Source organism: Triticum aestivum, chromosome 1B (genome assembly GCF_018294505.1).
Source record: "Triticum aestivum cultivar Chinese Spring chromosome 1B, IWGSC CS RefSeq v2.1, whole genome shotgun sequence".
Taxonomy (NCBI): Eukaryota; Viridiplantae; Streptophyta; class Magnoliopsida; order Poales; family Poaceae; genus Triticum; species Triticum aestivum.
In genome coordinates, this window is record NC_057795.1 from 659,567,172 (window position 1) to 659,638,790 (window position 71,619).

Sequence of the window (71,619 nt, forward strand, 5' to 3'; positions counted from 1 at the left end):
AAATGAAAAAGGAGCAAAAATGGAACCCTACCGTTCCATAACAGGGACGTGCATGTATCTCCATTTTGATGGCAAGTTGATGTCATATAATGAGTCATCTCCTTTAATTGCACCAATAGCCTCATGCACACTGTTGACAACATTGCATAATATTAGCTTGCTAAATTTTCCAAAAGGTTTTCTTTTGCAAATATCAAATGTAAAGTAAAAAATTGGAATTTTCGAATAAATCTTTCAACCAGATAACCCCTACGGATGTGGGGTAGCTAGTGCTGATACAATTAGATAATACCCCTGCATCTTGTTGTGGGAACAAGCTCCAACATATTTTTGTGAGATTTGATTGTATAAACATCAATATTTGGATTAGTAATAAGCAAACTAAAAATAAAAATAAAAATTATAGAAGTAGCATAATAGTGGAAACATTGTTCCCACGCATGTTAAAGTGGGCCTTTTTGGTGGCAAGTAAGGTGAGCAGCATCACTAGTAGAAAACAGGGATTTGGTCCTGGCTAGATTAGAGCATTAGCGCGGTGGTGTCACGAACTGGGACTAATGTGAGCATTAGTCCCGGTTCGAGCGACTAGGATGCCAGACGAGGCTCGGCTACATTTAGTCCCGGGTCAAACGCAACCTTTAGTCCCGGTTGGAGATACCAACTGGGACTAAAAGGGCCGCGGCAGGATGTGGTCGGTGCCAACACCTTTAGTCCCGGTTGGTGTCGGCTTTAGTCCTGGTTGGTCTCTCCAACCGGGACTAAAGGTTAGACCTTCAGTCCCAGTTTGTGTTTCGAACCAGGACTAAAGAGTTGTGAATGTTCCTTTTCTGTTTTTCCATTTGTTTTCTGTTTTTAGTATCTGTTTTAAATTGCTTATATCTTTTAGGATATTTGATGTTTCTGAGTGATTACTTTTGCATTAGATTAAATATTTTGTGTAGTTTCTGTTTATACCATTAGTTTTCAAATTGAATGGTTTAAATTTGAATTAGTTCGAATTAGCGTCAAACCCTAGATTGTGAATAACTTGATTCTAAAAATAGTTTTAAATTTAATTATTTTTGCTCCTAGTCACATGTTAGATTGTAGTCACAGTAAGATTTATTTGGTTATTTTTAGAATAGATATTAATTAAAATAGTATTGTTTTGCTTATATAGTTATTTTAGTCATTTAATTGTTGTTTTTCATTACTTTTAGTTAGTTCTTTCTGTAGATTTTAACATGTTCTAGTATGCTTATGTTAGACAACAGTAGATAAAATTTTAGATTAATTAATTTTAGTTTTGCTACTATTTTGTAATAATAGTTGTTTAGCCTTTAATTATAGTTTATAGAATTAGTTTTGCTATATTAAAAAGTAATTATTTACGCCACTTTTATATAATTAACTTTAGTTTATGTTTTTAGACAATAATTTAGTTTTCCTAATTATTTAATATTGCTTTATTGCTCATTAGTTCTCATCCTAATCAAATCACCAAGAAGCAATTGATTCTAGCATATGAGAAATAATTTTAAAAATTATTTTTATTTAAAAAAATGATGTCATATTTGGATTCCTCACATTTTTCTGATAACAATGGATATATTATTTGTCAAATTCTGATTTACAGATTTAAATATATTCATTATGCCATATTAAATGAATAAATAGGAAAATGAATAAAATAATATTATTAATTATTTTATTTTCATTGTAATTCAATATTATTATTACTTATTTAATTTAAAAATTGTTTGGAATTCAAAAAGTTAAATCATGTGACATCAAGACCTAAGGGTTAATAGGATTAATAGCTTACTATTGTCAGAAAAACAACAAGTGCAGACTTGGAAACTAGGGGAAATAAAACTCGGAAGTTAAGTGTGCTTGGGCCGGAGTAATGAGAGGATGGATGGCCGCCCGGGAAGTTAGACGATTTGGATTGAGTGGAGGGCCACGTGGAGCCCCTTTAGTCCCGGTTCGTAACACAACCGGGACTAAAAGCGGGGGTCTTTAGTCCCGGTTCGTAACACAACCAGGACTAAAAGCGAGGGCCTTTAGTCCCGGTTTTGTTCAAGTGAGTTGACATAGCTACATGTTGGGAGAAGTGCGTGTTAATGTCAGTCTTTTGCATGCATGATGGCAAGGTGAGTTGGCATAATTACATGCTGAGAGAATTAGAGTTAGTGGAGATCAACTATTTATTTACATATAGCATAGGATGAGGTGCATATATGCAGACACATATATAATTCTGCATTGTTGCACAATCAATTTGGTATAATTTTGCATCGGATATAATAGTAAGGCTATAACAATAGTAACAACTTAGCTAATAAACATTTCATATAGCCAACTACTATTTACCCTACAAATAATATGGTGTACTCATCATCGTATGATCGATGTAGAGAGGATGACACTGATCTTGTTGGTTATTTCACTAGTAGAAAAACTACTTTACGTGAGACACATTAGTCCCGGTTTGTAAATGAACTGGCACTAATGGTATCATTAGTCCCGGTTCGAACGGCTATACATCAGTCCTGGTTCATTTGTGACCTATAGTACCGGTTGGTGGCTCCAACCGGTACTAAAGGGGTCCTAAAGGCCATGACCCCTTTAGTACCAGTTGGAGCCACCAACCGGTACTAAAGGTGGTGCGCTGCCACCCGTAGTGCATAATGTTTAGTCCCACCTCGCAAGTTGAGAGGAGCTCGCACCGATTTATAAGCCCCGCCGCGACTACCGTGTCGAGCTCCTCTCTAAGCAGGCCTTTGTGGGCCTATTGCAAGTCTTCTACCCTGTGGGGCCACTGGGCCATACGGGCCTGCATCCTGGCCCAACTAGAGGTTGGGTTTCTAGTCGTATGCAGGTCGTGCCGGCCCAGTAGGCGGGCTACTTTTGCTTTATTTCAAAAAAAATCAAAAAAATCCTTTAAAGGTCCCCCAGACCACCGTGCCTCGTGCCACGTGGTGGGTCTTTGGTCCTGGTTCGTGTTGAACCGGGACTAAAGGGGAGGGGACCTTTAGTCCCCACCCTTTAGTGCCGGTTTCCAGAACCGGTACTAAAGGTCCTTACGAACCGGTACTAAAAGTCGTTTTTCTACTAGTGTTTAAAAATAGAAGCATGTAATTGTACAATTTTTTCCTCTTTGGCATGTCCCATTCCATTATCCAAAAAGGCCAGGACTCCTTTTTAAGCAGGGGAGAATGGATACAACTCTATGTATATACCAAACTAAATTTTGTGATATGCTACCGATTTGTTTATATATTTTCTTCGATGACTATATTGGTCATATTCTACATTAATTTGGAAGCTTGTAGCCACACAATTGAGCACAAGGTAATGTTGTATGTTTCAAAGCACATGCATTGTACCAAAATACAATAATGAACGGTAGAACAAATAGCTAAGGAGGAACATACAAAGGAGAAAATGTATACTAAGTGAAATGAGTTGTATGCTTGATACATGCTCTCATAGGTCATAGCCGCCACATGTTGCGAGATCGGAAAGGTTGAAGAGCACTTTGATGACAGTAAATTGACATAGCAATATGTGTCCTTCAAAAAAATTATATTTGAGAAGTGATTACGAACATGTCAAGCAAAATGGTAAATTTCGTGTTACACCCTTTATTTTGTTTGTGCCTACCTGCCAAAATTACCAGATTATGTGGAAAAGATTGTCCAATTAATTTTATGCCCTCGCCTTAAACTTTTTGATAGTTTACCATATTTACATTTTCTTCTTGATATTTACAGCGGAGGCCCACTTGTCAACCTTATGTCACTGTTTACTTGAACGCGATATAGTTGATGTCACGCCACAACATATTGATACAAATTGTATCTCACCCTAAAAATTGAGTGGTATTGTTAAGAAAAGGTAGAACTACAATAAAAATTATGTTGTAAACATCGAAAATCCTTGTAAAAATTTATTATTTTATTTTATAATATCAGTTTAAATAGAATCTGTGGTAACTCAATAGTAAACTCAGTTATAATCCTTCCTTCTCTATAATATCTCAAAGATATCATTCGACCTTTCAATTTGAGAATTATTGCAAACTTGATCAGAATTTGAAACGTTACTTTAAATAAATTAAGATGTACTTTTCATATCTAGAGAAGTCGTCAAACGACATATACCAAGTTACATTTGTACGATCACTACATCTCTTGTTTTAATTCGCATCTTTTTTTGACAAACAATTGATTTTGTTGACTGAAAATGAAGCATTAAAGGGATACACATAATGAGCATACATCCAACCTCCGTATGGCTAGAATGCACATATCCAACACTATGCACACATAATGAATCACGCCAGCAAAGTGCAAACTCGTACAAGACTGAAACTATGCCTATGTGAAGGACAAAAACTCGGGGGCAATCAAAACAACGATCGACGAATTAAAACAACGACCACCTGCACCAACCATACATTGACATCACAAGAACAAAAGAAAGTTTCTCCAGCAGCAATGCCTCCAGAATGGTAACAGAATGGTAACGACACTCAAGCACCGCTGTCACCGAATCCAACCACCGAATGTTTGGTCATGAGTTTCCATCCTAAAGATCAAGTACAAGCAAAATCTGAGCAATTCCTTCAACAAGGTAACAATGCAAAAACACCTACATTGCTAGGTATTACCAACTAGGGTTGGACCTAGGGTTTTCACCCTAGAGTTTGAGATCGAGTACTCGATAAGCACCACCAAATCAAAGTCATCATGTGATGTCCGCACCAATTTCCACAATCCCCGCAGCTAAATGCATACCATGACGTGAGATGACACACTTGAAAGACCATGCCACACAAGCAGATAGTTGAGCCACAACAAGGGTTGGCCGCCTCCAAAGGCTCCGAATGGTGATTGTCATTGTCACGCATGCGATGAAGATTGACAAGGGAGGAAGGTCACTGGCATCGTGAAAAAAACCAATTTAGGATGCTCTAGTAGTCCTACATTGTCCTCATGCTCTCTCGTTCTCGCCTGTGACGGAAGAATTGTTTAGCCGACACAGGTTTCTAGAAGCAAAAAGGGAAAGGGAGGAGGTCAAGGTAGGAGGCGGCTATTTTAATTCATAGTCTTGCATTATGAGAAAGTATTGCAAGAGGCAAAAGTGTGGTAATAGAATCAGAATCACACTACCAAGAACAAGTGATGGGCGAAGATATGGATAGCACATACAGACCCCTCTTGTTTCAAACTCGGTAGAAAATCGACTACTATTTTATATGAAAACTTTTGTTTGGAACCACTTCTTCTAATGACTGGTAACAATCAATCAAAACATTTCATTTCAACATTGTTCTCGTAAAAAACATATTTTGTCATTTTTCCAAAGATAGACATTGAGGCCACAGTTGAATCTTGTTCGATCTAAAATGGCAGGTGCTCTGACTATGCATTAAGTAGGGGGAAAGTATACATGGTATGTGGTTGTGATCAGACTAGTAACATGCATATACTAGTCTATGTTACTACTCCCTCCTTTCCGGTTTATATGGATTATCTCAAAATTTTAGGTTTCCCGTTTCATAAGTGTCAATTTGATTATTCTCCATCACATATTCAGATTTCAAGGTGCATTAAATCATTACATGCAAAGATTAAGAAAAAATTGATCAATGCATGTACTTTATGCATGCATGCATTGCAATGAATGCACTGGTAAACACAATTTTTTGACAAAAACGAGCATATAAATTGAGTGCTTTTGCCAATTACAAAAATTATTCCACTACTCATCATCTATCTTGGTTGGTGAGATTTTTGAATTGAGCCTTATAAATCGAAAAGAAGGTAGTACCTCTATAGTGGGATGTAACATATGTGTGGTGTCATGCAACACTTTATTTATTAGGTTCTAGACTCATGTTGTCTTGATATATGTGATGTTACACATACTATGAGTAACTAACTATGTTATCACATGCCTCTTTTTCTTCATTAATTACTTACCACATCATTTATTTTGCCTAGATATTTATGATGTTACCATCTATGTTACTCCAATTATGTGTAGTCACATGGCCGGGGGGGGGGGGGGGGGGCACAAGGGGGCGAGCCCCCCTCAACTGTTTTTAGCTAGATGTGTACTGTACAACGGGAGCTCCTAGTCGGCGCCTTCAGCGCCGATTAGGTAACCTGGCGCCTACACGTTCCTTCGTTGGGCCGGTTTCGAAGCTGGCCCATTCCACTACAGAAACAGCGAAAATTCATTAATAGCGCAAAAAACAGCTCTCATGAGGATTTGATCCAACGACCTCCACCTCTGGAGAGTGTTGCCCAACCACTGGACCAAACATGCTTTAATGAATACTTAGGGCGCAAACAGTTTAAGAAGTAAGTATAGCGACGCTATTTACTGCATATAGAAATTAGAAAAAACATGTTTTTTGAAAAAATATTTGAAGAAAATTTGAAAGTTCACAGATTTCCAAACAAACTGAGAATTCAAAGAATTTTCATGAATTAGAAAAAATCAACGATTTCAAAACAGTTCACAAACTTGGAAAAATGTTCATCGACTTTTGAAAAAAGTTCAACTTTTTTAAAAACATATATTCAAGTTTTAAAAAAGTTCATAAGTTTTGAAAAGGTTCATAGATTTCGAAAAGAGTTCATAAATTTTCAAGAAAAGTTCACAAACTTGAAAAAAAGTTCATCAATTTTCAAACAAAAAGTTCATCGATTTTGAAAAAGTTCATCAAAATTGAAAAAAGTTCATGGATTTTCAGAAAAAAGTTTATCAAATTTGAAAAAGTTCATCCAATTTTAAAAATAAGTGCATGGATTTTTGAAAAAAGTTCATCAAAGTTTAAAAAAGTTCACAAAATTTGAAAACAGTTCATGGATTTTTGAAGAAAGTTTGTTGATTTGGAAGGAAATGTTCATTAATTTACAATCACGCATTTAAGAAAAATAAAAAGAAAAAAAAGAAACAGAAAAAGAAAACTCGAACTGGAGAAAGAATAAGAAGCACGCAAGAAGATGTCATGGGTAAGCAAAGGCTGGCCGTAGTGGTTAAGCGCCGTTCGCTGTGAAGGTGCAGATCTCAGGTTCGATTCGTGCAGTGTCCCTTTTTTGCACTTTTTAAAAAGCAGAAGCAAAACGCTAACTGTTTTAATGGGCCGGCCCAGCTAGCACCGCTGCAGGCGCCGGTTTGCGGAAACAGCTAAAACCGGCGCCTGCAGCGCCAAATAGGAAATGCCCTGTACAACGCTAGGCCGCTGCTAATTGTATCATCCGCCCATATAAGAAAATATTTACTGAACCAAGTACACTGAACATAGACGGCCAAAGCCCAATAGCCCACACACATAAGCGTATATGTGATCGATCCGATCTATTTATTGATCTACATGTGTTCTGCCGAACTGCTAGCACGTTTGCCGCTGCCGCTTATGCAATCCTCCGTCTGAGTCTGTCCTACGTGCCCGGCTAGGGCGTTTCCAAATTAGACGAGACTTGCCTGCTCCCTGCGTGTGTGCCCATCTGTGCTCCCGCGTACGTGGCTTGATTTGATTGAAACAAAATAAGGCCCAGCCTCACCCTTTTAAAATCAGAGGGGGGATGGTTAGGATGAAGCGGAAGCACGGATGGGAGCATAGGGAGGAAGCAGGCAAGCCGGATCCTTGCAAATCGCCCGGGCTACAGTCCGTTGCCCGAGTATTACTAGAGATAGGCTAATACTATTAGAGGCTGCTAGTCAGACGACTAGGATTGAAGATATTGGCGGCAGGTACCACTACGCACCACTACGACATGCTACCATCATGGCTGGTTAACATAAGAGGGGACGGCATGCCGGCAAGGGACGCGCGGACCATCATCATCCTTTCCCTTTGGGAGCTCTGGAAACATCGAAATGGGATCGTGTTTGACGGTGACTCCCCGTCGCTTAATAGACTCTTTGGTAGGATCCTTTCGGAGGGTAGGGCTTGGAAGACGGCCGGCCTCATACGGTCGGACTTCGAACCCTTCTTTAGGTGGATACATAGGTGGGTTGGAGGTGAGATGTAGTGTGTACCCTTGATACGGTGGAGTGGGTGTGTTGTAACACCCTCGGCGGAGGGCTCCTGTACCCCTTTTCTCTCTCTTTAATGCAAGATACGCATGCTATGCGTATTCGAGAAAAAAATGAATTATGATCTTAGTCTGGGTAATTAGCTTTGCGTACAAAATAGAGCTTTTGACTGTTTATGCATTTTTGGATCCACGAGATGAGTTATTTGATGTGAGTAATATATGCTCGGTGGTGGATTTTTGTATCTTGTAGTCTTTTCTAGCCAAGAACGGGCTCAATTTGAGTCTAAACTTGCAACTATCTAGACCTAAAAATATTGTCTTCACTTGTAGATTTGACCGCTGGATTATTTTAAACAAGTAAAACTACCATAGATTACTGTAGCTGGTTATAACTCTATCAATGTCAACCACGACAACCGAACAAGCTTTTTCGACCATTCGAGACATGCATGTTTTTGAAACACAATGAAGACAATTTTCTTCGACATGACATGATTTTCTATATTGGAAGAGAAAATAGTCCACTTGTTTAACACGGTGGTTGTAGGGCTAAATTTAAGTCCACATAAATGTAACACTAATTCTAGTTCTAGATATATATTTAGAAGATTTGTCATCAACACTATCATGGGACTTTAACATATCATGATGTTTCACGACTGTTGTGAACATTGACTTTTCGCCCCCCTCATGTTCAAATCATGGCTCTGCCCGTGCCCATGGCAGCCTAGAGAAGAAAAGAACAACATGTACTCAACAGCAGTATCTCCGCTATACAAAAGGATAGAACCAACTACACCTTTGATGTGACTTCCGACTTGTGTGCCAACTACAAAAAATGCTCAGCAACGCCAATCCAATGCCTGCCAGTGGTCTCCGAGGGCATTCCGTCGGCCCTTCACCGCTCCATTACATCCTTTTCGGTGCAATACCTTGGGCTCCCGCTATCCATCTGCAAAGTTTCCTCCTCGCAACAACTCCTGCTCGTTGATAAAATTCTCAAGAAATTGGCAACTTGAAGGCATCCATGTTCTATCGCGGGGAATGCCTAGGCTTGTTTGGCATGTGCTTTCTGCCATGGTCGTGCACATTTTTTTAGCCATGGTCAGCTCTCCTCCCATCCTCAAGGAGGTTCGCAGAGTTCGCGATTTCCTCTATCATGGCCGGAGGGACCAGAGCTGACGCCTGCTTGGTACATTGGCCCAAGGTTTGCCTCCCCCTAAAGCTGGGTGGCCTTGGCATTCGCGGCCTTCATCATACGGGCATCTCGGTACACATCTGATGGCTGTGGCTGCAGGCTACCGATCCATCGCGTCCCTGCTCTCACCTAACACTTCCTCATGATTCCGAGGTCAAGAACTTTTTTCATGCTTCCACCATCTAGATGCCAGGCCCGTTGATGGGCAAGGCCAAATTGGCCGACCGCACAGGGCCCCAAAATTTTGGGGGCCCCCGGTCCAGGAATATGTATACATATATATATGTAAGGCCCAGTAAAAACGCACCCAGGCAGCCCAAATACATGTACGCATGCAGCCCCTGCAGCCCGTCTGCTACTAGTTTCCCTAACCCCGATCGATTAGCAGTTTAGCACCCGAATCTCAATCGATCAGCACCCGAAGATAGCGCTCGAGAGTCGAGAGAAGGCAACAGGGGCGACGGCGGCTGGGCTGGGCGACGGCGAAGAGGTTTCTGGTCTCTAGCAGGGCGACGGCGGCAGAGGAAACACGTCCGTTCAGCCGTGCGTACACGGCTGCTGACCGCCGATCGATCACGCCGTTCACGCCCCACGGTGCATCAGCATCATCCATCCCTTGCCGGCGTAATACCTTGTGGACATAGCCCTATTTTTATTTTGCCAGCGTAGGCATTAGGCAGTAAACTATTTTTTTGTTAAACAATATTTTCTAATATTACATCTAAATGAAGTCTATCTATTTTCTTAGGTATACAGTGCTAAAATTCCTAGAGTTTGAATTGATTCAGATTACTTTTTGTTTCATTCAACAGAAAAATTCATGCATCCCGGGAGGAAGAAAAATTCAGATTACTTGATATTCTAAATTCAGATTACACCTAATGCTGTTATTGCATACAGAATTTTGTTAACCATTCCTGTGACGGTTGCATCCGCGGAAAGGAGCTTTTCTAAACTCAAGTTGTTGAAATCCTACTTGCGTTCCACTATGACACAAGAAAGACTCAATGGATTGGCAACAATAGCACTTGAAAATGATATCTTGGAGAAGATTAATTATGAAGATTTGATCGAAGATTTCAGTTCAAGAAATACTAGAAGAATGTTGCTTTTTGGTAGAAAATGAGGTCAGATTACAAGTTTACTGCTTTAGCACCATGTTTATTATTTTACCACTAATATTTGATATATTTCCTAAATATTGTACCAAATCAGACATATTTGAAGTTAAATAATTAAGGAGAGTATGCTTTACTTACATTAGTTCTTCAACTATATGGTTTAAAAGGGCCCTTTTTTGATTTTTGTCTCGGGCCCCCAAATTCCTAGAGACGGCCCTGCTAGATGCTTGGGGATGCATGGTAACACCTGCCGGTTCTAGTCTGATCACTGGCTCAACGACAAGTCCATCGCTGCGATTGCACCCGCCCTCACGTCCCTTGTGCCGCACTGGCAACAACGCTCCCGCACCATCCGTGAGGCTCTATCGAATCGGATCCTTGACATCCATGGGGCCCTTGGGTCGGCTGCCTTTCTCAAATATGTCATGATTTGGCGATACCTTTAACACGGATGCGTTTGGTTGCTCGTATAAGACCCATCCAGGTCTGGGTGGGATGTTTTTGGGCTGTTTGGTTACGTGGGTCGCATCCAAATCTTGGCCGGCATGAAACTTAAAGTAGTTCTCAGCCAGGCCCGCTAGGAAGGTTAAATCGGCAATTTCCAGCGAGTCAGGCTCGAGCAATGCAGGGGAGAGGAACGACGCACCGCGCAGCTGCGGGTAGGGAAATGGCGGGAGTGATGGCGCATCTCTGAAAAAGTGGCGGGATGAATTTGAATCACCGCCCGCCGATTCGGTCACCCTATATATCTATGGTGACCGCCGCGGGAAAACTCCCGCCACCATTTCCCCCCTCTCGAGCTTTCCCTCCGGCACGGATCCACTTCGACGACGAGGTAAGTGGCGCAACTACTCCGACGACTGGTTGACTGCGGCGGCGGATCAACTCCTCCTCTCTGACGTGTCAGGCACCTCCTCTGCGGCTCTTCCGATGACGTCTATAAGTTCAATCACCACCTCCTCTCTACTAGTTCTAGCTAGATCTGTCGATGTGGTAGGGTTAGATCTTTCGATATGTTTGACTGTGATGTTATAGTAGCTACTTGTGATGGATTTGGAGCATGCTAGGGGTTGTTTCCATGTGGGAAAGCCTTGGTAGCTAGTGGTCATGGATGTATTGGTAGTATGCTTAGGTGTGTGGCATGCTAGTGTGCAAGTGTTGAACAAGATAAACCATGTGCCCATGATTAGTGCTATGTTATGTTGTGTTCAGCTGTGGTATGCTTTGATGAATCTGGTAGTGTTGTCTTCAACTAGATCTTCCATGTGTGCATGTGTTACTGCTAGTTTGATTTGTCCATGTTGTACTGCTAGTTCCAATTGTCCATGTGTAGTGTCTTGTGGTGTTGATGGCGCTTACGTTTGTACCACATGACCACTCAAGAGTTTAGTCAGGCCCTCTTGCTGTCCGAGAGCCAGTACCCCCCGTCGTACGTCGAGGACTCCTAGCCTCCTATGGACCAGATGCCTCCTGATTCAGATATTTTCGAGGTGTTGCCTATGGTTCCTCCATTTGTGCTGGCTCAGCCCAATGTTGTTGCTCATGCTGCTGCTCAAAAGGAAGCCGCAAAGGAGAAGAAGGATGGCAGGGGGAACGACATGAAATACCAGTCGTTCCTCTCCACTTTCGTGCTTAATAAGATGTGTGATATCATAGCTAGTGGGGTGAGGACTAACAAGTCTTCAAGGAGGTGCACTTGAACCTTGTTGCCAAAAAGGTGTTCGACTTCTTTGGACAGGAGGTCACCTCGACCCACGTGTACAACCACCTGAGGAAGTGGAGAGCGAGGTGGATCACCGCGTCCAAGCTTAGAGACCTCAGCGGTGCTTCATGGGATGAGGACACCTGCTCGATCCTTGTGGAGGTAGGGCACTACGAAGGCCACATCGCCGTTAGCTCATACACCATGCTATTCTCACAAACCAGCAGTTTAAACCTATGAAATATTGCCATACTAACTAAACTTTGTGCCCTATTTCTTCTTAGGCTCACCCCCAAGGACGTAGAGTTCCTCAACACACCTATCTAGAACTACCACCAGATGCAGCAGATCTTCTCCTTCGGGCTGGCAACCGGCAAGTATGCCATGGTCTGTGTTTAGCCGCTGGCTTGACGATGCCGGAGTATCCAGACACCCAGGAGTCAGAAACCAACAACGTTGATGCTCCTGAGAAGGATGGTGAGCATGTTCATGTGCTTGATAGGAAGAGGAAGCGGGTAGGCTTCATGAAGGAGCTCAGCATCTTCAGCAGCACGACTGAGGCAGTAAAGGAGGTGCCCACCGCCATCAGGGAGAGCAAGAGTGTGGATGTCCATCTTGAGCTCTACAGCACCGTCATGGAGTAGATTGGCTTCATCCTAGAGGATCTCATGGTAGCTCTCATCCACCTGTTGGACAACAAAGCCCAGGGTGTTGGGTTTGTTGCCATGGGAGCCGCCCACAAGGTGCTCTGCTGAGGACCTGGTCGGGCTAGCACTACTACTAGTGGTGCTTCTGCTGGTGCTGACAGCGTGCTGATCCTCGAAGGCGATGACGACAATGACGATGAAGATGTATATTTTGTGTAGTTAGGGCTTGAAAACAATCTTATGGTCTGTATATTTTGGTGAGGTCATATATACTAACCCCTCACGGTGATCCTCGCGGTGATCACAAACTTGCAGTGGTAGGATTACACCCCCTTTTGGATGCAGTGGTAGGATGACACCAAAGTAGTGGTGGGTTGAACTTGCTACGCGATATGATCATGCATGCTTACTAATGCTCGTCTGCTCCATTGCTTCTGTTCTTCATTGCTCGCTCTACTTGCTCCTATGTGCTTCATTGCTTGATGTTTGTTTGTTCAATGCGTGTTGCTTCAACTTATTGCTCATTTGCACTGCTAGGGCAAGTGGTATGCGATGTTCGAAGGCAGGGTTTCAGGGGTTTACAATTCATGGGAAGCTTGCAACAAACAAGTTTCAAGGTACAGCGATGGCAGTCACAAAGGGTTTAAGACTAGGTAGGCGGCAGAAGATGCTTACTCCAAGAATGTGCGAGAGCATGCATGCAGGAAGGTTGAGGTTGGCAAGGTGGATCGTCCATTAGGGCTGAAGAACTTCATCATCTCCATCCAGTTCATCTCCATAGCAATGATGTGGTGTTGGTGTGCTCGGTGTGATCGTGTGTAAGGTGTAGTAGTATTGGGTAAGCTCACCAAGTAGGGTACAAGGTGAGCACAACTCTATGCTCGTATGCAACCAAACAACATGCTCTGACCACATACAATGCGAGCAACCAAACACGATGTGTAGAGGCGTCGTTATGATGCAGGGAGAGGATATGCAGGCAACCAATCAACATGTAGATGTTGGTTTTTTGCCTGCATATGCTCAACCAGTCCCAATAGGGAGAAGTATGCAAATGGGAAAAAAACTATGTGAGCAACCAAACGCATCCCAGGTGACTCTCACGGACTTGCCAGACTCTCTGTTGTGGCGATGGATGAGTCATGGTACCTATTTTGCGCCATCATGCTACAAGGCTTTTTTTCCTTGGTAGCACTATACTTCCCCCTTCTGGCGGCTGATCTGGAAGAGCTGGGCCCTCTAAGCGTGAAGTTCTTTATTTGGCTGTGCTGCCCAACATCATTGTTGGATGGCAGATCGGTTTGCTCACCATGTCCTCCTCATGACCCCCTCTACATCCTATGCTCTCGGGAACTGGAGACTCTACAACACCTGGTAGTTGGCTGCATCTTTGTTCGTATAAGTTGGCACGGGATCTTATCTTGGTGCCGCCTAACCACCCCCCCCCCCCAACGTGATACCGATGGGTTCTTCGACTGGTTGTCCTTGGCAATGTCTTCCTCTCCTACTTCCTTGTGCAACGGCCTCGCCTCGCTTGCCATCCTCACCATGTGATCTCTCTAGAAGCACTGGAATGCAAGTTTTTTCTGATGGCCTTCAACCATCATCGACACATTTGATGGCCGCCATCCAAGATGATGTGCGTGCCTAGGTTTTTTCCAGCACAGAAGTACAGAATGCGTTCATCCCTGTAACATGAACTTGTGTGCTTGGGGCTGAGCATCCCCCTCTCTTCTTCTGCTCATATTGTACCCAACTATGCCTCTTTGTGTACGTAGTTTGGGTATGAACCCTGTAACTTTTGTTTTCTCTAGAAATGCAAAGATACACTCTCAAGCATATTCCAAAAAAGAGGCATAGATCATTACCTGGCATGGTGTTTACTCTCCTCGAGCATTTACATCCGAATCTAACAAACTCGGCCTCCTAAAATCCACGAACACGTCCACGGACAATGACCGGTCACACCTCAAATATCCACGTCAACAACCGGATATATCATTGCAAATCCTCAAATCCATACAATTTCATCCAACGTAAGAGCATCTCCAACAACAACCCTACAATAGGGTACACCAAAAACGGTTTTTGCATCACTTGAGCCTCAAAACGAGCTCTAGCGGCCACCCTAAATGCAAAAGAGATGTGGTCCCACTTTAGGGCTGCCCAAAAAAACCAGCTCAAAGTGATGTATATTTGCATCGCACGCGGCCGTGCCCAAACGCAAACACGCATCACACGGCTGGACAACTATCAACTGAAACTTCCATGCACGCAGCCACACCCACCTCTGCCTCCCGCGCCACCGCTTCCTCCATACGGTCACGGCCCCGCTGCCGCCAGCACCGCCACCTACCCCGTTGCTTTGGATGGAATTGGGTACCCCGCCGGCTAGACAATTCAAGATCCATCATTGCACCACATTCCCCGGTGATTCAAAAGGATCTCAGGGAGGAGTGGTGGAAATGGCATTGGGAACAACATCCCTAGTTTCTTCTTATCGTGTGGTGAATAATTTGTGTATGAAAAAATGTAATGGATAATTTGATGTTGTGGATTGATGAATTTGATGTTATGTTTGTAGTATTTGTTTCGAAATCATTTGAGATGAGTTTGATATGAATATGTTTAATACATATGCAATTGTGGTGCCCAATATAGGACAACTGTTGGAGCAAATTGGTGCCCAGTTATAGGGTTGTTGTTGGAGCAAGAAAAATTCAAGTGATGCCAACACAACTTTTTTGATGCCCAATAACTACTTTTTGGTGTCCTATTATAGGGCTGCATTTGGAGATGCTCTAAAATAAACAAACACACTTCATCTCTATCAGACACGTGACATCAACTAGGTCATCGTACATACTACCTCACTGCCCTTGCTTTTGCCATCTTTGTCGCGGAAGTAGCGGTCAAAGACGCAATGTGGATCAAACTAGATCTGCTCACTGCCGGAGTTGTTTGATCCGTCACCGGCCTCCTCGTCCTCCACTCAGGGGGGCATTGTAGCGTTGGCACGAACCTCCTGGGTTTGCTCCTTTCAGAGGGCACAGTCCATCTGGGCTTGCCAATTCTTGAGGATGCCGGCTCAGAGGGCATCCCCGGTTGTGGACACGGCGTGTGACTCCGCCTCTGCTGCTTGCTGTGCCATCTTCCTCGCCCTATGTGTCCTTGACGCAACCACGGTTGGGCCATTTACTAGCGTTTACCTTGGACTCAGAACCCAATGTCACAGGGATGAGGCTCTGCCGCAGGGATTACGCAGCCAGCTCAGGGCCTTCCGCCACGGTCATCTGACTGGAGCTACCGGCGCAGGAGGATCCAAGCGCCACATGTATGGACACAAGAGATTCCTGTTGGATGGACTCGGTCCGCGGTCAAGCAGATTCCTCCCTGGAGCGGCGGAGAGCCATGCGGACGGTCATCTCCTCGTCCCCGCATGGAACGATGTCCCAGTCGACGGATCCAAAGATCTCAGAGTTAGATCCGCTGCACGTTGTGTTGAGGAGGCCGCAGATCGTCGAAGAGGGGTTGTGGGACGATGGAGCGACGCGAACTCAAAGTGAAGTAGAATGGCAAGTGGCTAGTGTTTCAGCCGGATGTTGATAGGGTGGGCATATTTATGGGGTCGGAATGATCCAGCGTGGGTTGTATTTGTATCTGATGTAACGGATGCGTCCGAGCGTCCCCATATTGTTCCCAGATATGGGACGGATATGAGAAGATATGGGCTTGATATGAGGGGTGCCGATCAGCCCAGACATATAGAGAGGGATGCGTAATTTCTTGACATGTTGCTGACCAGACCGTCCGCCCGGATGTTTAGGGGCAATATAAAGGGTCCCGCTATGGATGCTCTTAGCAGAAACAAATTTCCGCTGAAAAACTCTTCGGGTTCCTTTCATTCCAAATGTTACAAGCGACATGAGCGGCAATTGTGGTTCCCTTCATCCTATTTGTAATGCACTAATGTTCCTCATCTCAGTTGATTTGGCCCACCACCCATTGATAGAAGACAATGACAGTTTTTTTTTTTTTTGAGTCTGTAAAAAAGTTGGTACCGATACGAATATACGATCAACACCGTTTCGGAAGTCAACTAAACCCAGGAACACTTAGATGCTTCCCACGCCGTGGAATCAAATTCAAATAAGTAATGATTCAATTGTGCCGAGGCGTACCAAAATGACATGGAGGCTTGACTAATTTGGATCGTGGGAGAAGAACGATCAGAAGCTAGGCATGGGTGCAATCGGAAGGACTTGTACGTAAGCATATATAGCAGCCGCTGCAAATCTGCAATGAACGGGGAGCTAAGTACCTAACCTGTTATCGGTGTTCATCTCGAGCTCTCCTGAAGCAGCCATGGTCTCTATGTCGTCGCCTGGCTTAGCCAAGTACGGAATTGCGTCTGGAAAATGGGGTATCAGGAGATAGCGAAGAGGTTTGCCTCCTACCTGATACTAGTAGGTGTAATATTTGTTCTAGGTCCCTGCAATATTACAACGACACACTTCGCATCCGCTATCTGCGTCTGCGTGAAAATTAAGCTGCATAAAATAATGCATGTTCAATAAAAAATAACTATATGATAAGTCCGGTAAGATTATCATTTTTCTTCTGCCAACTATGTTTGACATTGTGTAACCATGGCATCATACTGCCCGATTGAGAAAGCACCATTTTATCTATTTAATTCGAAGGATCGAAGCAATAGAAACTGCAGAATAATTTTCTTCGCTCTTAGATTGAAAGTAAAAAAAAAAAATTGAGTTTTTGCAATCCATCTAGACATCATTCTAGAATTACTCCCTAAAGTAATATAATATTGTTTAAATACTACAGAGGGAGTACTTAACATCACGACTTTGCTTCACTTGTGTGGATTTACTTGGATTTGGTCATGTGTTTTCCATATTCTTCTTCTTTTGGGGGGGGGGGGGGGGGGGGTGCTATGTATTTTGTTTTCTAGAAAACTTACAATATTCATCATCAATCATGATAATACAGAAAACATCAGAAATGATAAAAACTGCATTCAAATTTGTAGACCACCCGGCGACGACTACAAGCATTGAAGCGAGCCGAAGGCTGCCGTCATCGCCCCTTCTTGTAGTAGATAGTCAGGAAATCTCCATTTTAAGGCCCTATAGAATCAGCGCACCAGAACGGGCAACCGCCGTCGTGAAGAGAAGCTTAGATCGGAAGGATCTAACCGGTAGACACACGAACACACATGAACAAAGACTGGATCCACGTGGATCCACCGAAGGCAAACACCGACCAAATCCCGCAAAATCCAATGGAGTAAAATCTCCACACGGCCACCAATGACGCTAGAAGTACCACCTGGATGGAGGCTAGGCGGAGAGAACCTTTTTCCATCTTCAGAGAGCCCCCACCGTCTCATCTCTCTGAGAAGAACACAAACCCTAAGAAAACTCATAAAACCATTAGAAACGAAGCTCTCCCACATGCAAGGGCCGAGATCCACCACGCCTCCATGGCCCCCAAGGCCACAGGAGACGAGCCAGACCGGCGCTGGTGCCGGCAGGAGGCGGAAGGAACCCTAGCAGCGACTAGGTACGAGAGCCTCCTCAGGTTCTTCTGATCGAACACCCACCACGTCTATAGGATTTATGTGTTTTCTAATCCTCGGTCTTGCATATATGCCGGTCATACTTCTATAGTATTTATGTTATTTATATGCTTTCAAAATCCTTCGAATCAAAGAGACAAAAGTATCTTGTTCCTACTATAAATCACGAAACCTTCCAGGACCAAATTAATTATCATCTACGCTGCAACATTCATGTAGCAAACGAACAACACAATGCGAACCAACATATGGTTTGATGGTTAGAGGGACAGTGGTATCCCCTGTCCACGAGGGTTCAAGCCCTGGTGCTCACATTATTCCTAGATTTATTACAGGATTTCGGCAACGCGCTTTCAGTGGGAGAAGACGTCCCCGTCGACAACAAGGTGCATATGGTGACTTGATAAATCTAAAGATGATATGCCGGCTCAGTCTCTCGAAGGTGCTTATTGGAGTAGGGTGTGCGTGTTTATATTCATAGGGATGAGTGTATGCGCATATATGAGTGTTTGTGTCTGTACTGTGTTAAAAACAATATATCTCCGTACCATTAACATGTACTACATGTAGAGCCTACAATTTCAGAAACCTCTGTGTGGCTGGTCAGAATTTCCGACCAAAAGTAATAGTTTGGGTACAATTTTAAATAAAATAGTAACCAACAATTAGAGAAAGATACTTGAGATTACCGCTCAACTCGGGTATTTTTTTAGTTCAATTATTAGGATAGGATATGTACACTGATACTATCTAGCGGCGATTGGTTACGACTCCCTCCATCTCAAAATATAAAAACGTTTTAACACTAACATGGTGTCAAAAACGTTCTTATATTTTGGGACAGAGGGAGTAATGTATAAGAGAGAAGCACTCACCGCCGCCTCTTCCTCCTCCTAAAAAATGCAGCTAGGGTTTCTGCCTCTCGCCGGCTCCGACGCAGGTCCGCCTCGTCTCCGGTGGCCCTAGGGCCATCGAGGCGCGGTGGATCTTGCCAAGGGCCGGCGGGAGGGCTTCGTTTTTAGTCGTTTCTTTCAATTTTATTAGGGTTTGTGTTCTGCTCAGGAAGACGAAACGGCGGCGGCTTTCTGAAGATGGAATAAAGGTCTCGCCGCCTAGCCCCCATTTCAATGGTGCGTCTAGCATCATTGGAGGGCGTGTGGAGGTGTGTCTCCGGCGGATCTATCTTTGGTGGATTTGCTCGGATCTCGTTGGTGTTCGTCTACGTTCGTGTGTCTTCGGATTGGATCCTTCTGATCTATGTTATTCTTCATCTGTGGTGATTGCTGTTCTGGTGCGCTGGTCCTATGGGGCCTTAGCACGACGACTTTTCGACTGACTACTACAACAAGTTGTGCCCGACTCTGACGATGGAGGGGCGATGACGGCGGCATGCCTTCGGCTCGCTTTAGTGCTTGTAGTCGTCGCTAGGTGGTCTACGGATCTAGATGTAATTTTTATTATTTTTGGTATTCGTTGTACTGCCATGATTGAAGATGAATAGACCGGAAGATTTCCCGCAAAAAAAAAAGAAAAAAAAGAAGCACTCACAAAAAAAAAGTGTATAAGAGAGAAGCAAAAAAAAAGTTTGTTTATATTATAGGCATGCGAGTATAATAACTTCTGCTATTTCTCTAAATGATAGAGAAGAAGCAAGAGAAGCATGTTGTATTTATTTTATCTTCGTCAATACAAGCAAGCAAAGATGGTTAAGCAACCCGGTATGTCGAGACAACAAAGTCCTCATCAACCGCGTGGAAACTAATAGGACATACTTAACGCGGTAAACTTGGGGTTTAACATAATTAAGCAAAAGTTTAGGAACGATTGAGGAGAAAATAAGCCTCGCGTGAGACGGAAGCAACCTCGTCTTGTGCAGCCTTGTGCTAAGTGCTAAGGCACTGGTCAACCATTCCACATCCCCCCACTTCGTCTCGATACCGCACCTCCTGAGTTCGTTTTGCTTCCCATGGCGGCTCTTGCCCAAGCTCCTAGCCCAGCAGAATCCATCGATCCACCGACCAGGTACCAACAGCACGATCATCCTTTGCCGAATTCTTTGATCAATTGTGTAGATCTGCTGGCTGATCGATCTATTTTACTAGTTCCATTTTCATCCTTAATGGTCTAACTTGTAATTGTTCCAGCTTCATGATAGTGCTTATGCAACTGTGTCACTAAACGAAACGCATATGCTCATACTCCGTATGTGAATACTGCTGTGAACAAAATAACATCAAGATTAACTCACTCTTGTAAACTAGTTAACGTAGATATATCTGTATATCTAGACAAATTTAAAACAAGTAATCTGGGATGTAGATAATATGTCGTAGTTGAACTCAAAATTTTATAGAACCATCCATAGTGTATACATCTCTTGTTTGCACATCTCGGAAATGCCTTAAATTTTAACCATGGTTTTGGTGGACGAGTGCATCTTGTGACTTGACACGTATCGTGGATCCTGCAGAGACCATCGCCAAAGTGTGACAGCCGCTGACGGGACTGGAAGAGGAATGGTGTATAACTTGGCTTATTTGGAGCTCCCTAAATGCGCGTCTTGGAGCCTTCCTGGTAATACTATTCAATTGATCGGCTCAAAAAATGCAAAATAAACACAATCGATGGATATAAATTGAGTAATGGTTACGGACCTAAGCCTAGCTACATGCACTTTCCAATATACGATAAAAGTGTTTCTTTTAATATCTTTGCTCCAGGTTTTAAATATTTGACCAAAACTAAGACTAAAACTTCATGTTTTTTGGACTCAAATTACTTTCACCGAGGGTGGGTTGCAGACATGTACTCTTATCTTGCTTTCAACCACTACTTTCTGTTATAATACAATAAAAAAATCATATAAATCCGTACATGTGCGCTGAAAATAAGATTTGAGAAAATATGCACATGATTCATCGAAACACATTAATTTAATGATGGGTGAGTTAGCTTGCAGTTTGGCACTAGACGGAATTCATTAAGATTGGATAAAATTTCCGTACTCATTTAACTATGATTAACTGTAGGTGGGTTGTGTGTGCTGCATGAGCTGGAAGAGTTGGGCTCTTTCTCGTCTGACAAGACTTCCGAGATTTCTAAGCCTGGCCGTAGTGATGAAGAGTTTATTATGGTGGGCTCAACGTAAGAGTTTAATTGTACAATTTTTGGCGTTGTACTCTTATTTTTATTTAATGAAATACACACAGCTTTCTTGCATGGTTCAAAAAAAAAATTTGTGAACCCCCTCTCCCATCCCCAGTGGCCGCATCCTTTCTTTCTTTTTAACGAATCCATATTTCAGGTTTCGCATGGATGCACACAATTTGGTCAAAACGGGTTGTGGCTCAGCTAAATCTGACCTCAGTGTTGGGTTGATTCTCTACACCTTGGTCACACGCGATCACAAAATTATAAATAATGGTTAGTATTCTAACTTTTCAGTCATCACTTCCATTTGAGATTACCATGATTAGAGCATGGCTAATAGTATAGCCAACTGCTGGATATATGTTGTTATCATCTCATATATAACCAATATTAGCCAGCATGTGTAGTTGTTAGCTTCACTTTATTAATACCTAACCCACCTCACACTCTGACAAGTTTTGAAGCCCCTGTTGGAGCTGGCTCTTATAATTCAAAGTCTGCTTTCCTTCTCTCTCCTTCAACTCGGCATAAATATAATATTTTAAATCCTTATAGCATGCTTACATCATCTTATCACACCTGTTCTGGTCATAATGCAAGTATCATATATATTAGTATCATACATATGATACTAATGCATAGTATATATACTTCATAGATTGGTATCATAGTGATCTCATTTATTGTCATGCATGACACATATGCGACATAATTTAATATGATATGGTATCATATGTTGATACCCAATCCTCTTTTTCCTCAGTTAATCGCGTGTCACCTCAACAAAAAGTCTAGTTGGCATACATGTCCTACCTATGATACTCTCATTGTAACTAGTCTTAGTACATATGAAGAACTAATCATATCCATGACCACTCTACTTAAATGTTAACATATATACTATGGCTTTGTAATTGTTAGCTACAATTGTACTTATTGTTTTGGAAATTGGAAGCTTTCATTATTATGCCTCTGCATCAAATAATCATACAACCTAATTGTATTACAGCTTTTGTTGCAACCGATAAGAAACAGGCAAATTTTAACATGGTCCCTCTTACTCCCTCTTTTTACATATGAGGTAAGAAGGTAAGAGTTAATCAGGCCACTAATTAATGTAATCGACGGCTCTGATCTATTTTATACTCTTACCTCTCATGTGAAAAGAGGAGGTAAGAGGGACCATGTTAAAACTGCTCAAAAAGACAGTCATAGAGAAAATTAAATGAGCACAAAAAAAGTATAATAATATGAAATTTATGCACACCATATGTTCTCAAACAAGATCACACAATTTAATTGGCAGTGAACACGTGGAAATGAACACCATCACTCGAGACATAGCATTAAAATTAGCCAGTTATGGGAAAGAAATTAAGTTATATTATTGTATTGATATATTGCAGCACCCCTTGGTAAGCCTCACAGTTCTGAATGCTCAAGGAGACTTGAAGTATACACTAATGATGTAAGCGTAACCGATAGACAAAAAGGAGAAAAACATGACGGGAATACATTGAAGAGTACTGACGCTCGACTTGCCTTGAAGCGGAAGTCATGCAAGAATGACCTTGTGTCCAAAGGAAATCATGCACATCCTGATAATGGTTTTGTTACTGATTCATCGGGTGAGACATTTAATCGTTCTCTTTTTGTTTGTCTTCAAGAACAAATAGTCCATAGTACTAGTAAAGCCTTAAACTGCCATGTAATATATGGTTCTGACGTTACTACACACTTTACCAGCCAATTCCTATGTGATTGACCTTTTCGTCACTAAATATAGTTTATAACAACATGACTTTCCTAAAAGATGTGCAGTCGGACAATCAAACTACAACCTTTTGTTTGACTTTAATGTTAACGCCCACATGTGTGGCACGAAGCAACATGACCCGAACGCCTTCATTATCATTCATTTTGCCACGTCAAAACAGATGATATCAGCGGGAATCTTTTTGGTTTTCGCCTTAAAAATGTTTTATCTTCTAATTAAAAATCCATTTTCACCATTAAATCCATCTAGACGAGATTTATAAAACTAGATCCCATGTTGATATGTTTCGACGATTTTTTTTGCCAAAAGTTGTCATGATGTTTACACTATAGTTGTCATAGTGTTTACACTAAAGTTAACATGAGATGGCTTATCTGTTTTTTTTAGATTTAAAACTATCGTTGTATTTTAAACTACTTTTTACGACAAGTTTTATTAATTGACCATGGCAATTTTTAGTAATTCACGGCAAATTTAATGCATGGATCATGGCAATTTTTAGTAATCCATCATGGCAAATTTAGTTTATAGATCATGACTATTTTAGTTTATAGATCATGGCAATTTTAGTGTTTTTGACCATGGCAATTCTAGTACTTGGACCATGAAAATTACTTTTTGTATGAACCATGGAAATTTTAAGTGCATTTATCATGGCAAATTTAAGTAATTCACCATGGCAATTTTAGTTTATGGTTGGTTTTATAATATGTCAAAATTTACTTTTAAAAGTAGAAAAAAAATAGCTGAAACATATCATGACAACTTTAGTGTAAACACTATGGTAATTCATGTGCAATATACATGGCAACTTTTAACCCAAAAAAGGTTGTTGAAACATATTGGTGTGAGATCTAGTTTCGAAGATCTCGTCGCGATGGATTTAACGGTGAAAACAGATTTTCAATCAGATTTTTCATTTAAGAGATAAAACATTTTAAAAACTGGAAATCCAAAAAGATTCTCACATGCATGAATGTGGTGACGTGGCGCAATCTATGTGTTATAGGGTGTGTGGTCGTGTGTTGTTCACACCACACGTGTGAGCGTTATCAGTGTCCTTGTTTAATCACGAAAGAGATAGTCACCTGACTCGGATATAAGTTGTTTGGCCAACAATTACTCGACTAAAATATGTCATTCTGTGATATAAAGTCACAATCGTTATTACTCTCCAATATAATAACATCAATTTTTTTGTCACTTACACTACTCTGTCTATATGACAAATAAGTGTTGTTTTGAACACTGAAATTGTCTCAAAGGTGTAACTTTGACAACTAATTACTATTGAATTGTATGCACAAAAACCAATATATTCTAATACTCTGGAAGTACTTTTCAAGGCAAATTTCGGCACATGCTTTTCAGTTTTCCAATCTGAATAACTAAAATTATATTTGTAATCATAAGTAGAAGTTTGGCATAAAACATGCCCAAAACATTACGTATTTGTGATAAGGATGAAGTATATATAAATACTGGAGATAACTATTGATAAATGTCTCATCTTAGAAAAATGATGAAAACATGTTACTTTTTTCGTGAATACGCAAAGCTTGTGTATTTTCCATTGATAGAATAGAATGAAATGAGTACAAAGAAAAGGTACAACATATTGACACAAACACAAGTAGGCATGAACATGGTGCCTAGAGCAGTGGGCCAGGGATGCTCGACCCAAATAGAAGATACAATGCAGCTAAACCTATGAAGCCCCCATCTAGAGGGGCGGACCAATCCAGCATGAAATCCAACATCGCTCAAGCCAACACTAAGGACGGCACGAGCGACCAAGATATCGCCTTCATGAAGGAAAACAACGTCGTGACACCGTCACCATCCGATCCGAATAACCGAACCCAGGGTTTCCCCTTAGGTCGAAGAGGGGCACGGGAGGAGGCCATGTCAGCGCCTCCATGAAGGAAAACGACACCCATGGGTGTCGTCGCTGCCAACACCAGCAAGCCGGGCAAAGATTTCTCCTTGGCCAAAGCCTCAGTAGTCCCAACTCCCAAGCCACCAGGTACAGAATCGGAGAAGAGGATTCCACGGGTGGTCAAAACCTCCACGGCGGGAGGAGGGGTGGTGTGGCTGCACCTACCACCGGAGGGCGGCCCTGGGCGCCGCCGGACAAACGAGAGTTGGAACTAACACCAGGCAAGGCATGGAGGTATACAAGGTCGGGGAGGTGGTGAGGCATAGAGAACCGATGCAGGGGGTAGTGACGGCGTCCAGCGACACAAGCGAACTAGGAGCTGGAGAAACGTAGATCCTAGGTGCCGGGGCCATAGCCGTGAGGACACCGGTGAGTTGAATGAGCTGGAAGGAGCGTAGACACCGGATCGACGGGTCGGAGGCGCCGGCAAGCCACAAACACTGGAAAACGCGGGTTCGAAGCCGTCAGGGCCGGAGCAGCGCCAAAACCCACTGCGAGGCGCCAAGGTACATCATGCCACCAGATCAATGTGCCGCCGGGGCAGTCACTGCTGAGGATAAGACCGTCGTTGCCTCGAGTAATCGCCGTAATGAGGGGCACCACAGAACACAAGGACGAAAGGTCCTCACTCGGTGCAGCGCCCGCGCTAATCCCGAGCAGCGGCAACACCAGCAGCTGTTGAGCATCACCGCTAGGGACGCGGGAGGCTGGACAGGAGGGGAGCAGCAGAAGCTGGGGGAGGCCACCAGCGCCGAATATCGGTGGCATGGGATGCGCGCGTTGGTGGGGACGGAGGGCAGGGGCACGCTGGAGAAGAAGATGCCCCTCCGCCTGGGGATGCCGCCCGCGCCGCCCACAATCCAGATCTCGTGAGGGAGGGATGTAGCGCAGCGGCACATCAGATAGGAGAACTGCCCCACCGCCACCATCCCGAGGTCCGCTTCGCTGGCCGGCCCTCCGGCGGCAGCGACGCGGGGGTGGGCAGCGGGAGGGAACCGGCCGGCAGCAGCTAGGGTTTCCCCCGGTTTGTCCGGAGACGCAGGGACCGGGTCATGAAAACATGTTACTCCGTGCAAAGATAAATAAATTGCGCAGCTGTATAACTTTTGTGCTAATGCCTGATTGCACACAGGTGAAACTAGTCTCAGCTTGAATGCTGCAACTGAAACTCCAATGCATTATCGGCCAGAGGGAGGACTCGTCCACAGGTAAAATCTTCATGTCCCTCCAATCTGTGATGTCATGTGTTTTCAATGTACTTGCTGGTAATTTCTTTTTAACCTCGTTTGGAAAGGATCACTCTGTATCGTACTCGTAGTAGTACCCAAAATTTGAGTACTCTCCTGCACAGACGCGAGTATTCAAACGCGGGCCCATGTGTACTGAAAATACGTAGTGGAAAGTTAATGGAGGTCAAAGCTAGAAATATTTGAATTATAGGAGTACTTGAGGGTTTATTTGCATTTTCCTCCCGATAAAAGTGGGGAACCGAGCAGCGAGTCAGCGACTGCGGAACTCTTCGTGTGATGGTGCTCCTGGTCGCCGGCTCCAGGTTCGCTACTTACTGCAACCTCGATCTGCCACTGCCATACAGGTTTTTTTTTTGTTTTTTTTAACGTCTGATAATCACCTCGGTTGCGGCCGGGGCCAATCGCATGAAATTTCTCGAGCAAAGTTGCAAACCCCTTGGTTCTTCTTTTTCACTTTTATGTAGTTTCCCCGAGCGATTCTGGTTTCAAACCGTTTGTCTATTTGGTTTTGAATCGGAGGAGATAGGAAGTTCAGGTTCTTCTAGAACTAGATGATGCCCGCGCGTTGCTGCGAGAATTGGTTGCAATATATTTTAATGAGATTTGATTGTGTGGAATATAAATTTTTAAATTAACAACGCATGAATCAAAATTAAAAATACATATGACTTAATATATTTGATAAAATATTTATTGAATATAAGCTAAACAATAGAATGATAATTATTTTCCCATGCATGGTTGCATGTGGTGGTGGGTCTTTATGATGCATGGTTACATGTTAAGGTGGACCTTATTCCATCCATAATTATATGATGATGTGGCATGCTTGCATGTTAAGATAAATAGTTTAGTGGGATCAATCTCTTATGTACTTCCTTCGTTCCTAGTGGAATCTCTCCAAAGACTTATATTTAGAAACGGAGGAAGTATATAAGATAGGCTTCATTTCTTTTCCATACGAATTTAACGGAAATTATTTCCAGATGGGTCGATGGGTGGTTTTTTTTTGTGCTGTAAGTCGGCGGGTGTTTCAATTAACTCTGAGAAATCTGCAGGATAATCTATTCATTTTAATGTACAGATGCATTACAATACCGTTGGCAAGTACTGTACTATTAGTGATAGGTTCCTCTGTTCGTATTACGGTATTAGCTCATTCATTTATAGTGACATCTCATTCTCGTGTTATGTTCAGCGGAGCACCTAGCCACCCTGCAGCTGCACAGGAATCAGGCACAACACCACTGACCAAGACGCCCGGGGCCGCCTGGCTGGTTGCATCTTCTGCCGCGAATCACATGACCGGCGACCTGAGCCAGCTGACGGATTGCATGCCCGCACCGGCCGATCTCGTCGTCCAGGTTCCGAGCATGGGACCAAGGCAAGTCCAAGACATTGGGTCACTGAACACTCGGACAATGTGTCTCCAGAATGTGTACTACGTCCCTGGGCTCGACAAGAACCTGGTCTCCAGCAGCCAGCTCGCCAAACTTGGCTACACCATCACCCTCGGTCCTTCGGAGTGCCGCGTCACCAAGAATGATCAGGGCCACACCCTTGTGGGGAAAGCTCATTTCACCGATGATTACCTGTTCGAGCTGGACTTCCTCAGGGTTCCTCCCTCCACCAACTGATGGTGCCCTGCCTGCCATCTATCGACTGTGTGGTCGTCACTGCCTACATCATAGAGGTTGGAGAGTAATGATGAATATATGCATACATGCCGCAGTCTTGTTGTAATAATTACATATAATGTGGATGATTATGTCGTGAGATTGGAGTGTTTTTAGATAGTTACTGTGATTTTCAGTACTCTACATTCATTATACCCAGAACATGCCAATCTAACTACTCCTATGTTGAATCCATGAATGGCATGTTTTGTTACATGTTCAGTCTGTACTGCAAGAGGCTGTGTGTACTGGTCATACTTCCCTTTTGCTGTTGGTTTGCTACATGAATGATGCTGCCTAGACAGTAATTAGCCTGGAGTGACTCTGGGTTTGAAGGTTTTCATGGTTTCTAGCTTCTCTTGCGAACTCAACCTTCATTTTGCAAAATTGTTCCATGCTGCTTGAATCTCATTCAGACAGGTTGTTAACATTGGAACTGCTGGGTCTCGCTTAAGAATGAGATGTAGTAGTTGGATTGGCAAGAACTTCCTCTGTTCATTCCAAACAATATCACTCCATTCTATTCCTTTTTTGCTTTTTAATCATGACACATGTAAACCGTCATTTAGTTTGATCTGTTACCATGTTATCTTACGAAGGGCCGTAGTCCGATCTTGTTACCATATGATATTTCAGTGTGTTTAACATTCTACCGCTGTCAATTTGTTATCGTATCTAATTTTCAGTCAGGTGTCGTCTTCGTTTTCTTAACTAGGCATCCCTGAATTTTTTGCCTGTTTTACCATTGCTACTATGCTGTCGTTGTTTATGCATCCATCCTCGGCCGGCGAGACTCGCCTACAACTCTACTACAAGATGTTGAGATCACTACCAGTGAATGCTTCTTGTAGCTGAAGATTTCAGACATGCCATTTGATTTTGGTAGTAATTGCAAACGACCAACACAAACACGGAGGAAGCATATATTTCTCCCCAATGCCGTTAAGGTGATCAGACTTAAATAGTCACAGTTCAGTTCGACAAAAAATACTGCCTCTGTTTCTACATATAAGCATTTCAATACGGACTGCATATGGATGGAGTAGGAAATAAGCTCCCGGATCTACAATACAAGCAAAAATGAAAAACGCCAAATCTTTCTGCTGCTGCTGCTACCACCCCAGCAGCTGTTGTTGGCAAATAGTTTTGCCACTTTTTTCTTTCCTTCTCCGGACTTGAGCAGAGATCAACCCAGTAACAAACTTGACGAATAATAGGCTTACGGGGACTAGGACATTGTCCCGGGAAACAATTTCTTTGTCTTCCACAGGGTCCAAATGATTGCAGCAAATCCCAACTTCCATACTGTCACACAAACTGTGACAGATTATATGTAACAGTTTGTGAAACCGACCAAACTGTGAATAATAGACACTTCTCTCTCATTAGAGAAAGAGAGATACATGAGCACAATTGCACAAATACGACCAAATTGGATGAGACAGAATACATGAATACAAACTGAGACCGCCAAAAGCAGAGTACAACTTCCGGTACGGCTGTTCTTGTATTCAGAGTCTATTATATTGTACTCACATACATAAATACATGAAAAGTGCTATTATTGTACTCAAAGGCAGGCTGTAATAATTTACCATTCAGCAACAGTCTTCATCCCTTTTTTGTTAGTGACTGCAAGAAAGTGCAATCACAATGAAGAAACTGTGTGGTCTTGTAGATCAAGTCACAGACTAGTAAATGGTTCTTATAGATAAGGTTCAGACATAGCACACACTAATAATGCAAATCAAGGATAGCAGGGAAATGACGACCAATTAAACGAGAGATAAAGGAGCACAACTACTAATCCAGAGATACATGAGTACAAAACAGAGACTGAAGGAGAGTACAGATTAGCTAGTGAGATAAAAAAGCATCATAATAAAGTTTATTGCAGAGGAATATGCATGGTAGTTTTCAAAGGAGAAGTGTCTTGAGATGCTTTTTGAGGACACTCTTTTCTGTATGTTCCGTGATGATCCATACGAGGGTCGTGAGCTCGCCACCATAGCTGAGCTGCTTGGCATGAGAATCCCTGCTGCACCGGAGGGACGCAAACATGAGCAGACGCACCCACGCATCCAGGATGAACTCCAACATGCCTTCTGTGCCCCCAGGAAGTTCATTCGCCAAACCTGGAATCCAGTGTGCATGTCCTTTCAACATATGTTCCTCTGCTTTCATAATCATTCTTTCACCATACTTGGGCCGTGGACTTAGCAGCTTCCCAGCAAGTTGAGTTCCTGCCAAGATGCAAATACTAGCTGTGCGCTCGAGATGATTAGTAGTACTAACTACGAGGGTTCTAAGATGATCCTTGTGGTCCAGCATCCACATGGAAAGCTTCTCTTTCCCTGTATAACCACTGGAACTAGATTCCCTGGCCAGCATCTTAAGCAAACTGAGGGTTGTTTTGTACATGGTGTGGAACTTACGGCCTGGTAGCATGTTGTGGTTTGCAGTGGCGAGGAACATCATGTAATCTGACAACTCCTTGATCCCCTTCACATGTTCCTCGAGCACTCCTCCGATGATCTTCGGGCTGCACAAGAGGAAGATGTCTGTGGCAATGTGCCAGATAAGAATAACCTCTTGAAATTCAGGAGGAAAGGACATGTCTTCGTCTGACTGGTCAATAGTGCGAGCAGCTTTCTCGTCCATGTCAGGCCGTGCCCCATCATAGTTGGAACCGGTGTGGGCATGCCTCCGTAGATAAACTCGCTCATAAGCTTCAGGAAGGGCTCGATCATACCTCCGGTGATCAGTCTGTTGCTCATACAGTTCAGGCAGGGCTTGACCGTACATGAAATTGGCGTGACCAAGGCTCCAGTGATCAACTTGCTCGGAGTGAATGGGCATTGACTGTGCAGCTTGCACATTTTGTTCCAGATCAACAGGAGTGAGTCTCATACCGACAGGGTCCTTCTGACTGGGGTCAGGCAGCCCAGGAGGATCATCTTCCATATTGTCGACAAACTGCACTGCAGGAGCAAAAAACTGTGTGCATACGTGTTTTAACTTCAGCTCCCTGACATAGTCTGGACTCCTAAGGCCGCTCGGCTGATCTTCCCATCCAATCTTCTTCAGCAGTCCAAATCTGCTGTATAGGGTGTCCCAGCCACGAGTGCACTCAGACAACATGTTGCGCCCCTGGAACTTGCCCTGCCACCTCCTGTAGCTTTTCGGTTCCTTTGCACATTCACATGTCCCCAACCACATGGAGAGCCGGGAAAGACCCAGAGGCACGACAAACCGGCGGAGATTCTCCCATCTCTCCAGGCACCAAAATTCATGCTTCAACCAATTGTTTTGCATATGTTTGAAGTATGAATGTGTCCAGGCTGACGTTACTGCACTGAGCAAGCATCTCACATCAAGGAGGAAGGTCGTCACCAACAATACATAACTGATAACTGTATCTTCCGTCTTCAAGGAGTTCTTCAAGCCCTCTTTGCACTGGAGGCCAAACAGCAGGAGCGCGATGGCGGTAAGGAATGGCGAGGCCAGACGGATGGCGTAGCCATGCCAGGTGTGGACTACGGCTGCCTTGGTGTAGAGGATGTCATACATAAGGGAGAGTTCCATCTCCACCACCTTGCACATACTCTCCCATCTACCAGAGAACATGCTTATGCCGGTTTTATGATGACGCAGGTCCACCGGATAATCGGAAAAGGCACCCTTGCAAATATCGAACAGGTCGTGAGCAACCAACAGGGCTTTCTCATCTTCTAGCACCTGCTCCCTGCCTCCACCATAATCATCACCAAAGCTACTTGGGTGCTGCCGCTGTCGCTGCTGCTTGAATGACCTCCAGATGTAGCCCAAGTCGGCTCGCCATAGCGCCACCCCACTCTCTATATACTTGAAAATGCCCAAGAACAACATGATGCAGGAGGCCCAGCGCAACAATCCGGTACTATAGTCCGCAAGTATATACCTGCACATAAGGTAGATGGATCCCAAGGTTTGAAAGGGAACAACTATCGTTAGGCGCGCCGAGAGCCCACTGTCCCCCATGCTGTAGGCGCTGATGTTATCAGGGCGAGCGTTGTGTAGCAAGAGGAACGGCACCCAGAAGGCGAAGATCATCTTCTTGCACGGCGAGGTTTCGATGTACAGGTTGCCCATGATATATGCTGGGGCCCAGTCGGTCAGCTGGTATGCCACCCACACCAACCCTCTCCTCAAACTTCTGCTTTTGCGCCGGCGGATGTCGGCGAAGACGACAAGGATAAGATGTGACGCTAAGCTGAGAAGCGCCACTGTCCGGTACATCCAGTTGCTCCACCCATCGACCGCCTGCTCTATCCATGGTCCCGCAAAAAAACATGTACTAGCCATTAAGTGCTCCTGTCCTGCATGCACCGAAATTCAGATTAGCTATACTATATCAGTTTTTTTTTCAACATGAGGATAACCCCCGGCCTCTGGATTGACCGATGCACATAGCCATACACTATAACTAGATCATATATATGTGTAAAACATCTACTAGTAGTAGTATGTAGTCTAGCTAGCTGTTACTGTTATCGAGATGTTGCATCCATGCTAGAGAGAGGATAATAAGGAACAAAAAACAAGGATCAAGTACATACGTACCGGCATGCACCAGCTAGCTAGGCAGATCAATGCTTCGACCTTCCAGTGGAGACATGAGACAAGTGTTGTTCTCGAGTCCTGTCTCTAGAGATGGGACTGGCATATGAGCAGTCCTAAGTTGATCCACTAATAGCTTTACCTGTAGAGAGCTAGTTAGGTTCAGTATTGTGTTTAAACTTTGTACTGACCTGTTAAACTATAGCTATTGTGCATCAATATTCGCTTGAAGTCCTAAGAAAACACAAGGTTGTCAGGGACGGTTTTCTTTGGCTGGGGTTGTTGTCGATCTGAATTGAGGATGTCAGTGATTGGCAGATCCAGTCTGCAAAATTTGTCCTACTTACTAGGACAGCTGATCAACATTGTTCATAGCTCCACTTCCTAGTCTACACACTAGCTAGCAGCCAGAAACAAAAACTAATGACAGTGGTAACCAACAATCACCGAGGAAACCGGCAGAGTCACATGCTTACACATGCACTGAACTTTTTTTTTTGATCAAAGAAGGACACATGCACTGAACTGAAGCTCAAGATGATAAGTACTGTATATCTGACTGGCTATCTAGTACTAGAAGGGATTGCTTATTTGTGCTAGAACAACAGAGAAAATTGCTTATTTGTGCCTCACAAACGCTCTTGGGAATCCTACTCAGGCATATATATTTTTTCCATTAGTGTCAAATATGCAAAAACAATGTACTCCTAAAGTCTGGCTACTAATCGTCCCCGTGCGAGGAAACAGAGAAATTGAGAGAGCGCTCACCGAAATCAGTGGAGTGGCGCTTCGACATATACAGGAACTCGGCATACTCCTGCTCCCGGCCATGCCGGAGACCGCGGCACACGAAATCTTGAACAATGCAATGGAGAAGGGCGCAAAATGCAAGGCCATACCGCTGCCTTGCGGTCCTCCTCGCGGCCACCGGCCAGCCGCTTCAGGTCAGGGACCGAGCGCGGAAGGGCGCCGCCGCCTCCTCGATTCCCTTCTCGGTGGTCGGCTCGGCGCACGCGGTAGAGGGTGGTGTCCTCCTTGGCCTCCCCTACAGGATCCGGTGCCGCCGTACAGGGGAGGTGGGCGAGATTTTTCTTTCTTTAGGATCTGGAGGCGGGCGCGAGTATGACTTGCTTGTAGCGAGACAGAAGCGGACGATAATCGGTCGGCCCGCTGGTGATCCACAACCTCAAAACATATACTCCCTCTGTAAACTAATATAAGAGCGTTTAGATCACTATTTTAATTATCTAAATGCTCTTATATTAGTTTACGGAGGGAGTACTCCGTAACAATGTAGTAGATCCGGAGGGAGTATATGACACAATGTTAAACGTGTATATTTTTTTATGATTTATATAAAAAATGTATAAAACAAAATATATATTTTGAAAAAGTTTGTGCAGTGTTAAAAAAATGTTCGTGCAACTTTTGAAAATGGTGATAGCATTTGAAAAAATGTTTCAACACGTAATTGAAAAAATGCTTAATACTCCGTAAAGAAATATAAAAGCGTTTAGATCACTACTTATATTCCTTTACAGAGGGAGTACATATGAGAACAACAATGTTCAAAAACACGTGTTTAAAAGAATGTTCATCATGTACTTGAAAAATGTTAAACATATACTCTATATCTAGGAACGGAGGGAGTATAAAATAAATGTTCAAAAACTATACACCCTATATCTAGGAACGGAGGGAGTATAAAATAAATGTTTCAGCTGTATACGAAAAATGTACAATGCGTCTCGCACAAAGTAGACATCAAAACATGTATTTAAAAAAATGATAATTATCATCTTTACAAATTTTAATCATCTATTTAAAAAAATTTAAACGTGTATAATTTATTTTCTTGATGTATAAAAAATTTAGATCTCAAAATATGCACATTTAAAATAATGTTAATCATGTATTTAAAAAATTGTTAAACTCATAGAACATCTTTTTCCTCCAACTATTCTAATTTATACAAGCTTTTGGATAAATATATATCAATAGTGTTCGCCTGTTTAAGCGCGAGTGTTGCACCTAGTTATGGGCTAATGGTAGATGGAGACATGGTGCAAATAGGGAGGATTGTTAAACACATGCATCTGCCTAGGACAGTTACTTCTATGCATCGAACATGACCTTGTATATCATGCAAAAAAAGAGCATGTCCTTGAATATTGCAGAAAATGGGCGGTTTCATCTGAAGTAGTAGCCCATACTTGTTTGAGCGATACCATAAATATCAACGGAATATTTTTTTTCTCTCTTCGAAAAGGAGGTCAAAACCCCCGGCATATCAACAGAATACTACAGAGAAGTGTTCACTGAAAATGCGGAAAACAAGATCCGTTTCATGGTTTACATCGCATACATCAAACAACTTGAGGTCAAGCCTAAAATAAATAAATTAAAGACCAAAGAATATTACATGAGGCATATGCTCATAGAGTTTATATCCATAGGCAAATGATACAACATATATTATTATATCTCAATCATGGCAGTACATCAAGCAGGCAGCAACATGGCATCCACCATGATATTTTTTACTGTAGGAACGAAAGAAAATACACACAAGCACATAAACAAACCGACACACTTGTTTGGATACTCTCAATGGGATCCAGTTTTATTGAACACGAAGGCGGGACATAACTTTGGCTTGTGAAATTTCAGACCATGCATATGCATTATTAGTCATCAAGATCAAGGGATGCCAGTAGAGCATCCCCTTACATAAACTATCACAAGCATCACCGCAGAGTTTCACAAAGAGTTTCATCTCTTCACTGTTGGTAGCTGGTGCCAAAAAAGCATAGTATGCGTCAATTACTAACTTTTTAATTAGTTTCCACATACAAAATGAATATAAATATATTCAGATGGATTTATTTACCTATGTTGACCATGACCTTGTTGTCACACACGGAAGACCTACATTCTAAGCTGCAATTCTCAATGGTGTTTAGTTCATCTGCCAAAACGAAATAGATCTGTATTAGCTATTTACACAACTACCTTTTGGGATCATGGAAACATTATTCATGTGAAATATGATCATACAAATATCATCTAAACAAATTAATAATAGTTTATATTATGTTAGTAGGTAAACTTGGGAAAATACTCTTTTAGCATCAATGTCTACTTCAAAAAGGAGATAGTATATACTTCCTTGGTCCCAGTGGGACTGAGAGAGTAGCATATACTCCGTCTCATATTAATTGTCGCTCAATGAATGTATTTAGACGTATTTTAGTGCTAGATAGATCAGATTGAGTGTTATTAGTATATGAGACAGGAGGGAGTATAAACTAAAAGTAGTAGTGAGTTATGCGAAAGTGCTATTGTGAGCTCGAGCTCACAGGCACCCTTTGCTACAGTACAAACAAAAAATATATTTAAAAAGTTCAAAAAAATCTGAATTTTTTTGGCAACAAACATTGATATAATTTTCACATGCGTACAAATTTTCATGACAAAATGACATTCATGCAGGTCTCAGCAAAAAAAACAAAATCGATGCTCCAAAATGCTTCCAAAAATCGATGCACCCTTTGTTACATGTTCAGTCTGTACTGCAAGAGGCTGTGTGTACTGGTCATACTTCCCTTTTGCTGTTGGTTTGCTACATGAATGATGCTGCCTAGACAGTAATTAGCCTGGAGTGACTCTGGGTTTGAAGGTTTTCATGGTTTCTAGCTTCTCTTGCGAACTCAACCTTCATTTTGCAAAATTGTTCCATGCTGCTTGAATCTCATTCAGACAGGTTGTTAACATTGGAACTGCTGGGTCTCGCTTAAGAATGAGATGTAGTAGTTGGATTGGCAAGAACTTCCTCTGTTCATTCCAAACAATATCACTCCATTCTATTCCTTTTTTGCTTTTTAATCATGACACATGTAAACCGTCATTTAGTTTGATCTGTTACCATGTTATCTTACGAAGGGCCGTAGTCCGATCTTGTTACCATATGATATTTCAGTGTGTTTAACATTCTACCGCTGTCAATTTGTTATCGTATCTAATTTTCAGTCAGGTGTCGTCTTCGTTTTCTTAACTAGGCATCCCTGAATTTTTTGCCTGTTTTACCATTGCTACTATGCTGTCGTTGTTTATGCATCCATCCTCGGCCGGCAAGACTCGCCTACAACTCTACTACAAGATGTTGAGATCACTACCAGTGAATGCTTCTTGTAGCTGAAGATTTCAGACATGCCATTTGATTTTGGTAGTAATTGCAAACGACCAACACAAACACGGAGGAAGCATATATTTCTCCCCAATGCCGTTAAGGTGATCAGACTTAAATAGTCACAGTTCAGTTCGACAAAAAATACTGCCTCTGTTTCTACATATAAGCATTTCAATACGGACTGCATATGGATGGAGTAGGAAATAAGCTCCCGGATCTACAATACAAGCAAAAATGAAAAACGCCAAATCTTTCTGCTGCTGCTGCTACCACCCCCAGCAGCTGTTGTTGGCAAATAGTTTTGCCACTTTTTTCTTTCCTTCTCCGGACTTGAGCAGAGATCAACCCAGTAACAAACTTGACGAATAATAGGCTTACGGGGACTAGGACATTGTCCCGGGAAACAATTTCTTTGTCTTCCACAGGGTCCAAATGATTGCAGCAAATCCCAACTTCCATACTGTCACACAAACTGTGACAGATTATATGTAACAGTTTGTGAAACCGACCAAACTGTGAATAATAGACACTTCTCTCTCATTAGAGAAAGAGAGATACATGAGCACAATTGCACAAATACGACCAAATTGGATGAGACAGAATACATGAATACAAACTGAGACCGCCAAAAGCAGAGTACAACTTCCGGTACGGCTGTTCTTGTATTCAGAGTCTATTATATTGTACTCACATACATAAATACATGAAAAGTGCTATTATTGTACTCAAAGGCAGGCTGTAATAATTTACCATTCAGCAACAGTCTTCATCCCTTTTTTGTTAGTGACTGCAAGAAAGTGCAATCACAATGAAGAAACTGTGTGGTCTTGTAGATCAAGTCACAGACTAGTAAATGGTTCTTATAGATAAGGTTCAGACATAGCACACACTAATAATGCAAATCAAGGATAGCAGGGAAATGACGACCAATTAAACGAGAGATAAAGGAGCACAACTACTAATCCAGAGATACATGAGTACAAAACAGAGACTGAAGGAGAGTACAGATTAGCTAGTGAGATAAAAAAGCATCATAATAAAGTTTATTGCAGAGGAATATGCATGGTAGTTTTCAAAGGAGAAGTGTCTTGAGATGCTTTTGAGGACACTCTTTTCTGTATGTTCCGTGATGATCCATACGAGGGTCGTGAGCTCGCCACCATAGCTGAGCTGCTTGGCATGAGAATCCCTGCTGCACCGGAGGGACGCAAACATGAGCAGACGCACCCACACATCCAGGATGAACTCCAACATGCCTTCTGTGCCCCCAGGAAGTTCATTCGCCAAACCTGGAATCCAGTGTGCATGTCCTTTCAACATATGTTCCTCTGCTTTCATAATCATTCTTTCACCATACTTGGGCCGTGGACTTAGCAGCTTCCCAGCAAGTTGAGTTCCTGCCAAGATGCAAATACTAGCTGTGCGCTCGAGATGATTAGTAGTACTAACTACGAGGGTTCTAAGATGATCCTTGTGGTCCAGCATCCACATCGAAAGCTTCTCTTTCCCTGTATAACCACTGGAACTAGATTCCCTGGCCAGCATCTTAAGCAAACTGAGGGTTGTTTTGTACATGGTGTGGAACTTACGGCCTGGTAGCATGTTGTGGTTTGCAGTGGCGAGGAACATCATGTAATCTGACAACTCCTTGATCCCCTTCACATGTTCCTCGAGCACTCCTCCGATGATCTTCGGGCTGCACAAGAGGAAGATGTCTGTGGCAATGTGCCAGATAAGAATAACCTCTTGAAATTCAGGAGGAAAGGACATGTCTTCGTCTGACTGGTCAATAGTGCGAGCAGCTTTCTCGTCCATGTCAGGCCGTGCCCCATCATAGTTGGAACCGGTGTGGGCATGCCTCCGTAGATAAACTCGCTCATAAGCTTCAGGAAGGGCTCGATCATACCTCCGGTGATCAGTCTGTTGCTCATACAGTTCAGGCAGGGCTTGACCGTACATGAAATTGGCGTGACCAAGGCTCCAGTGATCAACTTGCTCGGAGTGAATGGGCATTGACTGTGCAGCTTGCACATTTTGTTCCAGATCAACAGGAGTGAGTCTCATACCGACAGGGTCCTTCTGACTGGGGTCAGGCAGCCCAGGAGGATCATCTTCCATATTGTCGACAAACTGCACTGCAGGAGCAAAAAACTGTGTGCATACGTGTTTTAACTTCAGCTCCCTGACATAGTCTGGACTCCTAAGGCCGCTCGGCTGATCTTCCCATCCAATCTTCTTCAGCAGTCCAAATCTGCTGTATAGGGTGTCCCAGCCACGAGTGCACTCAGACAACATGTTGCGCCCCTGGAACTTGCCCTGCCACCTCCTGTAGCTTTTCGGTTCCTTTGCACATTCACATGTCCCCAACCACATGGAGAGCCGGGAAAGACCCAGAGGCACGACAAACCGGCGGAGATTCTCCCATCTCTCCAGGCACCAAAATTCATGCTTCAACCAATTGTTTTGCATATGTTTGAAGTATGAATGTGTCCAGGCTGACGTTACTGCACTGAGCAAGCATCTCACATCAAGGAGGAAGGTCGTCACCAACAATACATAACTGATAACTGTATCTTCCGTCTTCAAGGAGTTCTTCAAGCCCTCTTTGCACTGGAGGCCAAACAGCAGGAGCGCGATGGCGGTAAGGAATGGCGAGGCCAGACGGATGGCGTAGCCATGCCAGGTGTGGACTACGGCTGCCTTGGTGTAGAGGATGTCATACATAAGGGAGAGTTCCATCTCCACCACCTTGCACATACTCTCCCATCTACCAGAGAACATGCTTATGCCGGTTTTATGATGACGCAGGTCCACCGGATAATCGGAAAAGGCACCCTTGCAAATATCGAACAGGTCGTGAGCAACCAGCAGGGCTTTCTCATCTTCTAGCACCTGCTCCCTGCCTCCACCATAATCATCACCAAAGCTACTTGGGTGCTGCCGCTGTCGCTGCTGCTTGAATGACCTCCAGATGTAGCCCAAGTCGGCTCGCCATAGCGCCACCCCACTCTCTATATACTTGAAAATGCCCAAGAACAACATGATGCAGGAGGCCCAGCGCAACAATCCGGTACTATAGTCCGCAAGTATATACCTGCACATAAGGTAGATGGATCCCAAGGTTTGAAAGGGAACAACTATCGTTAGGCGCGCCGAGAGCCCACTGTCCCCCATGCTGTAGGCGCTGATGTTATCAGGGCGAGCGTTGTGTAGCAAGAGGAACGGCACCCAGAAGGCGAAGATCATCTTCTTGCGCGGCGAGGTTTCGATGTACAGGTTGCCCATGATATATGCTGGGGCCCAGTCGGTCAGCTGGTATGCCACCCACACCAACCCTCTCCTCAAACTTCTGCTTTTGCGCCGGCGGATGTCGGCGAAGACGACAAGGATAAGATGTGACGCTAAGCTGAGAAGCGCCACTGTCCGGTACATCCAGTTGCTCCACCCATCGACCGCCTGCTCTATCCATGGTCCCGCAAAAAAGCATGTACTAGCCATTAAGTGCTCCTGTCCTGCATGCACCGAAATTCAGATTAGCTATACTATATCAGTTTTTTTTTCAACATGAGGATAACCCCCGGCCTCTGGATTGACCGATGCACATAGCCATACACTATAACTAGATCATATATATGTGTAAAACATCTACTAGTAGTAGTATGTAGTCTAGCTAGCTGTTACTGTTATCGAGATGTTGCATCCATGCTAGAGAGAGGATAATAAGGAACAAAAAACAAGGATCAAGTACATACGTACCGGCATGCACCAGCTAGCTAGGCAGATCAATGCTTCGACCTTCCAGTGGAGACATGAGACAAGTGTTGTTCTCGAGTCCTGTCTCTAGAGATGGGACTGGCATATGAGCAGTCCTAAGTTGATCCACTAATAGCTTTACCTGTAGAGAGCTAGTTAGGTTCAGTATTGTGTTTAAACTTTGTACTGACCTGTTAAACTATAGCTATTGTGCATCAATATTCGCTTGAAGTCCTAAGAAAACACAAGGTTGTCAGGGACGGTTTTCTTTGGCTGGGGTTGTTGTCGATCTGAATTGAGGATGTCAGTGATTGGCAGATCCAGTCTGCAAAATTTGTCCTACTTACTAGGACAGCTGATCAACATTGTTCATAGCTCCACTTCCTAGTCTACACACTAGCTAGCAGCCAGAAACAAAAACTAATGACAGTGGTAACCAACAATCACCGAGGAAACCGGCAGAGTCACATGCTTACACATGCACTGAACTTTTTTTTTTATCAAAGAAGGACACATGCACTGAACTGAAGCTCAAGATGATAAGTACTGTATATCTGACTGGCTATCTAGTACTAGAAGGGATTGCTTATTTGTGCTAGAACAACAGAGAAAATTGCTTATTTGTGCCTCACAAACGCTCTTGGGAATCCTACTCAGGCATATATATTTTTTCCATTAGTGTCAAATATGCAAAAACAATGTACTCCTAAAGTCTGGCTACTAATCGTCCCCGTGCGAGGAAACAGAGAAATTGAGAGAGCGCTCACCGAAATCAGTGGAGTGGCGCTTCGACATATACAGGAACTCGGCATACTCCTGCTCCCGGCCATGCCGGAGACCGCGGCACACGAAATCTTGAACAATGCAATGGAGAAGGGCGCAAAATGCAAGGCCATACCGCTGCCTTGCGGTCCTCCTCGCGGCCACCGGCCAGCCGCTTCAGGTCAGGGACCGAGCGCGGAAGGGCGCCGCCGCCTCCTCGATTCCCTTCTCGGTGGTCGGCTCGGCGCACGCGGTAGAGGGTGGTGTCCTCCTTGGCCTCCCCTACAGGATCCGGTGCCGCCGTACAGGGGAGGTGGGCGAGATTTTTCTTTCTTTAGGATCTGGAGGCGGGCGCGAGTATGACTTGCTTGTAGCGAGACAGAAGCGGACGATAATCGGTCGGCCCGCTGGTGATCCACAACCTCAAAACATATACTCCCTCTGTAAACTAATATAAGAGCGTTTAGATCACTATTTTAATTATCTAAATGCTCTTATATTAGTTTACGGAGGGAGTACTCCGTAACAATGTAGTAGATCCGGAGGGAGTATATGACACAATGTTAAACGTGTATATTTTTTTATGATTTATATAAAAAATGTATAAAACAAAATATATATTTTGAAAAAGTTTGTGCAGTGTTAAAAAAATGTTCGTGCAACTTTTGAAAAATGGTGATAGCATTTGAAAAAAATGTTTCAACACGTAATTGAAAAAAATGCTTAATACTCCGTAAAGAAATATAAAAGCGTTTAGATCACTACTTATATTCCTTTACAGAGGGAGTACATATGAGAACAACAATGTTCAAAAACACGTGTTTAAAAGAATGTTCATCATGTACTTGAAAAATGTTAAACATATACTCTATATCTAGGAACGGAGGGAGTATAAAATAAATGTTCAAAAACTATACACCCTATATCTAGGAACGGAGGGAGTATAAAATAAATGTTTCAGCTGTATACGAAAAATGTACAATGCGTCTCGCACAAAGTAGACATCAAAACATGTATTTAAAAAAATGATAATTATCATCTTTACAAATTTTAATCATCTATTTAAAAAAATTTAAACGTGTATAATTTATTTTCTTGATGTATAAAAAATTTAGATCTCAAAATATGCACATTTAAAATAATGTTAATCATGTATTTAAAAAATTGTTAAACTCATAGAACATCTTTTTCCTCCAACTATTCTAATTTATACAAGCTTTTGGATAAATATATATCAATAGTGTTCGCCTGTTTAAGCGCGAGTGTTGCACCTAGTTATGGGCTAATGGTAGATGGAGACATGGTGCAAATAGGGAGGATTGTTAAACACATGCATCTGCCTAGGACAGTTACTTCTATGCATCGAACATGACCTTGTATATCATGCAAAAAAAGAGCATGTCCTTGAATATTGCAGAAAATGGGCGGTTTCATCTGAAGTAGTAGCCCATACTTGTTTGAGCGATACCATAAATATCAACGGAATATTTTTTTTCTCTCTTCGAAAAGGAGGTCAAAACCCCCGGCATATCAACAGAATACTACAGAGAAGTGTTCACTGAAAATGCGGAAAACAAGATCCGTTTCATGGTTTACATCGCATACATCAAACAACTTGAGGTCAAGCCTAAAATAAATAAATTAAAGACCAAAGAATATTACATGAGGCATATGCTCATAGAGTTTATATCCATAGGCAAATGATACAACATATATTATTATATCTCAATCATGGCAGTACATCAAGCAGGCAGCAACATGGCATCCACCATGATATTTTTTACTGTAGGAACGAAAGAAAATACACACAAGCACATAAACAAACCGACACACTTGTTTGGATACTCTCAATGGGATCCAGTTTTATTGAACACGAAGGCGGGACATAACTTTGGCTTGTGAAATTTCAGACCATGCATATGCATTATTAGTCATCAAGATCAAGGGATGCCAGTAGAGCATCCCCCTTACATAAACTATCACAAGCATCACCGCAGAGTTTCACAAAGAGTTTCATCTCTTCACTGTTGGTAGCTGGTGCCAAAAAAGCATAGTATGCGTCAATTACTAACTTTTTAATTAGTTTCCACATACAAAATGAATATAAATATATTCAGATGGATTTATTTACCTATGTTGACCATGACCTTGTTGTCACACACGGAAGACCTACATTCTAAGCTGCAATTCTCAATGGTGTTTAGTTCATCTGCCAAAACGAAATAGATCTGTATTAGCTATTTACACAACTACCTTTTGGGATCATGGAAACATTATTCATGTGAAATATGATCATACAAATATCATCTAAACAAATTAATAATAGTTTATATTATGTTAGTAGGTAAACTTGGGGAAATACTCTTTTAGCATCAATGTCTACTTCAAAAAGGAGATAGTATATACTTCCTTGGTCCCAGTGGGACTGAGAGAGTAGCATATACTCCGTCTCATATTAATTGTCGCTCAATGAATGTATTTAGACGTATTTTAGTGCTAGATAGATCAGATTGAGTGTTATTAGTATATGAGACAGGAGGGAGTATAAACTAAAAGTAGTAGTGAGTTATGCGAAAGTGCTATTGTGAGCTCGAGCTCACAGGCACCCTTTGCTACAGTACAAACAAAAAATATATTTAAAAAGTTCAAAAAAATCTGAATTTTTTTGGCAACAAACATTGATATAATTTTCACATGCGTACAAATTTTCATGACAAAATGACATTCATGCAGGTCTCAGCAAAAAAAAACAAAATCGATGCTCCAAAATGCTTCCAAAAATCGATGCACCCTTTGTTACATGTTCAGTCTGTACTGCAAGAGGCTGTGTGTACTGGTCATACTTCCCTTTTGCTGTTGGTTTGCTACATGAATGATGCTGCCTAGACAGTAATTAGCCTGGAGTGACTCTGGGTTTGAAGGTTTTCATGGTTTCTAGCTTCTCTTGCGAACTCAACCTTCATTTTGCAAAATTGTTCCATGCTGCTTGAATCTCATTCAGACAGGTTGTTAACATTGGAACTGCTGGGTCTCGCTTAAGAATGAGATGTAGTAGTTGGATTGGCAAGAACTTCCTCTGTTCATTCCAAACAATATCACTCCATTCTATTCCTTTTTTGCTTTTTAATCATGACACATGTAAACCGTCATTTAGTTTGATCTGTTACCATGTTATCTTACGAAGGGCCGTAGTCCGATCTTGTTACCATATGATATTTCAGTGTGTTTAACATTCTACCGCTGTCAATTTGTTATCGTATCTAATTTTCAGTCAGGTGTCGTCTTCGTTTTCTTAACTAGGCATCCCTGAATTTTTTGCCTGTTTTACCATTGCTACTATGCTGTCGTTGTTTATGCATCCATCCTCGGCCGGCGAGACTCGCCTACAACTCTACTACAAGATGTTGAGATCACTACCAGTGAATGCTTCTTGTAGCTGAAGATTTCAGACATGCCATTTGATTTTGGTAGTAATTGCAAACGACCAACACAAACACGGAGGAAGCATATATTTCTCCCCAATGCCGTTAAGGTGATCAGACTTAAATAGTCACAGTTCAGTTCGACAAAAAATACTGCCTCTGTTTCTACATATAAGCATTTCAATACGGACTGCATATGGATGGAGTAGGAAATAAGCTCCCGGATCTACAATACAAGCAAAAATGAAAAACGCCAAATCTTTCTGCTGCTGCTGCTACCACCCCCAGCAGCTGTTGTTGGCAAATAGTTTTGCCACTTTTTTCTTTCCTTCTCCGGACTTGAGCAGAGATCAACCCAGTAACAAACTTGACGAATAATAGGCTTACGGGGACTAGGACATTGTCCCGGGAAACAATTTCTTTGTCTTCCACAGGGTCCAAATGATTGCAGCAAATCCCAACTTCCATACTGTCACACAAACTGTGACAGATTATATGTAACAGTTTGTGAAACCGACCAAACTGTGAATAATAGACACTTCTCTCTCATTAGAGAAAGAGAGATACATGAGCACAATTGCACAAATACGACCAAATTGGATGAGACAGAATACATGAATACAAACTGAGACCGCCAAAAGCAGAGTACAACTTCCGGTACGGCTGTTCTTGTATTCAGAGTCTATTATATTGTACTCACATACATAAATACATGAAAAGTGCTATTATTGTACTCAAAGGCAGGCTGTAATAATTTACCATTCAGCAACAGTCTTCATCCCTTTTTTGTTAGTGACTGCAAGAAAGTGCAATCACAATGAAGAAACTGTGTGGTCTTGTAGATCAAGTCACAGACTAGTAAATGGTTCTTATAGATAAGGTTCAGACATAGCACACACTAATAATGCAAATCAAGGATAGCAGGGAAATGACGACCAATTAAACGAGAGATAAAGGAGCACAACTACTAATCCAGAGATACATGAGTACAAAACAGAGACTGAAGGAGAGTACAGATTAGCTAGTGAGATAAAAAAGCATCATAATAAAGTTTATTGCAGAGGAATATGCATGGTAGTTTTCAAAGGAGAAGTGTCTTGAGATGCTTTTTGAGGACACTCTTTTCTGTATGTTCCGTGATGATCCATACGAGGGTCGTGAGCTCGCCACCATAGCTGAGCTGCTTGGCATGAGAATCCCTGCTGCACCGGAGGGACGCAAACATGAGCAGACGCACCCACGCATCCAGGATGAACTCCAACATGCCTTCTGTGCCCCCAGGAAGTTCATTCGCCAAACCTGGAATCCAGTGTGCATGTCCTTTCAACATATGTTCCTCTGCTTTCATAATCATTCTTTCACCATACTTGGGCCGTGGACTTAGCAGCTTCCCAGCAAGTTGAGTTCCTGCCAAGATGCAAATACTAGCTGTGCGCTCGAGATGATTAGTAGTACTAACTACGAGGGTTCTAAGATGATCCTTGTGGTCCAGCATCCACATGGAAAGCTTCTCTTTCCCTGTATAACCACTGGAACTAGATTCCCTGGCCAGCATCTTAAGCAAACTGAGGGTTGTTTTGTACATGGTGTGGAACTTACGGCCTGGTAGCATGTTGTGGTTTGCAGTGGCGAGGAACATCATGTAATCTGACAACTCCTTGATCCCCTTCACATGTTCCTCGAGCACTCCTCCGATGATCTTCGGGCTGCACAAGAGGAAGATGTCTGTGGCAATGTGCCAGATAAGAATAACCTCTTGAAATTCAGGAGGAAAGGACATGTCTTCGTCTGACTGGTCAATAGTGCGAGCAGCTTTCTCGTCCATGTCAGGCCGTGCCCCATCATAGTTGGAACCGGTGTGGGCATGCCTCCGTAGATAAACTCGCTCATAAGCTTCAGGAAGGGCTCGATCATACCTCCGGTGATCAGTCTGTTGCTCATACAGTTCAGGCAGGGCTTGACCGTACATGAAATTGGCGTGACCAAGGCTCCAGTGATCAACTTGCTCGGAGTGAATGGGCATTGACTGTGCAGCTTGCACATTTTGTTCCAGATCAACAGGAGTGAGTCTCATACCGACAGGGTCCTTCTGACTGGGGTCAGGCAGCCCAGGAGGATCATCTTCCATATTGTCGACAAACTGCACTGCAGGAGCAAAAAACTGTGTGCATACGTGTTTTAACTTCAGCTCCCTGACATAGTCTGGACTCCTAAGGCCGCTCGGCTGATCTTCCCATCCAATCTTCTTCAGCAGTCCAAATCTGCTGTATAGGGTGTCCCAGCCACGAGTGCACTCAGACAACATGTTGCGCCCCTGGAACTTGCCCTGCCACCTCCTGTAGCTTTTCGGTTCCTTTGCACATTCACATGTCCCCAACCACATGGAGAGCCGGGAAAGACCCAGAGGCACGACAAACCGGCGGAGATTCTCCCATCTCTCCAGGCACCAAAATTCATGCTTCAACCAATTGTTTTGCATATGTTTGAAGTATGAATGTGTCCAGGCTGACGTTACTGCACTGAGCAAGCATCTCACATCAAGGAGGAAGGTCGTCACCAACAATACATAACTGATAACTGTATCTTCCGTCTTCAAGGAGTTCTTCAAGCCCTCTTTGCACTGGAGGCCAAACAGCAGGAGCGCGATGGCGGTAAGGAATGGCGAGGCCAGACGGATGGCGTAGCCATGCCAGGTGTGGACTACGGCTGCCTTGGTGTAGAGGATGTCATACATAAGGGAGAGTTCCATCTCCACCACCTTGCACATACTCTCCCATCTACCAGAGAACATGCTTATGCCGGTTTTATGATGACGCAGGTCCACCGGATAATCGGAAAAGGCACCCTTGCAAATATCGAACAGGTCGTGAGCAACCAGCAGGGCTTTCTCATCTTCTAGCACCTGCTCCCTGCCTCCACCATAATCATCACCAAAGCTACTTGGGTGCTGCCGCTGTCGCTGCTGCTTGAATGACCTCCAGATGTAGCCCAAGTCGGCTCGCCATAGCGCCACCCCACTCTCTATATACTTGAAAATGCCCAAGAACAACATGATGCAGGAGGCCCAGCGCAACAATCCGGTACTATAGTCCGCAAGTATATACCTGCACATAAGGTAGATGGATCCCAAGGTTTGAAAGGGAACAACTATCGTTAGGCGCGCCGAGAGCCCACTGTCCCCCATGCTGTAGGCGCTGATGTTATCAGGGCGAGCGTTGTGTAGCAAGAGGAACGGCACCCAGAAGGCGAAGATCATCTTCTTGCGCGGCGAGGTTTCGATGTACAGGTTGCCCATGATATATGCTGGGGCCCAGTCGGTCAGCTGGTATGCCACCCACACCAACCCTCTCCTCAAACTTCTGCTTTTGCGCCGGCGGATGTCGGCGAAGACGACAAGGATAAGATGTGACGCTAAGCTGAGAAGCGCCACTGTCCGGTACATCCAGTTGCTCCACCCATCGACCGCCTGCTCTATCCATGGTCCCGCAAAAAAGCATGTACTAGCCATTAAGTGCTCCTGTCCTGCATGCACCGAAATTCAGATTAGCTATACTATATCAGTTTTTTTTTCAACATGAGGATAACCCCCGGCCTCTGGATTGACCGATGCACATAGCCATACACTATAACTAGATCATATATATGTGTAAAACATCTACTAGTAGTAGTATGTAGTCTAGCTAGCTGTTACTGTTATCGAGATGTTGCATCCATGCTAGAGAGAGGATAATAAGGAACAAAAAACAAGGATCAAGTACATACGTACCGGCATGCACCAGCTAGCTAGGCAGATCAATGCTTCGACCTTCCAGTGGAGACATGAGACAAGTGTTGTTCTCGAGTCCTGTCTCTAGAGATGGGACTGGCATATGAGCAGTCCTAAGTTGATCCACTAATAGCTTTACCTGTAGAGAGCTAGTTAGGTTCAGTATTGTGTTTAAACTTTGTACTGACCTGTTAAACTATAGCTATTGTGCATCAATATTCGCTTGAAGTCCTAAGAAAACACAAGGTTGTCAGGGACGGTTTTCTTTGGCTGGGGTTGTTGTCGATCTGAATTGAGGATGTCAGTGATTGGCAGATCCAGTCTGCAAAATTTGTCCTACTTACTAGGACAGCTGATCAACATTGTTCATAGCTCCACTTCCTAGTCTACACACTAGCTAGCAGCCAGAAACAAAAACTAATGACAGTGGTAACCAACAATCACCGAGGAAACCGGCAGAGTCACATGCTTACACATGCACTGAACTTTTTTTTTTGATCAAAGAAGGACACATGCACTGAACTGAAGCTCAAGATGATAAGTACTGTATATCTGACTGGCTATCTAGTACTAGAAGGGATTGCTTATTTGTGCTAGAACAACAGAGAAAATTGCTTATTTGTGCCTCACAAACGCTCTTGGGAATCCTACTCAGGCATATATATTTTTTCCATTAGTGTCAAATATGCAAAAACAATGTACTCCTAAAGTCTGGCTACTAATCGTCCCCGTGCGAGGAAACAGAGAAATTGAGAGAGCGCTCACCGAAATCAGTGGAGTGGCGCTTCGACATATACAGGAACTCGGCATACTCCTGCTCCCGGCCATGCCGGAGACCGCGGCACACGAAATCTTGAACAATGCAATGGAGAAGGGCGCAAAATGCAAGGCCATACCGCTGCCTTGCGGTCCTCCTCGCGGCCACCGGCCAGCCGCTTCAGGTCAGGGACCGAGCGCGGAAGGGCGCCGCCGCCTCCTCGATTCCCTTCTCGGTGGTCGGCTCGGCGCACGCGGTAGAGGGTGGTGTCCTCCTTGGCCTCCCCTACAGGATCCGGTGCCGCCGTACAGGGGAGGTGGGCGAGATTTTTCTTTCTTTAGGATCTGGAGGCGGGCGCGAGTATGACTTGCTTGTAGCGAGACAGAAGCGGACGATAATCGGTCGGCCCGCTGGTGATCCACAACCTCAAAACATATACTCCCTCTGTAAACTAATATAAGAGCGTTTAGATCACTATTTTAATTATCTAAATGCTCTTATATTAGTTTACGGAGGGAGTACTCCGTAACAATGTAGTAGATCCGGAGGGAGTATATGACACAATGTTAAACGTGTATATTTTTTTATGATTTATATAAAAAATGTATAAAACAAAATATATATTTTGAAAAAGTTTGTGCAGTGTTAAAAAAATGTTCGTGCAACTTTTGAAAAATGGTGATAGCATTTGAAAAAAATGTTTCAACACGTAATTGAAAAAATGCTTAATACTCCATAAAGAAATATAAAAGCGTTTAGATCACTACTTATATTCCTTTACAGAGGGAGTACATATGAGAACAACAATGTTCAAAAACACGTGTTTAAAAGAATGTTCATCATGTACTTGAAAAATGTTAAACATATACTCTATATCTAGGAACGGAGGGAGTATAAAATAAATGTTCAAAAACTATACACCCTATATCTAGGAACGGAGGGAGTATAAAATAAATGTTTCAGCTGTATACGAAAAATGTACAATGCGTCTCGCACAAAGTAGACATCAAAACATGTATTTAAAAAAATGATAATTATCATCTTTACAAATTTTAATCATCTATTTAAAAAAATTTAAACGTGTATAATTTATTTTCTTGATGTATAAAAAATTTAGATCTCAAAATATGCACATTTAAAATAATGTTAATCATGTATTTAAAAAATTGTTAAACTCATAGAACATCTTTTTCCTCCAACTATTCTAATTTATACAAGCTTTTGGATAAATATATATCAATAGTGTTCGCCTGTTTAAGCGCGAGTGTTGCACCTAGTTATGGGCTAATGGTAGATGGAGACATGGTGCAAATAGGGAGGATTGTTAAACACATGCATCTGCCTAGGACAGTTACTTCTATGCATCGAACATGACCTTGTATATCATGCAAAAAAAGAGCATGTCCTTGAATATTGCAGAAAATGGGCGGTTTCATCTGAAGTAGTAGCCCATACTTGTTTGAGCGATACCATAAATATCAACGGAATATTTTTTTTCTCTCTTCGAAAAGGAGGTCAAAACCCCCGGCATATCAACAGAATACTACAGAGAAGTGTTCACTGAAAATGCGGAAAACAAGATCCGTTTCATGGTTTACATCGCATACATCAAACAACTTGAGGTCAAGCCTAAAATAAATAAATTAAAGACCAAAGAATATTACATGAGGCATATGCTCATAGAGTTTATATCCATAGGCAAATGATACAACATATATTATTATATCTCAATCATGGCAGTACATCAAGCAGGCAGCAACATGGCATCCACCATGATATTTTTTACTGTAGGAACGAAAGAAAATACACACAAGCACATAAACAAACCGACACACTTGTTTGGATACTCTCAATGGGATCCAGTTTTATTGAACACGAAGGCGGGACATAACTTTGGCTTGTGAAATTTCAGACCATGCATATGCATTATTAGTCATCAAGATCAAGGGATGCCAGTAGAGCATCCCCCTTACATAAACTATCACAAGCATCACCGCAGAGTTTCACAAAGAGTTTCATCTCTTCACTGTTGGTAGCTGGTGCCAAAAAAGCATAGTATGCGTCAATTACTAACTTTTTAATTAGTTTCCACATACAAAATGAATATAAATATATTCAGATGGATTTATTTACCTATGTTGACCATGACCTTGTTGTCACACACGGAAGACCTACATTCTAAGCTGCAATTCTCAATGGTGTTTAGTTCATCTGCCAAAACGAAATAGATCTGTATTAGCTATTTACACAACTACCTTTTGGGATCATGGAAACATTATTCATGTGAAATATGATCATACAAATATCATCTAAACAAATTAATAATAGTTTATATTATGTTAGTAGGTAAACTTGGGGAAATACTCTTTTAGCATCAATGTCTACTTCAAAAAGGAGATAGTATATACTTCCTTGGTCCCAGTGGGACTGAGAGAGTAGCATATACTCCGTCTCATATTAATTGTCGCTCAATGAATGTATTTAGACGTATTTTAGTGCTAGATAGATCAGATTGAGTGTTATTAGTATATGAGACAGGAGGGAGTATAAACTAAAAGTAGTAGTGAGTTATGCGAAAGTGCTATTGTGAGCTCGAGCTCACAGGCACCCTTTGCTACAGTACAAACAAAAAATATATTTAAAAAGTTCAAAAAAATCTGAATTTTTTTGGCAACAAACATTGATATAATTTTCACATGCGTACAAATTTTCATGACAAAATGACATTCATGCAGGTCTCAGCAAAAAAAAACAAAATCGATGCTCCAAAATGCTTCCAAAAATCGATGCACCCTTTGTTACATGTTCAGTCTGTACTGCAAGAGGCTGTGTGTACTGGTCATACTTCCCTTTTGCTGTTGGTTTGCTACATGAATGATGCTGCCTAGACAGTAATTAGCCTGGAGTGACTCTGGGTTTGAAGGTTTTCATGGTTTCTAGCTTCTCTTGCGAACTCAACCTTCATTTTGCAAAATTGTTCCATGCTGCTTGAATCTCATTCAGACAGGTTGTTAACATTGGAACTGCTGGGTCTCGCTTAAGAATGAGATGTAGTAGTTGGATTGGCAAGAACTTCCTCTGTTCATTCCAAACAATATCACTCCATTCTATTCCTTTTTTGCTTTTTAATCATGACACATGTAAACCGTCATTTAGTTTGATCTGTTACCATGTTATCTTACGAAGGGCCGTAGTCCGATCTTGTTACCATATGATATTTCAGTGTGTTTAACATTCTACCGCTGTCAATTTGTTATCGTATCTAATTTTCAGTCAGGTGTCGTCTTCGTTTTCTTAACTAGGCATCCCTGAATTTTTTGCCTGTTTTACCATTGCTACTATGCTGTCGTTGTTTATGCATCCATCCTCGGCCGGCGAGACTCGCCTACAACTCTACTACAAGATGTTGAGATCACTACCAGTGAATGCTTCTTGTAGCTGAAGATTTCAGACATGCCATTTGATTTTGGTAGTAATTGCAAACGACCAACACAAACACGGAGGAAGCATATATTTCTCCCCAATGCCGTTAAGGTGATCAGACTTAAATAGTCACAGTTCAGTTCGACAAAAAATACTGCCTCTGTTTCTACATATAAGCATTTCAATACGGACTGCATATGGATGGAGTAGGAAATAAGCTCCCGGATCTACAATACAAGCAAAAATGAAAAACGCCAAATCTTTCTGCTGCTGCTGCTACCACCCCCAGCAGCTGTTGTTGGCAAATAGTTTTGCCACTTTTTTCTTTCCTTCTCCGGACTTGAGCAGAGATCAACCCAGTAACAAACTTGACGAATAATAGGCTTACGGGGACTAGGACATTGTCCCGGGAAACAATTTCTTTGTCTTCCACAGGGTCCAAATGATTGCAGCAAATCCCAACTTCCATACTGTCACACAAACTGTGACAGATTATATGTAACAGTTTGTGAAACCGACCAAACTGTGAATAATAGACACTTCTCTCTCATTAGAGAAAGAGAGATACATGAGCACAATTGCACAAATACGACCAAATTGGATGAGACAGAATACATGAATACAAACTGAGACCGCCAAAAGCAGAGTACAACTTCCGGTACGGCTGTTCTTGTATTCAGAGTCTATTATATTGTACTCACATACATAAATACATGAAAAGTGCTATTATTGTACTCAAAGGCAGGCTGTAATAATTTACCATTCAGCAACAGTCTTCATCCCTTTTTTGTTAGTGACTGCAAGAAAGTGCAATCACAATGAAGAAACTGTGTGGTCTTGTAGATCAAGTCACAGACTAGTAAATGGTTCTTATAGATAAGGTTCAGACATAGCACACACTAATAATGCAAATCAAGGATAGCAGGGAAATGACGACCAATTAAACGAGAGATAAAGGAGCACAACTACTAATCCAGAGATACATGAGTACAAAACAGAGACTGAAGGAGAGTACAGATTAGCTAGTGAGATAAAAAAGCATCATAATAAAGTTTATTGCAGAGGAATATGCATGGTAGTTTTCAAAGGAGAAGTGTCTTGAGATGCTTTTTGAGGACACTCTTTTCTGTATGTTCCGTGATGATCCATACGAGGGTCGTGAGCTCGCCACCATAGCTGAGCTGCTTGGCATGAGAATCCCTGCTGCACCGGAGGGACGCAAACATGAGCAGACGCACCCACGCATCCAGGATGAACTCCAACATGCCTTCTGTGCCCCCAGGAAGTTCATTCGCCAAACCTGGAATCCAGTGTGCATGTCCTTTCAACATATGTTCCTCTGCTTTCATAATCATTCTTTCACCATACTTGGGCCGTGGACTTAGCAGCTTCCCAGCAAGTTGAGTTCCTGCCAAGATGCAAATACTAGCTGTGCGCTCGAGATGATTAGTAGTACTAACTACGAGGGTTCTAAGATGATCCTTGTGGTCCAGCATCCACATGGAAAGCTTCTCTTTCCCTGTATAACCACTGGAACTAGATTCCCTGGCCAGCATCTTAAGCAAACTGAGGGTTGTTTTGTACATGGTGTGGAACTTACGGCCTGGTAGCATGTTGTGGTTTGCAGTGGCGAGGAACATCATGTAATCTGACAACTCCTTGATCCCCTTCACATGTTCCTCGAGCACTCCTCCGATGATCTTCGGGCTGCACAAGAGGAAGATGTCTGTGGCAATGTGCCAGATAAGAATAACCTCTTGAAATTCAGGAGGAAAGGACATGTCTTCGTCTGACTGGTCAATAGTGCGAGCAGCTTTCTCGTCCATGTCAGGCCGTGCCCCATCATAGTTGGAACCGGTGTGGGCATGCCTCCGTAGATAAACTCGCTCATAAGCTTCAGGAAGGGCTCGATCATACCTCCGGTGATCAGTCTGTTGCTCATACAGTTCAGGCAGGGCTTGACCGTACATGAAATTGGCGTGACCAAGGCTCCAGTGATCAACTTGCTCGGAGTGAATGGGCATTGACTGTGCAGCTTGCACATTTTGTTCCAGATCAACAGGAGTGAGTCTCATACCGACAGGGTCCTTCTGACTGGGGTCAGGCAGCCCAGGAGGATCATCTTCCATATTGTCGACAAACTGCACTGCAGGAGCAAAAAACTGTGTGCATACGTGTTTTAACTTCAGCTCCCTGACATAGTCTGGACTCCTAAGGCCGCTCGGCTGATCTTCCCATCCAATCTTCTTCAGCAGTCCAAATCTGCTGTATAGGGTGTCCCAGCCACGAGTGCACTCAGACAACATGTTGCGCCCCTGGAACTTGCCCTGCCACCTCCTGTAGCTTTTCGGTTCCTTTGCACATTCACATGTCCCCAACCACATGGAGAGCCGGGAAAGACCCAGAGGCACGACAAACCGGCGGAGATTCTCCCATCTCTCCAGGCACCAAAATTCATGCTTCAACCAATTGTTTTGCATATGTTTGAAGTATGAATGTGTCCAGGCTGACGTTACTGCACTGAGCAAGCATCTCACATCAAGGAGGAAGGTCGTCACCAACAATACATAACTGATAACTGTATCTTCCGTCTTCAAGGAGTTCTTCAAGCCCTCTTTGCACTGGAGGCCAAACAGCAGGAGCGCGATGGCGGTAAGGAATGGCGAGGCCAGACGGATGGCGTAGCCATGCCAGGTGTGGACTACGGCTGCCTTGGTGTAGAGGATGTCATACATAAGGGAGAGTTCCATCTCCACCACCTTGCACATACTCTCCCATCTACCAGAGAACATGCTTATGCCGGTTTTATGATGACGCAGGTCCACCGGATAATCGGAAAAGGCACCCTTGCAAATATCGAACAGGTCGTGAGCAACCAGCAGGGCTTTCTCATCTTCTAGCACCTGCTCCCTGCCTCCACCATAATCATCACCAAAGCTACTTGGGTGCTGCCGCTGTCGCTGCTGCTTGAATGACCTCCAGATGTAGCCCAAGTCGGCTCGCCATAGCGCCACCCCACTCTCTATATACTTGAAAATGCCCAAGAACAACATGATGCAGGAGGCCCAGCGCAACAATCCGGTACTATAGTCCGCAAGTATATACCTGCACATAAGGTAGATGGATCCCAAGGTTTGAAAGGGAACAACTATCGTTAGGCGCGCCGAGAGCCCACTGTCCCCCATGCTGTAGGCGCTGATGTTATCAGGGCGAGCGTTGTGTAGCAAGAGGAACGGCACCCAGAAGGCGAAGATCATCTTCTTGCGCGGCGAGGTTTCGATGTACAGGTTGCCCATGATATATGCTGGGGCCCAGTCGGTCAGCTGGTATGCCACCCACACCAACCCTCTCCTCAAACTTCTGCTTTTGCGCCGGCGGATGTCGGCGAAGACGACAAGGATAAGATGTGACGCTAAGCTGAGAAGCGCCACTGTCCGGTACATCCAGTTGCTCCACCCATCGACCGCCTGCTCTATCCATGGTCCCGCAAAAAAGCATGTACTAGCCATTAAGTGCTCCTGTCCTGCATGCACCGAAATTCAGATTAGCTATACTATATCAGTTTTTTTTTCAACATGAGGATAACCCCCGGCCTCTGGATTGACCGATGCACATAGCCATACACTATAACTAGATCATATATATGTGTAAAACATCTACTAGTAGTAGTATGTAGTCTAGCTAGCTGTTACTGTTATCGAGATGTTGCATCCATGCTAGAGAGAGGATAATAAGGAACAAAAAACAAGGATCAAGTACATACGTACCGGCATGCACCAGCTAGCTAGGCAGATCAATGCTTCGACCTTCCAGTGGAGACATGAGACAAGTGTTGTTCTCGAGTCCTGTCTCTAGAGATGGGACTGGCATATGAGCAGTCCTAAGTTGATCCACTAATAGCTTTACCTGTAGAGAGCTAGTTAGGTTCAGTATTGTGTTTAAACTTTGTACTGACCTGTTAAACTATAGCTATTGTGCATCAATATTCGCTTGAAGTCCTAAGAAAACACAAGGTTGTCAGGGACGGTTTTCTTTGGCTGGGGTTGTTGTCGATCTGAATTGAGGATGTCAGTGATTGGCAGATCCAGTCTGCAAAATTTGTCCTACTTACTAGGACAGCTGATCAACATTGTTCATAGCTCCACTTCCTAGTCTACACACTAGCTAGCAGCCAGAAACAAAAACTAATGACAGTGGTAACCAACAATCACCGAGGAAACCGGCAGAGTCACATGCTTACACATGCACTGAACTTTTTTTTTTGATCAAAGAAGGACACATGCACTGAACTGAAGCTCAAGATGATAAGTACTGTATATCTGACTGGCTATCTAGTACTAGAAGGGATTGCTTATTTGTGCTAGAACAACAGAGAAAATTGCTTATTTGTGCCTCACAAACGCTCTTGGGAATCCTACTCAGGCATATATATTTTTTCCATTAGTGTCAAATATGCAAAAACAATGTACTCCTAAAGTCTGGCTACTAATCGTCCCCGTGCGAGGAAACAGAGAAATTGAGAGAGCGCTCACCGAAATCAGTGGAGTGGCGCTTCGACATATACAGGAACTCGGCATACTCCTGCTCCCGGCCATGCCGGAGACCGCGGCACACGAAATCTTGAACAATGCAATGGAGAAGGGCGCAAAATGCAAGGCCATACCGCTGCCTTGCGGTCCTCCTCGCGGCCACCGGCCAGCCGCTTCAGGTCAGGGACCGAGCGCGGAAGGGCGCCGCCGCCTCCTCGATTCCCTTCTCGGTGGTCGGCTCGGCGCACGCGGTAGAGGGTGGTGTCCTCCTTGGCCTCCCCTACAGGATCCGGTGCCGCCGTACAGGGGAGGTGGGCGAGATTTTTCTTTCTTTAGGATCTGGAGGCGGGCGCGAGTATGACTTGCTTGTAGCGAGACAGAAGCGGACGATAATCGGTCGGCCCGCTGGTGATCCACAACCTCAAAACATATACTCCCTCTGTAAACTAATATAAGAGCGTTTAGATCACTATTTTAATTATCTAAATGCTCTTATATTAGTTTACGGAGGGAGTACTCCGTAACAATGTAGTAGATCCGGAGGGAGTATATGACACAATGTTAAACGTGTATATTTTTTTATGATTTATATAAAAAATGTATAAAACAAAATATATATTTTGAAAAAGTTTGTGCAGTGTTAAAAAAATGTTCGTGCAACTTTTGAAAAATGGTGATAGCATTTGAAAAAAATGTTTCAACACGTAATTGAAAAAATGCTTAATACTCCATAAAGAAATATAAAAGCGTTTAGATCACTACTTATATTCCTTTACAGAGGGAGTACATATGAGAACAACAATGTTCAAAAACACGTGTTTAAAAGAATGTTCATCATGTACTTGAAAAATGTTAAACATATACTCTATATCTAGGAACGGAGGGAGTATAAAATAAATGTTCAAAAACTATACACCCTATATCTAGGAACGGAGGGAGTATAAAATAAATGTTTCAGCTGTATACGAAAAATGTACAATGCGTCTCGCACAAAGTAGACATCAAAACATGTATTTAAAAAAATGATAATTATCATCTTTACAAATTTTAATCATCTATTTAAAAAAATTTAAACGTGTATAATTTATTTTCTTGATGTATAAAAAATTTAGATCTCAAAATATGCACATTTAAAATAATGTTAATCATGTATTTAAAAAATTGTTAAACTCATAGAACATCTTTTTCCTCCAACTATTCTAATTTATACAAGCTTTTGGATAAATATATATCAATAGTGTTCGCCTGTTTAAGCGCGAGTGTTGCACCTAGTTATGGGCTAATGGTAGATGGAGACATGGTGCAAATAGGGAGGATTGTTAAACACATGCATCTGCCTAGGACAGTTACTTCTATGCATCGAACATGACCTTGTATATCATGCAAAAAAAGAGCATGTCCTTGAATATTGCAGAAAATGGGCGGTTTCATCTGAAGTAGTAGCCCATACTTGTTTGAGCGATACCATAAATATCAACGGAATATTTTTTTTCTCTCTTCGAAAAGGAGGTCAAAACCCCCGGCATATCAACAGAATACTACAGAGAAGTGTTCACTGAAAATGCGGAAAACAAGATCCGTTTCATGGTTTACATCGCATACATCAAACAACTTGAGGTCAAGCCTAAAATAAATAAATTAAAGACCAAAGAATATTACATGAGGCATATGCTCATAGAGTTTATATCCATAGGCAAATGATACAACATATATTATTATATCTCAATCATGGCAGTACATCAAGCAGGCAGCAACATGGCATCCACCATGATATTTTTTACTGTAGGAACGAAAGAAAATACACACAAGCACATAAACAAACCGACACACTTGTTTGGATACTCTCAATGGGATCCAGTTTTATTGAACACGAAGGCGGGACATAACTTTGGCTTGTGAAATTTCAGACCATGCATATGCATTATTAGTCATCAAGATCAAGGGATGCCAGTAGAGCATCCCCCTTACATAAACTATCACAAGCATCACCGCAGAGTTTCACAAAGAGTTTCATCTCTTCACTGTTGGTAGCTGGTGCCAAAAAAGCATAGTATGCGTCAATTACTAACTTTTTAATTAGTTTCCACATACAAAATGAATATAAATATATTCAGATGGATTTATTTACCTATGTTGACCATGACCTTGTTGTCACACACGGAAGACCTACATTCTAAGCTGCAATTCTCAATGGTGTTTAGTTCATCTGCCAAAACGAAATAGATCTGTATTAGCTATTTACACAACTACCTTTTGGGATCATGGAAACATTATTCATGTGAAATATGATCATACAAATATCATCTAAACAAATTAATAATAGTTTATATTATGTTAGTAGGTAAACTTGGGAAAATACTCTTTTAGCATCAATGTCTACTTCAAAAAGGAGATAGTATATACTTCCTTGGTCCCAATGGGACTGAGAGAGTAGCATATACTCCGTCTCATATTAATTGTCGCTCAATGAATGTATTTAGACGTATTTTAGTGCTAGATAGATCAGATTGAGTGTTATTAGTATATGAGACAGGAGGGAGTATAAACTAAAAGTAGTAGTGAGTTATGCGAAAGTGCTATTGTGAGCTCGAGCTCACAGGCACCCTTTGCTACAGTACAAACAAAAAATATATTTAAAAAGTTCAAAAAAATCTGAATTTTTTTGGCAACAAACATTGATATAATTTTCACATGCGTACAAATTTTCATGACAAAATGACATTCATGCAGGTCTCAGCAAAAAAAACAAAATCGATGCTCCAAAATGCTTCCAAAAACAGTTTTTTTGGAGCATGATTTTGTTTTTTTGCTGACACCTCCACAAATGTCATTTCATCACGAAAATTGGCACGCATGTAGAAAAAATATCAAAGTTTCTTGACAAAAAAGTTCAGATTTTTTTGAATTATTTTACTATTTTTTTGGATTTTACTGTTCATCCGGGATCACTGGTGCCCGGGATCAATTCCTCCGCGTCCTGAGTTATGTGTCTTTACGGGAGCTGCGTACAAAGGCCAAATCAGCAGGGAGGTAACAGCCACAGAAGTTTGCGCACTAAAACACTGTACTAGGACCCAGAAGGCAAGAATGGTAGCAGGCCACTTTGAAGATGCTCCCGCCGCAATCCACGCCCTCTACTTGCTGCACCTGCTCCAGGGCCAGCCCCAGCACGAGCAAACACACGATCGCACTCTCCAGGCCCCTCTTGCTTCCTCCCATGGCTCTCCTGCAGAAGGCACGAGTAATAATGGGGGCTTTGGTTCAAGGGCTTCTGAGACTAGATTTGGATGGCTACTAGTATCGATTTTTTATACTAGGAGATGATGGTCGTGGGAGTGTGTACATGAGTACTGGTTGTTGCACGTGAAACCAAAGCAGAACGGGATAGTTTCTTCTTCCAGACGGGATAAAAAGTTGGATCGACGGCGCGCGCGGACAAAGTTGTGACCTGGGCGCACCTATCCAGTAGGGATGTTACGTGCACGCCGGCGCGTTTTTTACTACATTCTAGTATTTCCTTCATTTTAAATATAAGTTTTTTTATAGATTTCAACATAAATTACATGCGAAGCAAAATAAGTCTATACTATAAAATACGTTCATATACATTTATAATTTTATATATAACTCATATTGAAATCTCTAAAAAGATCAGGCTGTATTTGGCAGCTCAGCATTTTTGAAGTTTTCCAAGGATAACATGGTTTTGAAAAAAAAATATTGGTTTTAAATATGTTGGATTATAGATGGGCTTATGCCCATACAAGACAATAATCCCTGGCTAATCTCTAAGGCTCACTTAGATGCATGGCAAATGATGGTAAGTTTAGTACCATACTGCTAGTAGAGTGAGAGTGAGACCCCTTTAGAAGGGACGCTCTACCACATGTCATTGGAAGCTTGGGAAGAGGAGTTGTACATGCCCACTCCTCCTCCTCCGCAAGCCTCGCGTCGTCACGACGTGTGCGCGCCATGGGTTGCCGGAACGAGCCGAAGCTTATTTTTGCCAGTCAAAAATGATTAATTAATCGCAGATTAATTGACGAGCCGCTAAGTAGTGCCACTGTCCAAGACGTCAGATCGTGGGCTGCTCGCGGACTCGGTCATGGGCCAAGAACAAACAAAAAAAGAATTGGCTCAAATAAAAGAAGCATTGCGAATTAGTAGAATCAATGAAAAGAAGGATTTAGAACGTGAAAATGCTTCGGCTGAAAAGGCCGAATTAAGTAGTATATATTCTAAATTCATCAAATCCAAAGAGGCAAGCATTATTGAGAAAGGGCATCATGCTTGATTTTTCTGAAGTTAATGGAACCTACTTCCAGCCCTATAAGTTTCGTGCCATAGAAGTTGACGAGCTTCAAGGACAACAACAAGTAGCTGAACAAAGTTCGGTTGACAAAGATCTTCAAAGTAATTATGCAAACAATCAAGAAAAAGATGAAGACAAGGTGTTGGGGAGTCATCCAAAAGCGGAGCAAGATATTATTCAAGTCATGCAACCATTATGCTCTCCCAACCTATTTCAAGAGGTCTCTAGCAAGTAATGACCTATATTAAGATTTGGTCATAACTTTGTTGTTGATGCATCTATTAAAAAAATCCTTATAAACAATCTTGAGAGACCAATGGGGAAGGGTAATTTATTTGTTAGCAATAAGATTGTTACAAAGCATATCGGTCAACATGTTGTGCCATTTACAATGACCGATAGTGACTTATTATTGCAATCAAAGTTGTCCCGATTGGTTTATTTTAAAAAAATGAATGGATTTGCTTGTTTCATACTTGGCTTACATTTGGTCTCAAATGAGACATGTATGTTCTAACTATTTCGGTTTCAAAAAGATGAAGCCAAGTTTGAATTATGTTGAGAAACCCGATGGTAGTATAATTTCTTATTCAAAACATGTACAGAAAATTGTTTCTAATGTATAGGTAAAATATACAACATGTATGAAAAAAAAACATCAAAACATATATATGAAAAAAGGTTAAACGTGTATATATTTTATGATGTATATAAAAAATATAGATGGTGTATGAAAAATGTAGACATCAAAATATATTTTTTGAAAAAATTTGTGCAGTGTTAAAAAAGTGTTTGTGCAACTTTAAAAAAATGGTGATAGCATTTGAAAAAAATGTTTCAACACGTAATTGAAAAACTGTTTAATACATATGCGAACAACAATGTTCAAAAACACATGTTTGAAAAAAATGTTAATCATGTATTTGAGAAATGTTAAACATATATAAAATAAATGTTTCAGATGTATACGAAAAATGTACAATGTGTCTGGCACAAAGTAGATATCAAAACATGTATTTGAAAAAATGTTAATCATGTATTAAAAAATTAAACTTCTATAATTTATTCTCTTGATGTATACAGAAAGTATAGATATCAAAACTTGTATATTTAAAATAATGTTAATCATGTATTTAAAAAATTGTTAAACTCATAGAACATCTTTTTTCCCCAACAATTCTAATTTATACAAGCTTTTGGATAAATATTTATCAAAAATGTTCGCCTGTTTAAGCGCAAGCGACTAGTTATTGGCTAATGGTAGATGGAGACATGGTGAAAATACGGAAGACTGCTAGACACATGCATCTGACTAGGGACTAGGGCAGTTACTTCTATGCATCGAACATGTCCTTGAATATTGCAGAAAATGGGCGGTTCCATCTGAAGTAGTAGCCTGGACTTGTTTGGTCGATGCCATAAATATCAACTAAATATTTTCCTCTTCGAAAAGGAGGTAACCCTCTGCGTATCAACAGAATACTGCAGAGAAGTGTTCACTGAAAATGCGGAAAACAAGATACATTTCATGGTTTACATCACAGACATCAAACAACTTGAGGTCAAGCCTAAAATAAATAATTCAAAGACCAAAGAATATTACGTGAGGCATATGCTCATAGAGTTTATATCCATAAATGACACAACATATATTATTATATCTCAATCATGGCAGTACATGAAGCAGGCATCAACATGGCATCCACCATGATATCTTTTATTGGAGCAACGAAAGAAAATACACACAAGCACATAAACAAACTGACACGCTGGTTTGGATACTCTCGATGGGATCCTGTTTTATTGAACTCGATGGTGAGACATAACTTTGGCCTGTGAAATCTCAGACCAAGCATATGCATTATTAGTCATCAAGGGATGCCAAGAGAGTATCCCCCTTACAGAAACTGTCACAAGCATCACCGCAGCGTTTCACATAGAGCTTCATCTCTTCAGTGTTGTCAGCTGGTGCCAAAACAGGATAGTATGCGTCAAGAACTAACTTTTCAATTAGTTTACATGTACAAATGAAACATAAATATACTCAGATGGATTCTATTTACCTGTGCTGATCACGTTGTCACACACAGAAGACCTGCATCCCAAGCTGCAATACTCAATGGCGTTTGGTTCATCTGCCAAAACGAAGTAGATCTGAGATAAACAATTCCTCGGTTACAATATGTCGATGTTTTGTGTATTGGGATGGCCTCTATCATTCATTCTCTATTAGCTATTTTCACAATAATTTTTGGTAGATGTTTGTTAGCATTATGAAAAATCATTCATGTCAAATCTTATCATACAAAACATCAGCTAACAAATTCAGAACAGTTTATTACAGTATATTAATAGGTAAACTTGGAATTTTGTTAATTTGACATTACACATTTTTAGGATCACATCTACTTTGAAAAGGAGAAAGTATATAAATTAGAAGTAGCGAGTTGTCTGTCTTTACCGGAGCTGCGTAGAGAGGCCAAGCCCGCGGGGAGTCGACAAGCACAGAAGTCTGCGCACTGGAACACTGTACTAGGACCGAGAAGGCAAGAATTGAAGCAGGCCACTTTGAAGGGGTTTGCGCCGCAGTCCACGCCCTCTACTTGCACCTGCTCCAGGACCAGCCCCAGCACGAGTAGGCACACGATCGCACTCTCCAGACCCTTTTTGCCTCCTCCCATGGCTATGGCTGCCGGGCTCTCTTGCAGAAGGCACGAGTACTAATGGGGGCTTTTGGTTGAAGGACTGATGAGATTAGAGTGAGCTCGATGGGCTCCTGGTATCGATTTTTATACTAGGAGATGATGGCCGTGGGAGTGTCTAGATGAGTACTGGTTGTTGCACGTGAAAAACCAAAGCGCACCGGGGCCATAGTTTCTTTTCTTCTCCCACACGGGGCAAAAAGTTGGATCGATGGCGCGCGGACAAAGTTGGCCGGAGCCGACGACGACGACGGTGACGGTGTTGTGACCTGCACGAAGCTATCCAGTAGGATGTTACATGCAAGCCGGCGAGTTTTTTTTTACTACATTTCTATAAAAATATACTCGTATATACGATGAAATGCGTTTTTGACGTGAGCTACACAAACAAAATAAAGTAATGTATTTTGGCACAAGCACATTTTGTTTAGATTTTCTTTTGAAACTTTAAAAATCCGATTTCACTCTAGCAGGTCCTATTTTGTTGCAGCATGCAACTATGGGGCGGGGTTTGGACAAAATACAATTTTTGTCAAAATGACATGTGTGCCTGGGAATAGAGGGGGAGTGCCCGAAAGTGCCTTTCTGCTCCCGAGCTCATTTGAGCTCGGTGAACAGTAAAATCGAAAAAAAAATTCAAAAAATTCCATTTTTTTTGTGAGAAGCATTGACAAAAGTTCTAAGTGCTTGCAAAAATTCATCATGAAATCACATTCCTGTAAGGCGTGGCAAAAAAAAAACAAATTCAGTGCTCCAAAATGCTTTTGAAAGTAGCATTTTCAGAGTACCGATTTTGTTTTTTTTGGCACGCCTTCTAGAAATGTGATTTCATGACGATTTTTTGCAAACTCTTAAAACTTTTGTCAATGTTCTCCCAAAAAAATATTTGGATTTTTTTGAACTTTTTTTATTTAGTTTTGATTTTACTGTTCACCCGAGCTCATTTGAGCTCGGGTGCAGAAACTCTGCGTCCGGGAGTGTCGTATTATATGCCAACGAAATACCTTTTCTTTTTTGTTGGGAACGATACGTGCATGCCAGAAAGACATCTCTTTGCTGTACACATGTGCATGACTTTGAGGTTTGAGCTGGCGATGTATATCAAACAACGTGTGACCAATGTCACCTTGGTTTTTCATGTGCAAGATTTGTAGATTGCTGATCACGCTTGCCGCGGGAAGTTTTTCGTGTGTAGATACATGGCTCTATATGACATCTAAACTAGAGCTTTGTTTTTTCCCCTATACTACTCCTATCTTTAACTTTAAGAGAAAAATATACTTTTCATCTCTTAACTCTTGACAAAGTCTAGATTTAGTCCTTTAACTTTAAAACCAGATTAGTTGCATTATAAACTTTTAAAACCGGTAATACTATTTTTTACAAAGAACAATCCTACCTTGTTTACACGTCCACTGAATGCACCATTGTAAATTACTTTCACTTTTACAAGCAAGGCAGGAGCTCTATCGATTTCATTAAGAGAGAACTAATTCAGAGTTGACCGGTTTAAAAGAAAAACAAGGCTGAAAACCAACATGAACCAACACCGACACCAACACAAACATGCCACCACCACCTTACATGACCACAATCTGGAGCGATAGTAAGCAAGATTTTCGATGACGACTTCAAGAAGGAAAAACAATGCCCGAGAACGCCGTCCTCACCGGCATCAACCCCCATCAATCAATAAGCTTTCGCATAGACCCCTGCATGACCGCCCCGCCAAAAATTGGGATAGATCAATCCTAGCCATTAGGTTCCGATGCCACTCCTCGCCGACCAGTCACAGATTAGCGTGAAGAAGTACTCTTCGACAATATAGGAGGAGGACGCCCATGGGCACCAACATCACGGGCAACGACCCCCGACCAAGAACAAGGCTTTCGCCCAGAGTATTATGCCTCCCCGCCTCTTATCCAAGGTAGGGGCCAGGCCCCTGCGAACATCAACAACGGCGAACCAAACCAAAAGGAAAAAGAAACGCCGCGGCCTCCACAACACCATGGAGGGCTGCCTGCATAGGTGTTGGCACCACCACCACCATTACTACGAGTAGTCTTGAAGCCACAATGCAGCAACCGCCTCGCCTCCGCGCTGTCGACGAATGCCAACCTCGCCGCCAACTAACGATCTAGCCTGCTGCCCGTGCAGCCGCGACCAAAGCACACCAACGACGCCCACCACCAACACCAGTGTGCTACCACTCGCCACGCGCCGCACTGCCGCACCCATCGCCGCTTCTACGCCGTCCGGTAGAGGAAAAAGTGCAGCTGTGCCGTCACCGACCCCAAGAGGTCACCTCCAAAGACGGAGCAGCAGATCAGGCGCTGCCCCGATCTGAGCCCTTTGAGCCGGCGCGCGAGCAACCACCGCCACGCAGCACTGGGGTCTCCCAGACAGAGTTTATACCCACAGGCAAATGATACAACATACACCATTATATCTCAGTCATGGTAGTGCATCAGGGCAGCAACATGGCATCCATCATGATGGCTTTTATTTCGAACAAGGAATGGACATACACACACATAAAACAGGGTGACACACTGGTTTGGATACTCTCGATGGGATCCAATTTTATTGAACGCAAAGGTGAGACACGACCTTGCCCTGTGAAATCTCAGACCATGGACACGCATCAGTACGCATCAAGGGATGGGAGGCCAGCATCACCGTTACAGAAACTGACACAAGCATCAGCACAATTTTCCACATAGAGTTTCATCTCTTCATCGTCAGCAGCTGGTGCCCAAATAACATATTATGTGTCAATAACTAGCCTTTTTCATCAATTAGTTTACAGGAATGCAAATACAAGATGAATTTTCTTTACCTGCGTTGACCATGTAGTCACACACGGAAGACCTACATCCCAAGTTGCAGTACTCAATGGTGTCTGGTTCATCTGTCAAATTAAAATATATAGCGTGTAAATAAAATCCTGTCCGAAACAAATAATTCCTCACTTACAATATGCTTTGGATATTCACATGGCCTCTATCATTCGTTCCTTGTTAGTTATTTTTCCTATTACTTGTTGGTAGAAAATCGTGAAAGAAAAACTTGTGGAAAAATATCCATGGCAAATCTGATCATCTAACGCCATCTAACACATTCAAAATACGTTATCATATTAGTAAGAAAACTAGGAAATTTTAACTTGACTATATGCTTATCAGAATGACATCTATTCTATTTTAAAAAAAGAGGTAGTATATAAAATAGAAGGAGTTCATTCTCTTTACCTGAGTTGGACTCAAGGGCCAATTTAGGGAAGCCTTTAGGGCAGCTTAGGCCACTTGAGATTTTACACCTACAGACGCCTGCGCATAACTTCTGAGCACCACGGGCGCGGCAAAGGTTGTAGCAGTTTCTTCCCAGGGTGCTCCTGCAGCAGCTCTTGCCTTCTACCTGCAGCTGTTCCAGAACCAACCCCAGTATGAGTAAACACACTATCACACCCTTGAAGCCCTTGCTTCCCATGGCTGGCAGGCTATCTTGGTTGATGGATTTGGTTGATGGATTGCTGAGACTAGGCTTGGATGGCTCATAGTTATAGGAGATGGTTGTTGTGGCATGTGGGATGTTCACGTGACGGTTGTTGTATGTAAATGTTGCGTGTTCATGCCAGCCATGTATTTTTTTTCTTTTTTGGTGAAATCTTGCCAGCCATGTAAAGCGGATGAAAACAAAAACTCCTAACTGTGAGTGTGTTTGGAGGGCTAATCTTCTTCCAAACTCCACTGGCAATCTTTAACCACACGCAACAATGACAGATCAATTGCTAGTTGCATATCACTCCTTAAACATGTTTTTTTTAAAGAGCTTATGGACAAATATTGCACCTTGTCTTTCTTGCCTTGCCAAGGAGCCGACTCCGGCAATGACAACAAAAGTGTCTTTAATCACGCGTGGCAACGGCAAAAAGGCAACCTTATGGTTGTCATCCATCCCAAGAGAAATTTGATTGAAATCGTGTGTGGATGATAAAGATGATGGTTATGGAATACGTGGAAGCGAACATGTTTGTATCAATCCATCCGCGCCCACAGTTCACATGGTATGTCACTTACGGGTTGGTAATGCAAGCGCATCCCTCTCGAAACAAAATTTTTTGGCAGTTAGCTAGTTCTTGTCTTCATGTGCTTTAGGCTTTTCTCAGCGCTCCATGATGCTAAGAATGCCACGTAGGCAAAAAGTTGACATAGCAAAGAAATTAAGAAAAACAGGGAGAATCGAGACCCGAGGAAGAAATGATGTAAGCGAGCAAATCTATGCAAAACACATAGCATGAGGAATTTTTGTTGCTAAACAATCAAATGAAGGAAACTTAGCTACAATAGGCTAAGCACCTATGCATGCATTGGGGAGTTTAGTTTATAAATTCTTTGATGCACTTAGCACCTTATCTAATCACCTTTGGTGGATCCAGAAACCTCTCGAAGGCCGAGCAAAGCACAAACTAAGGTATCTAAGATCGGAAATCCAACTCGGTGCCCAGGCTCATCTGCTCCCGCTTAGAAAAAAAATCAAAATAAATACTAGAAAATTCAAAAAAATCCAAATTTTTTTTGGGTGGTAGATAATTTGATGCGTGAGGTCAGCTCTAAATTTCAACACATTTTGATATTTTTGCAGCTCTCGGCAAAAAAGACAAATCGGGTCAGAACAGTGTGTGAACAGTAAATATTTTTATAGACCCCCATTTTGTCTTTTTTGCCGAGAGCTGCTCAGATATCTAAATAAGTTGAAATTTGGTGCGAACCTCACGCATCAAATTATCTACCACCCAAAAAAATTGGAATTTTTTGAATTTTTTTAGCATTTGTTTTGAATTTTTTTTCTGAGAGGGGGTGCAGATGAGTCTTGGAGCAGAAACTCCGTGTCCATCTAAGATGCCATTTTTAATTAAAAAAACATCATATGAAAAATGTCTAACATAAGGTGTCGCATCAATGGTAGATTCACTCATGAGTGAGCACCATTAGTTTGTTCTAGAACACAACTGATCTCTACCTGGGATCAGGAAAGTTTGTATGATCAGATAATACAATTTTGTTGAAAAAAATTAACAATGAATCTTTCACAAACGGATGGCGTGCGTGCTTGGGAAGAGATGGGAGTGACATGTGTCCGAGCAGAAAAGCAAATAAGAGATGATAAAAGGGATAGACCGAGGTATTGACGGGTGGGCCACAGTCCACCATAAGATTTCCTAATCATTTATTTATCATAGCGAGCAAATGTTGAATCTTGCTTACTGCGAGACGAAATGAGCGGTCGCCTACGTCGCTCATTCAAGTGGGCCAACCCAACAACGGTTTTGAGAAGCTTCCATGTGCCATTTTGAGGAGCTTCTATGTACAGTAGGGACTGATTTTTTTTTGGAACCTTCCGTGCTTTTTCGGAAGCTTTCAGACTTTTTTTCCTTTCCAATATTTTTTCTACCGATTTTTATACTTTTTTCTTTCTTCGTTCCTGTTATTTTTTTTCTTTTTCTTTTCATGTTCTTTGTAAAATAAAAGAGTGAACATTTTTATATGGCATGAACTTTTTTAAAAAAAGTGCGGACAATTTTTCACATTTTCATAAAAAAAATATGTTGCGAACATGTAGTCATATGCCGTGAAAATTCTCCAAAATTTACACTATATATTTTTTACATTTTCATGAACATTTTTATAAATGCTGAAATCATTTTTCAATGGTAAAAAACACTTTTTATAAGTCACGAACATGTTTTAAAAATTGAGTGAGCACATTTTTGTATTTCATGAACAAATTTTAAACGAGTTTTTGTTGGATGGTACACCATTTTTTAAATGTCACGAATATTTTTTATAAATTAGTGAAAATAGTTGGTGTCATGAAAGTTTTATTAAAAATGCATGGACACTTTTTCTGAGCTGCTTGAACGGTTTTCCTTTTCTTTTAGCACAATCCACTAGGTTAATTCGTTAATAATCATCGGAATGCAAAGAGTGTTATGGGGCAGACCAAGCCATGTGTGTCTCCCCTGATCTAAAGTAAATGCAAACCTAGCTAAATTGCGGGCTTCGTAATTTGAGCCTCTTTTTTCATGAACGAAATTACTTAAGGTGAAAGAAGATCTAGAAGCATTAATATCCTTGAAAATCACCTCATATTTAGGCAATCCGTCGCCATATGCACCCTCTCGAGATTCAAGTCAATAGCCAAGGCAATGCCTTCGCAACAAGCAATAGCTTCCAGGTCTGCAGGATCAGTAACTCCCGGCAAGACGAGAGCTAAAGCGCCCATATATAATCACTGATCATCCTGACCTACAGATGCCACCATCCACATTTATTTTGGTCGATCTGTTCTTCCTATACAAAATAAGAGCCATTCTTGGTAGCTGGGCGTGGCCCATTTCATCTGATGTCGTAGCCGAGGCGGTCGTCATTCTACCTAAATGCGAGGGAAATCCTTATTTGACGCATTTGGTGTCAAACTGTCGGCCAATTGCACATACGAAGCGACCGAGCAAGCGATTGGGCATGCCCATCTGTAGCATAGGTACATCTTTCATGTTCCGCTTTTGGGAATTTTCTAGAAGGTTTCCAATGATTTTTATCGGTTTTGGTAACCTTCTAGAAGGTTCCTGGACCAGTTTTTCTATTTTTCCTTTTCCATTATTCCTTTTGTTTCTATTTCTTTTTCTCTCTCTCTCTTTTTGGTTTTTCATTTTTATTTTGTTTCTGTTTTTCTGATTCTATTTTTGGTTTCTTTTGTTCGAAAATTCCATAAATATGATCACATTTTCCAAATTTCTTCACAATTAAAAAAAAGAGTGTGTTTCAAAATTTGTTTAAGAATTTCAAAAATCTTCTCATTTTCAAAAAAAAATCATGTTTCATGAAATGGTAAAGAATTTCAAAAAAAAATGTTGCTTTGAAAAATTGTTCACAATTTCCAAAAAAAAACGTGCTTCAATAAATATTTAGTAACTTCCAAAAAAATATAGTCTTCAAAATTTGTGCACAATTTAAAAAATCATGTTAAAATGAATGTTCAGGAATTGCAAAAAATGCTCTTGTTTTCAGAATTTGTTTGCAATTTTGGAAATATGTTTATTTTTTAAAAATGTTTAGGAATTTCAAAAAAAATGTAAACGGTTTCAACATTTTGTTCAAAATTTAGACAAAACTTCCCAAGTTTCAAATTTTGTTCGGATTTTGTAAAAAAATGTAAAATACAAATTTGTTCGCATTTTCAGAAAGTGTTCACGTTTTATAAAAATTATTGTTAATTTACCAAATGTTCCCGTTTGCTTCTTTCAA

At 42.2% G+C, this 71,619-nt stretch overlaps 7 protein-coding genes across 8 annotated transcripts; 1 reads left to right on the forward strand and 6 right to left on the reverse strand.

Annotated features, from left to right (window-relative positions):
• Nucleotides 1-20,183: 20,183 nt before the first annotated feature.
• LOC123098964 (uncharacterized) lies at nt 20,184-28,353 on the forward strand. Of its 2 annotated transcripts, XM_044521064.1 has the most exons (7): nt 20,184-20,328; nt 20,777-20,880; nt 21,336-21,450; nt 21,611-21,729; nt 22,863-23,084; nt 26,305-26,380; nt 27,621-28,353. In XM_044521064.1, the coding sequence occupies exons 1-7, from the start codon at nt 20,273-20,275 to the stop codon at nt 28,057-28,059; spliced, it is 1,131 nt and encodes a 376-aa protein (XP_044376999.1). In that variant the 5' UTR covers nt 20,184-20,272; the 3' UTR covers nt 28,060-28,353. The 2 variants fall into 2 exon arrangements, with proteins under 2 accessions (XP_044376999.1, XP_044377006.1); XM_044521071.1 differs by lacking the exon at nt 22,863-23,084.
• A 1,662-nt stretch (nt 28,354-30,015) lies between these two features.
• LOC123081782 (uncharacterized) lies at nt 30,016-32,376 on the reverse strand. Its single transcript, XM_044504315.1, has one exon. It carries the CDS (start codon nt 32,374-32,376, stop codon nt 30,016-30,018), a length of 2,361 nt encoding a protein of 786 aa, XP_044360250.1.
• Nucleotides 32,377-37,349: 4,973 nt separating this feature from the next.
• Nucleotides 37,350-41,535, reverse strand: LOC123081794 (uncharacterized). The gene is made up of 3 exons (XM_044504322.1): nt 41,454-41,535; nt 38,027-40,398; nt 37,350-37,358 (listed from the first exon to the last, which is right to left on the reverse strand). Exons 1-3 carry the CDS (start codon nt 41,533-41,535, stop codon nt 37,350-37,352), a joined length of 2,463 nt encoding a protein of 820 aa, XP_044360257.1.
• Nucleotides 41,536-45,904: 4,369 nt separating this feature from the next.
• On the reverse strand, nt 45,905-48,265 carry LOC123081806 (uncharacterized). Its single transcript, XM_044504332.1, has one exon. It carries the CDS (start codon nt 48,263-48,265, stop codon nt 45,905-45,907), a length of 2,361 nt encoding a protein of 786 aa, XP_044360267.1.
• A 5,586-nt stretch (nt 48,266-53,851) lies between these two features.
• LOC123081817 (uncharacterized) lies at nt 53,852-56,212 on the reverse strand. Its single transcript, XM_044504340.1, has one exon. The coding sequence runs from the start codon at nt 56,210-56,212 to the stop codon at nt 53,852-53,854; it is 2,361 nt and encodes a 786-aa protein (XP_044360275.1).
• A 7,026-nt stretch (nt 56,213-63,238) lies between these two features.
• LOC123098977 (type-5 thionin-like) lies at nt 63,239-64,375 on the reverse strand. The gene is made up of 3 exons (XM_044521081.1): nt 64,072-64,375; nt 63,674-63,745; nt 63,239-63,575 (listed from the first exon to the last, which is right to left on the reverse strand). The coding sequence occupies exons 1-3, from the start codon at nt 64,289-64,291 to the stop codon at nt 63,475-63,477; spliced, it is 393 nt and encodes a 130-aa protein (XP_044377016.1). The 5' UTR covers nt 64,292-64,375; the 3' UTR covers nt 63,239-63,474.
• Nucleotides 64,376-66,775: 2,400 nt separating this feature from the next.
• Nucleotides 66,776-67,875, reverse strand: THI1.1 (alpha-1-purothionin-like). The gene is made up of 3 exons (NM_001405782.1): nt 67,564-67,875; nt 67,152-67,223; nt 66,776-67,060 (listed from the first exon to the last, which is right to left on the reverse strand). The coding sequence occupies exons 1-3, from the start codon at nt 67,799-67,801 to the stop codon at nt 66,957-66,959; spliced, it is 414 nt and encodes a 137-aa protein (NP_001392711.1). The 5' UTR covers nt 67,802-67,875; the 3' UTR covers nt 66,776-66,956.
• Between the last annotated feature and the right edge of the window lie 3,744 nt (nt 67,876-71,619).

Bases quoted from the DNA above. Each gene is read 5' to 3' on its own strand.
- LOC123081794 (XM_044504322.1), bottom strand. From the start codon at position 41,535: ATGGCCTTGCATTTTGCGCCCTTCTCCATTGCATTGTTCAAGATTTCG. The intron at 40,399-41,453 runs GTATGCCGAGTT...CGGTGCATGCAG, and splicing joins CGGCATGGCCGGGAGCAGGA to GACAGGAGCACTTAATGGCT.
- LOC123098977 (XM_044521081.1), bottom strand. From the start codon at position 64,291: ATGGGAGGAGGCAAAAAGGGTCTGGAGAGTGCGATCGTGTGCCTACTC. The intron at 63,746-64,071 runs GTAAAGACAGAC...TCGTTTTGGCAG, and splicing joins GGCCTCTCTACGCAGCTCCG to ATGAACCAAACGCCATTGAG. The intron at 63,576-63,673 runs GTAAATAGAATC...TTTTGGCACCAG, and splicing joins TGACAACGTGATCAGCACAG to CTGACAACACTGAAGAGATG.
- LOC123081817 (XM_044504340.1), bottom strand. From the start codon at position 56,212: ATGTACCGGACAGTGGCGCTTCTCAGCTTAGCGTCACATCTTATCCTT.
- LOC123098964 (XM_044521064.1), top strand. From the start codon at position 20,273: ATGGCGGCTCTTGCCCAAGCTCCTAGCCCAGCAGAATCCATCGATCCA. The intron at 21,451-21,610 runs GTAAGAGTTTAA...TCCATATTTCAG, and splicing joins TTTATTATGGTGGGCTCAAC to GTTTCGCATGGATGCACACA. The intron at 21,730-22,862 runs GTTAGTATTCTA...GATATATTGCAG, and splicing joins TCACAAAATTATAAATAATG to CACCCCTTGGTAAGCCTCAC.
- THI1.1 (NM_001405782.1), bottom strand. From the start codon at position 67,801: ATGGGAAGCAAGGGCTTCAAGGGTGTGATAGTGTGTTTACTCATACTG. The intron at 67,224-67,563 runs GTAAAGAGAATG...TTAATTTGACAG, and splicing joins GGCCCTTGAGTCCAACTCAG to ATGAACCAGACACCATTGAG. The intron at 67,061-67,151 runs GTAAAGAAAATT...TTTGGGCACCAG, and splicing joins TGACTACATGGTCAACGCAG to CTGCTGACGATGAAGAGATG.
- LOC123081782 (XM_044504315.1), bottom strand. From the start codon at position 32,376: ATGTACCGGACAGTGGCGCTTCTCAGCTTAGCGTCACATCTTATCCTT.
- LOC123081806 (XM_044504332.1), bottom strand. From the start codon at position 48,265: ATGTACCGGACAGTGGCGCTTCTCAGCTTAGCGTCACATCTTATCCTT.